At 36.4% G+C, this 68,916-nt stretch overlaps 11 protein-coding genes and 2 non-coding genes across 19 annotated transcripts in view; 6 read left to right on the top strand and 7 right to left on the bottom strand.

Moving 5' to 3' along the window:
- LOC109002885 (pentatricopeptide repeat-containing protein At2g03380, mitochondrial) overlaps positions 1-2,868 on the top strand; it is a 2,881-nt gene extending 13 nt beyond the window's left edge. The window contains exon 1 of the mRNA XM_018980805.2: positions 1-2,868. This exon is cut by the window's left edge and continues 13 nt beyond it. Coding sequence (XP_018836350.1) covers positions 112-2,244 — 2,133 coding nt within the window. The 5' untranslated portion in view covers positions 1-111 and the 3' untranslated portion in view covers positions 2,245-2,868.
- Positions 2,869-3,993: 1,125 nt separating this feature from the next.
- Positions 3,994-9,631, bottom strand: LOC109002884 (clp protease adapter protein ClpF, chloroplastic). 3 transcript variants are annotated; one of them, XM_018980803.2, is made up of 10 exons: positions 9,515-9,599; positions 8,946-8,996; positions 7,960-8,369; positions 7,772-7,831; positions 7,271-7,365; positions 6,909-7,081; positions 6,369-6,481; positions 4,750-4,795; positions 4,562-4,602; positions 3,994-4,398 (listed from the first exon to the last, which is right to left on the bottom strand). In XM_018980803.2, the coding sequence occupies exons 3-10, from the start codon at positions 8,290-8,292 to the stop codon at positions 4,243-4,245; spliced, it is 1,017 nt and encodes a 338-aa protein (XP_018836348.1). In that variant the 5' UTR covers positions 8,293-8,369; positions 8,946-8,996; positions 9,515-9,599; the 3' UTR covers positions 3,994-4,242. The 3 variants fall into 3 exon arrangements, with proteins under 3 accessions (XP_018836348.1, XP_018836346.1, XP_018836347.1); XM_018980801.2 differs by lacking the exon at positions 8,946-8,996 and having other exon boundaries at positions 9,515-9,631; XM_018980802.2 differs by lacking the exon at positions 8,946-8,996 and having other exon boundaries at positions 7,960-8,374; positions 9,515-9,602.
- A 1,900-nt stretch (positions 9,632-11,531) lies between these two features.
- On the bottom strand, positions 11,532-20,717 carry LOC109002883 (protein GDAP2 homolog). Its single transcript, XM_035684478.1, has 15 exons — positions 20,559-20,717; positions 19,411-19,771; positions 18,528-18,605; positions 18,112-18,167; positions 17,369-17,488; positions 17,183-17,253; positions 16,543-16,636; positions 16,157-16,360; positions 14,896-15,147; positions 14,016-14,124; positions 13,797-13,864; positions 12,604-12,673; positions 12,445-12,519; positions 12,246-12,337; positions 11,532-11,940 (listed from the first exon to the last, which is right to left on the bottom strand). The coding sequence occupies exons 2-15, from the start codon at positions 19,723-19,725 to the stop codon at positions 11,865-11,867; spliced, it is 1,680 nt and encodes a 559-aa protein (XP_035540371.1). The 5' UTR covers positions 19,726-19,771; positions 20,559-20,717; the 3' UTR covers positions 11,532-11,864.
- Positions 20,718-30,987: 10,270 nt separating this feature from the next.
- LOC109002882 (nodulin-related protein 1) lies at positions 30,988-31,898 on the top strand. Its single transcript, XM_018980799.2, has one exon. The coding sequence runs from the start codon at positions 31,221-31,223 to the stop codon at positions 31,686-31,688; it is 468 nt and encodes a 155-aa protein (XP_018836344.1). The 5' UTR covers positions 30,988-31,220; the 3' UTR covers positions 31,689-31,898.
- Positions 31,899-38,303: 6,405 nt separating this feature from the next.
- On the top strand, positions 38,304-40,779 carry LOC108984877. Its single transcript, XM_018956964.2, has 2 exons — positions 38,304-38,406; positions 39,403-40,779. Exon 2 carries the CDS (start codon positions 39,552-39,554, stop codon positions 40,341-40,343), a length of 792 nt encoding a protein of 263 aa, XP_018812509.1. The 5' UTR covers positions 38,304-38,406; positions 39,403-39,551; the 3' UTR covers positions 40,344-40,779.
- Positions 40,780-40,817: 38 nt separating this feature from the next.
- On the bottom strand, positions 40,818-43,524 carry LOC108984876 (remorin 1.4). 3 transcript variants are annotated; one of them, XM_018956961.2, is made up of 6 exons: positions 43,219-43,524; positions 42,917-43,011; positions 42,567-42,827; positions 42,127-42,475; positions 41,761-41,842; positions 40,818-41,682 (listed from the first exon to the last, which is right to left on the bottom strand). In XM_018956961.2, the coding sequence occupies exons 1-6, from the start codon at positions 43,242-43,244 to the stop codon at positions 41,485-41,487; spliced, it is 1,011 nt and encodes a 336-aa protein (XP_018812506.1). In that variant the 5' UTR covers positions 43,245-43,524; the 3' UTR covers positions 40,818-41,484. The 3 variants fall into 3 exon arrangements, with proteins under 3 accessions (XP_018812506.1, XP_018812507.1, XP_018812508.1); XM_018956962.2 differs by having other exon boundaries at positions 40,818-41,676; XM_018956963.2 differs by lacking the exon at positions 43,219-43,524 and adding an exon at positions 43,072-43,162.
- Positions 43,525-43,942: 418 nt separating this feature from the next.
- On the bottom strand, positions 43,943-44,016 carry TRNAT-AGU. The gene has a single exon. It is a non-coding gene; the product is annotated as a tRNA-Thr (tRNA).
- A 1,184-nt stretch (positions 44,017-45,200) lies between these two features.
- On the bottom strand, positions 45,201-48,967 carry LOC108984879 (probable leucine-rich repeat receptor-like protein kinase At1g35710). Its single transcript, XM_018956966.2, has 11 exons — positions 48,663-48,967; positions 48,427-48,574; positions 48,255-48,326; positions 47,797-47,868; positions 47,382-47,453; positions 47,138-47,281; positions 46,963-47,043; positions 46,795-46,866; positions 46,592-46,663; positions 45,664-45,735; positions 45,201-45,565 (listed from the first exon to the last, which is right to left on the bottom strand). The coding sequence occupies exons 1-11, from the start codon at positions 48,751-48,753 to the stop codon at positions 45,475-45,477; spliced, it is 987 nt and encodes a 328-aa protein (XP_018812511.1). The 5' UTR covers positions 48,754-48,967; the 3' UTR covers positions 45,201-45,474.
- A 5,249-nt stretch (positions 48,968-54,216) lies between these two features.
- LOC108984873 (CLAVATA3/ESR (CLE)-related protein 10-like) lies at positions 54,217-54,603 on the bottom strand. The gene has a single exon (XM_018956958.2). It carries the CDS (start codon positions 54,601-54,603, stop codon positions 54,217-54,219), a length of 387 nt encoding a protein of 128 aa, XP_018812503.1.
- A 465-nt stretch (positions 54,604-55,068) lies between these two features.
- Positions 55,069-55,171, top strand: LOC118344368. The gene has a single exon (XR_004798141.1). It is a non-coding gene; the product is annotated as a U6 spliceosomal RNA (small nuclear RNA).
- A 1,460-nt stretch (positions 55,172-56,631) lies between these two features.
- On the top strand, positions 56,632-57,321 carry LOC108984874 (cyclin-D3-2-like). The gene is made up of 2 exons (XM_035684306.1): positions 56,632-56,663; positions 56,829-57,321. Exons 1-2 carry the CDS (start codon positions 56,632-56,634, stop codon positions 57,319-57,321), a joined length of 525 nt encoding a protein of 174 aa, XP_035540199.1.
- A 2,419-nt stretch (positions 57,322-59,740) lies between these two features.
- Positions 59,741-62,899, top strand: LOC108984875 (probable inactive purple acid phosphatase 2). Its single transcript, XM_018956959.2, has 2 exons — positions 59,741-60,576; positions 61,359-62,899. Exons 1-2 carry the CDS (start codon positions 59,878-59,880, stop codon positions 62,616-62,618), a joined length of 1,959 nt encoding a protein of 652 aa, XP_018812504.2. The 5' UTR covers positions 59,741-59,877; the 3' UTR covers positions 62,619-62,899.
- A 779-nt stretch (positions 62,900-63,678) lies between these two features.
- Positions 63,679-67,865, bottom strand: LOC108984872 (putative SNAP25 homologous protein SNAP30). 3 transcript variants are annotated; one of them, XM_035684475.1, is made up of 6 exons: positions 67,659-67,865; positions 66,102-66,693; positions 65,084-65,177; positions 64,843-64,973; positions 64,664-64,761; positions 63,679-64,079 (listed from the first exon to the last, which is right to left on the bottom strand). In XM_035684475.1, exons 2-6 carry the CDS (start codon positions 66,594-66,596, stop codon positions 63,980-63,982), a joined length of 918 nt encoding a protein of 305 aa, XP_035540368.1. In that variant the 5' UTR covers positions 66,597-66,693; positions 67,659-67,865; the 3' UTR covers positions 63,679-63,979. The 3 variants fall into 3 exon arrangements, with proteins under 3 accessions (XP_035540368.1, XP_035540369.1, XP_035540370.1); XM_035684476.1 differs by having other exon boundaries at positions 63,710-64,079; positions 67,529-67,826; XM_035684477.1 differs by having other exon boundaries at positions 63,710-64,079; positions 67,571-67,826.
- Positions 67,866-68,916: the final 1,051 nt, after the last annotated feature.

Here is a 68,916-nt window from a genome sequence, read left to right as displayed (position 1 = left end):
AAAATTAGGCTCGATTAGGAATTTAGGCTCATGATCAGCAAAACGGAAAAGGGAAGGACGGGAATGCCACTGCACTTCGTCTCCAAGCAGCTCAGATGAGCAAGACAAACCATGAAACTCATCTCCACCTTACGTGCACGCTTCCCTTTCGCAATAAAATCTTGCTCTTCATGCAGAAGTCTCGCCTATGCAACCCAGCAACAACCCTTGGAACCTCCGGAACTCGCTCATACCATAGCTTCTATGTCGTCCATCTCTTCGAACCCCTGTTTTTCTCTTCTAGGTTTCTGCAGGAACTTCGATTCTCTCAAGAAGACCCACGGCTTGCTCATTGTACACGGCCTCACCGGTGAACTTCAATGCGATACTAAATTGGTTAGCCTGTATGCTTCTTTTGCGCGCGTTTGGCATGCCCGCTTGGTGTTTGATAGGATAGAAAAGCCGGATTTTCTTTCGTGGAAGGTGATGATCAGGTGGTACTTTTTGAATGATTTGCATTCGGAGATTATTCGGTTCTATTCCCGTATGAGAATATGCGTGAGAGAGTGCGACAATGTTGTTTTTTCGATTGTGTTGAAGGCGTGCTGTGAGTTGCGCAATCTTGATGAGGGGAGGAAGGTACATTGCCAGATTGTTAAGGCGGGGAGCCCCGATAGTTTCGTCATGGCGGGTCTTGTTGATATGTATGCAAAGTGCAGAGATATTGGGAATTCTCGCGAGGTGTTCGATGAAATTCTTGAGAGAAATGTGGTTTCCTGGACATCAATGATTGTGGGGTATGTGCAGAATGATTGTCCTCAAGAAGGTTTGATTTTGTTTAATAGAATGAGGGAAGGATTGGTTGAAGGTAACAAGTTTACAGTAGGGAGCTTAGTTACTGCGTGTACAGATTTACGGGCTTTACATCAAGGGAAGTGGCTTCACGGGTACGTGATCAAGAATGGTTTTGAATTCAATTCTTTCTTGGTGACAGCACTTCTTGACATGTATGTTAAGTGTGGGGAAGTTAGAGATGCTCGTTCTGTATTTGATGAGCTTTCTGCTATTGATCTTATTTCATGGACTGCAATGATGGTAGGGTACGCACAGAGTGGCCACCCCAATGAGGCATTAAAGTTGTTTCAGGATGAGAAATGGGCTGATCTATTACCAAATTCTGTTACGACTGCAACCGTGCTTTCTGCATGTGCACAGTTAGGCAATTTAAATTTGGGAAGGTCAGTTCATGGTCTGGGGATTAAACTCGGGTTAGGAGAACCTCCAGTTAGAAATGCTCTTATAGATATGTATGCAAAATGTCATATGATCAGAGATGCTCGTTATATATTTGAAACAGTTTTAGACAAGGATGTGATCACTTGGAACTCAATTATTTCTGGCTACTTCCTAATTGGTTATGCACGTGAAGCCCTTGAGCTCTTTAATCAAATGAGATCAAATTCTGTCTCACCTGACGCGGTCACACTTGTTTCTGCTCTCTCAGGCTGTGCTTCCCTTGGTGATTTTCAAGTTGGTTCTTCACTTCATGCTTTCTCTATAAAGGAGGGCCTACAATCATCCAGTGTCTATGTTGGCACTGCACTTCTAAACTTCTATGCCAAATGCGGAGATGTGAAGTCCGCTCGTATGGTATTTGATGGGATGGGAGAGAAGAACACTATCACGTGGAGTGCAATTATTGGTGGTTATGGGATGCAAGGGGATGGTAGTGGGTCCCTTGCACTTTTCAATGATATGTTGAAAGAAAAATTGGAGCCCAATGAAGTAATTTTTACTACTGTATTATCAGCGTGTAGCCATACAGGGATGATTGGGGAGGGCTGGAGGTGTTTCAATCTAATGTGCCAGACCTATAACTTTGTTCCTACAATGAAGCATTATGCATGCATGGTAGATCTATTAGCTCGGGCTGGAAAACTCGAAGAAGCCTTGAACTTTATTGAGAACATGCCAGTTCAACCAGATGTTAGTTTGTTTGGATCTTTTCTCCATGGATGTGGACTCTATGCAAGGTTTGATCTTGGAGAAGTTGTTATCCAAAAAATGCTGGAGTTACATCCTAATGAAGCTAGTTACTATGTACTCATGTGTAACTTGTATGCTTCAGATGGAAGATGGAGCCAGGTTAATCAGATGAGAGAGCTGATGAAGCAAAGAGGATTGAGCAAGTCCCCTGGGTGTAGCCTACTGGAGATGGATATCTGTGCTGATAACTCAACAGCCAAAGTTGCAACTCTTCGGTAGTTATACACTTCATCAAACATGTTTTTGATGGGGTCGAGAATGTGAAACTTAAGGTGATAAGGGTGTCCCAACGAGTTCGGTGCTGCCACGAACTCAAATTGAACTGCCTCGCTCTACTATTTAGGAGAGGGCTCCAAGGAATAACCTTGGAACATGGCGCTTAAAAATATACAATCCCACGTCTGCGAGGTAAACATGTGCAACCCTTTTGGTTGGGGCTGGCTGGCTTGATTTGGGGGGAAAGCCGAGAACTTGGGTCCCGACTTCATGAGTTGGCTGAAGATCCAATTCTTGGCATGAACATTCTTTCGGCATCATATCAAATAAGAAACCCCGGATATGGCTTTCGGAAGGTCTTGTGCCTTTTACAAACATGTTTAAGAACCGTGGTGTCAACAAGACCACCTGACATGACTACCAAAAATGACATCTTACCTTATATCCATGAGGATGTATATTGCTACGCCATGCAGTGAAGATTTTGAAGTCATTGAGAACTCCATGGTTTTGTGAATAGCATATCAATTACAGCAAATTTCTTGAACGGCAATTGCTGAATTTACTGTGGTGAGGATTGACAAAAGTCAAAAAAGAAAGAGTAATTCTACATACAACCGTGAAGTGCGTAACCGCCGCGTAATCGCTTTGAAAAAGAGTGGGGTCCACTATTAAAAAATTAATTTTTTTCATGTGGGTCTCATATTTTATTCATTTTTTTCAAAGCGATTACGCTGCGGTTACGCAATTCACGGTTGTAAGTATCTTTTCTCAAAAAGAAAAATAAGTTATTATCATTTTGGGTAGGTTGTCTTTTCACATCTTCCACATCAACTTATTACATCATTGGCAATGCCTCCCCGGAATTTTACATGTGAGCAATTAATCCCTTTGCAGTTATATCTTGATGTTTAACCTTAAGTTAGTATGTTTATGAGCAAATTAATAAATCCATAAGAGGGATTTTTTTTCTGGGACAATACAATGAAATAAGCACAATTTTCAAGCGTCATTATTCTTGTTTTCTGAGCGCATATATATATATATATATATATATATATATATATATATAATATGATAATGATAGAGTTACTGTCCTTTTACTACCTATTTATTACTCTTTATATTTATTTTTTTTAATTTTTTATTTTACAAGGAAGTGAGTATTAGTAAAATTATATATATTTTTTAATTTTTTTTCTTAATGATTAAGGATGTTAAAAAAATATTTAAAAGAAAATGATAAAAAAAAAAAAACTTCAAGTACACTATAAGTAGTAAATAGGTAATAACCCTATCACTATCCTATATGTACGTGTGTGTATATATGTGTGTGTGTGTCTGTTTATGTCTTGTTTTCTGAGCATATTAGAAAGATATATTATGAATTCTAGCCGCGCCCATGATCTGAGAAAGTCGTCTACTCTTCTTCCTTTTGTTTCGGGGTGGATGCAGCATCGAAATTGGAATTATAAATTACTGGGTTTTGGGAGAGAGGACCGTTACATCCATAAAGTAATTACACAAATAATTCTATAAGTTAATGTTAAGTTAATGTTACTTCGTCTGATCTGTTAGATCTATTTTATAATAAAAATAATTTTACAATTGACAAATTACATCAAATTATATTTATGAGATTATTTTTATATAATCATTTTGTTACTATAATATTTACCTATTTGAGAAAAGGACGTAGGTAGTGCACGGGACGGTCGAAGAAACACGCGTTGTACTTGTTCAGCAAACGGGTAAGCCAGGCATCGACTCGGTATGGCATTGAATTATTCGGCCTACAAAGAAGGCTTTTAGATGAAGCAGCACAGAAGTCGTATCTAGGCCCAATTATCAGTGCATTTGGGAATTGGGATTATAGTCAAATTAGCCTCTGAAATCTGCATACGGTCCAATGTACTATCGGATAAAAGCTATCAACACAAATTCCACTACGTACTTCTACTCTTGAACGCTTAACACAAATATTCAACAGGCATTAGTCTCTTAAGCATCAGCATGAGGCTCCTCATCTTCTGGATCAAAAGGTATTTCATGCCGGGGCCGATTGTATTTTTCACGCAGCTGCTTTATTGGGATGAAATCTCCAGCTCCATCCATTCCATAGAATAAAAAGGAGATATAGGGATGATCAAACCTGCCCTGCACGTGAATAAGAGCAGCGGAAACACAATCAAACAATGTTGAAGGGAGCTCACTCTAGTCACACATCAGGACAACTCCACGCACAGACCCAAAAAAGGGTTTCCCTTCTAAAAAAACAAAAACAAAAACAAAAAGAAAGAAAAGAACAAGGGACAATCACCTTATCAGGTCGGTCAGAGGCTAATAGATTCTCCTCAGGAACTGCAACAAAGAAAACCATTTCACATGTTCAACGTGGAATTTGAAAAGCAACAAGATAAAACCTCACAAAGCAACATTTCGACACTACACTGGAGGCTCATAAAACCCAACTTCAATAAGTAGCTGACTCAAGCAGCAGCAAATTACCATAAGCTACCAGTAGATTGGGGTCTGCACGCACGTCAACCAAAACCTGGAAACAATAAGAACAGCATAATTGGAGGTAGTTATCGCACCGTGGCTGCTCATTCAACTAACCAATGAAATGAAAAAAATGAAAGAAGAAAACGAAAACATTTAAAAAGGGGAATAACAAACAGTAATGAACAATATTCTGAATTTTAGGGAAGGTACATAAAAATGCAAATAGGTAAGTAGAGGTGTAAATTGGTTCGATCTGGTCTGGAGGGGACGATTCGGTCCATCATTTTCCTGGACCAGTCACCCCTAGTGGCCAGACTGGACCGTTAGCTATCGGTCCAGTCAGTCCATATTGGTCTGGGCTAGTTTCAAATGGGGGCCCAATCATACAAAAGAGCACATCATTCTTGAAGTAAATTAAAAATTTTGTAATGTGTATTTTCGGCCCATTAGTATAAAAAGAAACCCACAATGCTTATAATTTTGAATAATACAACTATTTAACTTTATTTGCACATCTTTTTTACTTAAAAATAGCGTAAAAAAATTGTTCAAATTATCAAAATTGATAATTATATATTAGTTAATTGATATTAGTTAATTAATAATTATATATTTTATATTTTATATTGTCAATAGTCATAAGTCAGATAAAAATTACATAATTCACTTATATAACTACTACATAAAATAATATATATAATTTATAAAAAATTAAAATTAAAAATATATATTTGTAGTTTAGTCGGTCGGGTCCGGTTCGGGGTGAAAAAACCCCACCCCGGGACTGGACCAAAACCCATTCGGTCCCACAAATGGACGACCGAAACCGACCAAACAAGTTTTCAGTCCGGGGTCCGGTCGGTTTTTCCAGTATAGATCAAAAACTTTACACCCCTATGGGTAAGGGTGATCCAGACAATCCAAAATGTTGAAAATGTATGGAGAAACAGCCAATATATCACACTAGCATGATTATCCGAAGCGCCACATCCTTCTATGACCCAAAGTAATTCGGACAAGGAACAAACTCATTTTCACACGATATTAGAAAGAATTGCCTAGTTTGGATAGTGAGATGAGATAAGATGATCTGTGAGTAGTAGTGAAATGGTTTCAATTAATATGTTTTATGGGGTTTTGAGAAAGGGGAGAGAAAAAGTTGAATAAAAATATTATAAAGTTAAAATACTATTAGAATATAATTTTTGTTTGGGATTTGAAAAAGTTGAATTGTTTTTTGTATTTTGTTTGGAAGTTTGGGAAAGTGGTAATGATTAGATGAAAAAGTTAAAATTAGAAATTGAAAAGTGTTTGTGTTTATGGTATTTGGATATTGAGATGAGATGAGATGAGATGGGATTAGATAAGGTGGGATGAGATGGAATGAGTTGGGAGCACTTTCCTATCCAAATCAGGCCTTATTCATTCTAAATAGGTCAATGAGGCCTTACAACAATGATACCCCCCAATCCAGATAGAGAGAGGAGGGGGTCAGGTTACTAATATTACATGGAGTTAATCATATTTGGGAATTAACATAAAATCTTATATAATATTGACTAGGACAACAATGAACAAATCCCATAAATGTCGAAAATTATAACTGACAAAGTTGGTTAAACCTGATAAAATGGCTGATTAGGACCTCGAGACAACTTTTCAACTTGAGCAATCTCCATCCATGAACTTGATTCGCAGCACATGGGATCCATTCCACAAATTACAGCACGATAGCCTGAAAAGATAACATGAGTCCTAAATAACAAAAACAAGCAGGGCAGGAGAGGGAGAAAAAAGAGAATATTGGTCACTCATCAGAATGCGAGGAGCCTACTCCTGATTCTACTGATTTCATTTTAATTCTTTACGGCTTCTCTACCAGTTACAGATACTATAAGGCATTTTTTATAAGTAAAAAGAAATTTTATTAATACTTAAGGAGGAATAGGTATAGCGCCCAAGTAAACAGGACATATAAAACAGAAAACACCTACTTAGAAATAGATTAGAGGACAAGGCAGTTAAAATTAATTTCCTTCTGAAGCTTCCTTAATCATAACATTCTCAAAACTACTACGGCTCACAGGAACAACACGACCAGCCTTATGGTCAAATCAAACTAAAGCAGAAATAATCCAGAAAATGGCATAATAGTTGCATACCGAAAATTTTGTGCTCCACTTTCTGTCCCAAACGAAATGTATATTGTGCATTTTCATATACCAGAGCTTTTGCTGATGCTGCCAAGGACTCTGCCTCGAGTTTGGAAATTTCATCCCGTAACTCTGCAGCCAAAGCATAATTCTCACACTCAATTGCATTCTGAAGGTCTGCCCTGCAAGGAAAAAAGAAGGTGTTCTAATGTAATCTCAAAGTTGACCCGCTATGGCACAAGACAAGAATGAGGGTGAAAATATAGGAAGAAAAAAACAATAGAAAGCGTCACATATGTCAGAAACTTCTTTACAGAATCACTCAAATAAAACCTTAGGCAGATCCTAGGATGAGACAAATCAGGACACACCGTAGACGAATGATCCTTATAGCCTTATCTTGAGCTTCACTCTTTGAAGATGATCCCCGTTTTTCTTCTTGCTGCCTGATGACCTCTGCTTCAACCTTCCATGAGAAAGATTTTATAAGAAGGCTGAAAACCATTTAATGCACTAATTAGGATGCTTCTATGCATGTGTACTTGGAAACAAATTAGTGCAGGCAAGCATTTACTTACTTCTGGTGTTTTAACTCTGCAACTCCAAAAGGTCACAGTGCCAACAACTATTTAACAACTCAGTAATATCTCTATATTTATATCATCAAAATGCATAACTGCATGCATTACAACATAGATAATTTCATGAATCTCAAGCAAACATTACTGGCAGAACTATTGAACAACTATAATACTTCTGAACAGGTATTTGATGCAGGTAATAATTTACTGATTATTATCGGTAATGAAGGTAATTTATTTAATATTAAATCTTATGATATTGTACATATAAGCAGGATAGATATGACTAACTTCGGTAAGCTTGTTTCTCAGTTGCTGTGCAATTTCATACTGCTCCAAATTTAGAGCATACTGCCATGTGTAGACAAAACGAGGGAGAGAAAAAAAAGCTTGTTAGCACAATAAGAAATCTAAAAAAGATATGCTACAACATTTTAATATGCATAAAAATAAAAACCTAAAAAACAGCCTCAGAAAACCTGCACTCGAGTAGCCAAGTCCAGCTGGAAAAAGAAGATCAAAATGTCCTCATTAGCACTCTCACTACGCTCTGAACTTGCATCCAATCCCTGCCCACCTCCTTTGAACGGCCATCCAGCTTCAGCCCTTAAATTTCTGGGCCTTAATATATTGGAATTACCAGACAAGAAAAATTTTTGCATGCACTGATGCAAGATGAAATTTCTATCAGTTGCAGAGGCTATCCGAACTTTCTTCATTAGCTGGTAATGCTCCCTCCATGAAGGGATTGATCCATAAACCCCACTGTTTCCAGAAGTTGGAAGAGTGGTTAATGACAGACCTCGCACCATTTCTACCACACAACGATGTAATATTTTTTCCTGAAAAACTACTAGTTTTCCACCCCAGCATACGAGAATTGCTGCATCTGCACTAGGACAAATGGTGTATATGGAGTCAATCTATGTAGGTAGGCCATTATTGGAACATCCAATCAATATTGAAATCATAAATATAAATTCCAATGAGGCTATTCAAAAACAGATCCCCAAAGAATATAACCAGTTTGTAAAGAATAAATGGGTATGAATTAGGGAACTTTAAAATCAGTAATACATCGTTATATATAGTCAAGATAACTGCCAACTAACTTTAATCTGAGATATTGATCGAGTTACATATACATCAAGACTGGATTATGCTTCTCTCTATTATCATTTCGCCAGTTAACTGAACAATATATCTTATACAGTTATTTCTTTTCTTGAAATGTTTTTTGCTCTTAAACTTTGCTTTTGCTCTGCTTAACGGGTAGCTAATTCACAAGCTATCCCAGAAGGCAACAATTTTCTCAACCAAATCAAAGCTTGGTAATATCTTTATCAACATTTCATAGACATAGTTTATCCCATATTCCAAAATTACATCATGTCTAATTATATGGGAAAAAAAAGTTCACAAGAAAAAAAAAAAAAACAACAAAATCACAATTCCAAGAACTCACAACTGATTTATGGAATAACAGTAAGTGCCCACAAATTGCACTAGGGGGAGCCTAGCAGAGAGAGAACAAAGCAAGTCCAGACATGGATGTTAGTAAGCACATGTAAAAATGACCAGAACAACCCTAAAACCATTCTAAAAACCAATCATCTCAAGTGCTTCTGATGATTCTATCAAAATTTTAACAAGAGAAATAAAATTCGAATACACAAGCATACCAGTGGCATCGTACTAGAATATTTCCCATTAGAAGGAAGTGAATTATATGCGACAGTCTTATTCGCATAAATATTATGGGTTAAAAGGCCCAAGACAAACCTCATTTATATTCCTCTCCTAAAAGTATCGTTCCAAGTTCATTTGTATGGCACTCAGTTGAGTTAGGGTAAAGCAGGCAGAAACAATGAGAAATCCCAGTTCAAGATAATAAAAAGTATATCCTTTATCCTACATCGTTTTCTCAGAATCCAAGCAAAAACATCATAAATTCAACTCCTGAATCAAGAGAATAGCTAACTCAATCTATTCAAGGAGAATTAAGGAGGATGAATAAAGAAGAAAAAGCAATACTTTTTCCTATTCTTTGGATTAGACGTCACCGGAAAGTCGCCGGAGAAGCATGAAAAGGCAAAACCCCGAGTTCCCGTCCATACAAATATTTACTGAACTCGACAAAAATTAAAGAAGATATTGAAGAGAGAGTGGCACCACGCCACGTCACGGCACGGGAGTCCCACAAGGTCTGTATCCTGTGCATCGCGGATTCAGGAATTTGGGTGTTGCTGCGTACATTTATTTGACGCGTTGAAACCACATTACTCGCACCGTTTAAGTTCTTCTCATTTTCGTCTCGTCCATAAAAATTTCAAATTTGCATCTAATGCTTTTTTTTCTAAGTAAGAGATTTCGCAAATAAACTATAATTAAGAATACTGTGTCAGCAATATATTACATCAAATAGGGGATTTTTCAGAGATAATTTAAAAGAGAGAAATACATTCATACAAACGGGTGGATGCTATTTCGTGCGCAATAGATTGTCCGCATCAATTTTGAAATTGATATATTTTTAAAAATTTTCAACTTTCAAACAATTTCAATAATTCTAGACATTGATTTTATTGTCCAATTTAGAGCAATTTGAGGATGATCAATTGCATTGATTGCTGCTATTTAAGAATCTCATACTATGATAATCTTTTTTTTATCAATTTTTTTTTTTTAATGACAGGGAAACATCCCACAATAGAATCCTAAGGTTTTATTTGGATATTGAAATGAGTTGAGTTGAGTTGAGTTGAGATGATAAAATATTGTTAGAATATTATTTTTTAATATTATTATTATTTTTAGATTTGAAAAAGTTGAATTGTTTATTATATTTTATATTGAGATTTGAAAAAGTTGTAATGATGAGTTGAGATAAATTGAGATAAGTTTAGTAACCAAACTCACCCTAAGACTCATCAATAGAACCTAAACTCTTCGAGAAGACTAGCACTGCAACCCACCGTCATGACCTCCCACTTAAATCGCATTTTGATATCAAGGAGAATCGACCTATGACATGGGCTCATGCACTGTTATCACTCGGGCTACCCCAGGTGGGTACGATGATCTTCTTGATATTTTGCACATTTGCTTTTTGTACTCCAATATTGTATAATGCTGTAGCTTTACCTTGATTGGGATTGCAACTACTTATAAAGCTGGTCATGACAAATTTTGGAGTGCCCTCATTTATTCTGCAAATTGCATTTGTTGAGCATCCTCTAATTGAGGATTGATGTTCATGATTCATAGTGTGCGTCTTTCGGATGGACAATAACACCAAAGATCAGAGCAAGTCGTTCCAAATCAGGATAACTAAACTTGACTTTGATTCAATTTGTTTATATAAATAAGATCATTAAGCAAAATGCCGATAAGTATAAACTAAACTCAACTTCAATTCAATTTGCTTATTAAAAGAACGGTTTTTAAACACAATATTATAATGTAGAGTAATGTTATACTTCATACTCCCATTTTATTTTTATCCTACTATGTAATGAAATGGTAGTGTGGTACATAAAATTTTCTTATAATGTATTATACTATGTGATATTTCAGCTTGACTAGTATGAATTCAAGTAACTTCATATATAATACATTTTATAATATTATTATTAACTATAAGAGAAAAGCATATTCCTAAGACGTACGTGTTGTTTATTGTTTAAAGTCTTTATTATATAATTCACTTTATAAATTTATAAAAATTAAAAGTTTATTTGTCAAAATTCATTAATAAAGTTATAAGATATAATATAAATAATATATTTTGTTAAAGTTAAATGGCTTAGGAACAAGTTCGAACTCGTTTAAAGAACAAATAAATTCGTTGTAAACAAAATGTAACTTTGGTGATAAGGTCAAAGTCAGCGCATATTCAAAGAAAATCTGGATCACTTCGTACTTGTTCAAACTCTCAGGCAACCTCAAAGTAATTGCAAATTAACCAAACCAAATGTTGGCGTAGCCCTGACCTGTGCGTGTGCAAGTTTCTTAAATAAATGGAAGCAAACAAGAACTTCAATACCGTACATGAAAATGAAAGCCAACCGCCAGATTTTAAGATGATGCTCATACACCTTGATTTTCTTTTATTCAGAAACTCACCAAGATAATACAAAAAGGAAAGAAAGAACATTATTTCCATCTTTGTACACAAACATATCATCGCTCCAGAAATAAAATCAAAAAATTGAGATATACAAGAATTTCTTCCACTTTCAACAGAAAGATTTTGTCGCCTCCACTCAGCAGCAGTGAATATATATATATATATATATAGAGAGAGAGAGAGAGAGAGAGAGAGAGAGAGAGAACACAATCTGTGGACCTGCTTTTATCGCCTGATGGAACTGCATTTGCGATTCTATGGTCGATGATATACATACTTTGTTCTGGGGTCCACAATGAGGCCCTTCCCTCCATTCACTTCTAAATCATGCCTGCTAAATGTCATTAAGACATCAGAATCATATATGGAATTTGAAGGAGTTGCATATTATTACCATTATCATGCAGACCAGAAATGGCATGCGAATTGAAACATGCAACAAAAGTAGTAAACAGGAAAGGATTGCTAGTACAGCCATTTAGCCACTGCCATGGACACCCCATAAAATATTAATGAATGGGGGAATCCCTACATATATCATAATTGCTGTATACCAAAAACCGACTCGCCATGTAGTTCCCATTAAATAAAAAAAACCACAATCAAATTGGGGGGAAATTAAAAGGAACACTCAACTGAAACACAAAGTCGGGGATGGTCAACTGCTCACGAGGAACATATCTGAACAGCTGCAAAAGTCGATCAACATATACCACTTTCTTCCATACCTAAAGATTGTTTTCCACATAAGAAATACAACTAAAAATCTAATAAAAACCTAAAAGTTTGTTCAGTTTCCAGAATTTGATCAACAGGAAATAAGTTTCAGATATACCACATTGTCTACAAGCAACTGCAGAGCAAATATTGCAGCCTTCAGTCCAAATGTTGGGTGAAGAACATATATTGCCTATAGATATATATAGCAGATCAAGAGATCAGAACCAATGTTGCAAATATATTTTCTAAGAACAACTAAGTAAGCGATGCATACATGCAGGTTGCGCTGGTGTTTCCTACCAAGTATCTGTTGCAATCTTCTCATCCATCCCAAGTCCGGTTGACTAGTTATTGAGAGAAACATGTAGAGACAACTGGATTACTTTCAGAAGATTTAACTTGACATATAAAGCATAAAGCCTACCCCATTAGAAGAGCTCAACAAACACCCAGTCTCCATTAAAATGTCTTGGTTGTATAGTTCTCATGACAGGCCTCAATGTGCTCATCCAAGTCATTTTTTGCCTTCTTTTAAAATTGAATGGTCCTAATGTCCAAAAGTTCCTCCGTGATGGAAAAAGTTACTACAGAATAGGTTTCAGAAAACATATACTGTCTTAGACTGTCTATGGTAAAGAATATGCCCCCATTAGAGACGGTGGATAAGTCAAATATGGCCTATGCCCAATCCTCCGGTGAACTCACAAGGTGCTGCCAAATTGACTAAGCTCATGGGGGCATTTAGATGTTCCAAGTAACCACTAAATGCACATCACCGTAGTGTCTCTCTTATTCCCTTCTTTGTATGAATACCAACCTGCCACAGCAGTTACAAGTACTTCTACCACCACTTATACTGACCTCATGTGGCTTAAAAATTAAAATCACGAAAGATGAGGGACAACTACGTTGTTGAACCCCTACGGGTTGGCTCAAGTGGTAAAAGCCTTGGGCATGGGGGTATGCTCCCCCCAGATTTAAGGTTCAAATCCCCTTGAGTGCAAACAATCTCTAGGGGCCATCAGACTGGAGGATTTTTCTCTTAAATTAACCGAGGTGCACTTGGGGGAAACTCCTTGCTGAAGGCCTGTGCACCCCTGAGATTAGTCGGGACGCTGTTTAGGACATCCGGTGCCAATAAAAAAAAAAACTTTGTTGACAACAAATTATTTATTGGATAGGTTACCCTTGATATACAATTCCTGAGTCAGCATATGACTACCCTTGGCAAACTAGCCAAATATAATTTGCAGAGAGGCAAGACCACTGGACGCTACAAAAGGCGTGAGATAATTAAGTAGGCCAATTCTCCTAGGATACACGACACATTGATCAAATCCCACCTTCACTGAGAAGGAATATATGGGATGGCAGAATGTACCTCTCATTCCGTAGCTAATAGGCCCAGTAGCTACCAATGGAACTGGGACATCAACATAAGTCATGCATTTTTCATTTAATACTTACGGCTGTAAAGATGCAGCAGAGTGGAAGTATACAATAGTATAGGGCTTCTGAATCAAGGGCTCGAACTCCTGACATTTAATAAGAAAGATGTTGATCTTAGTCACAAAAACAACATCAAGGAGAGGTAAATCTATAAACCGATTAACACAACTAACTACCATTTAAAAGTATTTCTGTAGAAACTGATTAATGTCAAAGTGAAAGCTGTAACCTAATTACCTTAATTACATAGAGCACAAACCGTTCCAAATCGAGACATCGCAGCAGAAAATGTGCCCCCACAACAACCATTACAGGACGACCCTCACTATCTACCCCACCACGGTAACTGGAATAGAAATAAAGTGTTGATGTTAAATGTAGACAGGCCACCACTTTGAATGCATGAACAAAAAATTAAATATGTACCCAGGCAATAAATACTACCTAATATTATCCATGTGGGATTTTTTTTTAAAAAAAAAAAACTCCCTAACAAAAAATTTGTTCCACAAAAATGAAAATTTTTATCGTTGATACATCTCATAGTTGGGCCCATTACACAGGTAGTGGCTTGTTTGGATTCGCAAGTCATCTCAGCTCATCTCAACTTATCTCAACTCATCTCACTACTATTCATTACTATTCAGCAACTTTAACTCACAAATCTCACTACTATTCACAACTCATCTCATTACTATTCACAATTCATCTCAACTCATCTCAGCTCATCTCAAGTCATCTTCGAATCCAAACATCTCCCTCTTTTTCATTTTCATTATCTAGGCACAACAAAAGCACCCTTATGAAGTTTTTTTGATAATTAAAAAAAATGTGCTTTTTTGATAATTAACAAAAGCACCCTCATGAAATTGTGCACAAGAGTTCCCCAAAAGAAAAGGTTCCAAAGATACTGAAATGGCAGAAATAAAACAGGCAAGGAAGAATCTAGGTTTAAAGAGTTCACTATATTTGCAGCTGTCAAGGTGGATCTCATATGATGGAGAGAAATTAATTCAGAACAGCAGAAAATGTGCTATTATTTATTAATTATAAAAACAAATATATATATGTAGCAGACATGTAAAACAGAGAAAGAACAAGAAGTATGGACGTTTACACAATTTTCATCTCTGCAATTTCTGAAAGATTAAGAGAATTTGCTTTTGCAAGGTATCTAGAATGAAGTGAGTATTCTTCAGAGACAGACAATGGAGGTCCACCAAGGTCACCAAATCCAAGCACTTTAGCACAATTCCAACCCTTTTGTGCTTGAGCAGTTTTTTCCCATTGTTCCTTGCGTCTCTGATCTGGATCTTTGATTAAAGACATGAAGGCAGGATCGAGAAATGAATCCAAGTATGATGAATTCCTATAAAACAGTCACCGAGCAAAGTACTTGTATGTTGAAAACTAATAATCCAGCCATACTTTAACTCATTCCATAAAAAATGACTGATAAAATGATAAATATGAAAAGAGAGCAAATCTCTGCACCAATAGCTGGAAGTATTGGCATAAACAAAAGGGAAAACAGTGATTCACATATGAAGAACCAAATTACAAAATATTACTTACCAAAAAAAAAAAGAACCAAATTACAAAATATTGTTCTTTGATAAGTAATTACAAAATATTGTTAACATTCTTGTACGCTATGCTTTCTTAAAATTTCTGTAATTTCTGCTTTGATATGTAAAGCACTTCTAAGATGTTGACAATAAAGGGGACTTACAGGAGTAGAAAAGCAACTGGGAATAAAAAGAGTAGAAGGCTTATTAATGTTTGGTGTTTATCTGGGCAATGTTAAATCATGTTTTCCAGGCTTTCACATAAAGCAGTGCCAATAACCATTGTAACTGAGGCTGGAACAATCTCATCCCAGACTCCCAATATATACCAACATCCACGACAAAAAGAAACTTAAACAATAATGACAACCTGGTACATCAAATAAGGCTTGCATGATATTTTGTGATAATGGACAGCCTACACAAATTTCCCATCACAAGTTTAAAGTGTCCCGATTGTGGAGTGCGACTCTGTGAAATGGGAAAAACACATTGAAATCTCCAAGGAACAACTAAGGACACAAATTTACATGTAATATCACAAGAAATGCTTTTTAAGAAGCCTAACCTTTAGCTAATAGATTTTTGCTTACCAAAATTAATTTAAACCGCTACTTATTTTTAAGCAGCCTAACCTTTAGCTACTAGATTTTTGTTTATCAAAATTAATTTAAACCGCTACTTATACAAAATTCAATCATAAATTAGAAACAAAGTGTAGCAAACTAGAAAGAGAGGTGTGACTCTAATGGAAGAACACACCATTTGCAATGGCGGTTGAATTCCTAAGATGTATTGAAGTTCACTGACCTTCGCACCAAGCCAACATCACTAACAGGAAGATCGACTGGAGCTTTGGGAGGTTTGGGAGCTGTCTTCTTGGGTAAAGGCTTTATTCTGATTTTACGTTCATCTATAATTGTCTCACCATTTTCATCCCCAACATCTGAAGGAAGCTTCGAGATGGCGACCTCTTCCTCATGTTTATCTCTAGGAAAGTAGAGTGGAAGCAACCTAAATTGGAAAAATGTAAAAGGGATAAGGCCTAAAGACAAAGGAGTCCCAAAAAAGAGTTGTCAAAATGTAAATGATAGAAAATTCAATATAAGACCTGAGAATGCATATCATATTGATGTAATAAAGCAATGCACTTTACATCTAGAAGGTATTATATATAAAAATAAGCACAGTTATACCTCTTATATATTTCAGTATCACTTGTTGTGGTAGTACAAAAAACAACAGCTGTTATTTTATCTTTCTGCTTCTCAAGAAACCGTCGCACAGTTCCTGAAAAGTAAACCAAGGGTGAATTGGACAAGAAGGAACAAATTATAAACATTTGGCCTTCCAAAACAACCATTGACACAATAACTATAACTCACAAACATTCAAAAGATTCTCAGATGTATCTACATGAACAAACTATTCTACTGCACACAAATACAAATAAGAAATGAGTGTGAGCATGATGGCAAAGATATTAGATGCATGCCATTTGACAATTCTACCAAGGAGCAATCACTGCAGAAAAAAGGTAAGAGGTCAGTTTCAGGACTTTATTAAGCTAGAACACACCACAGACTTTCAGTTTTCCTTTTTTTTTTTTCGTCTCTTTCTACTGGTAAGAACAGCATTTTAGCTTTTCAGATTATCTTCATTGATGGTTATCAGTTTATGTACTGGTGGCATTTATGATGGTTCAATTCACACATGAACCCAACATATAGCAATACGGGACACAATTAACACGGGTTGCCCAGATGTCAACTAAGTACTATGGTGATCTGTGGAAAATATCACAAACAGAGCTTAACAAGTAGGAAAATATCTCACTTATAGCCACATGAGCAGCTGGTTCACGAGGATAGTTTTTAGCCTCTGTATATATACAGCCCATAGCAATACTGCATTCATAGATGCCAATAAAAGTAAGTTCCATATTTATGAAACTATAGGAAAATCACAAGAGATGAGCAAACTAGAAGAAAGAGAATGACGAAGCATCTGCTACTAAACAACCTTTTAAGCCCATTTTCAATGAGAAGTTCAAGGCAAGCACGATAGCAATGACTAAGAGCATTCTCTGCCGCAGTATGGTATTTCACAGCATATTTGGGGCCAACGGTATGGATAACTCTCCTGCCAAGATGGACAAAGAAATATCGAATTAGTTTCTTTTTCCTTTGTTGAGAATGCAGTATGGATACTTACAGAAAATGGAACAAAACAACACATGTAACACTTGTCAGAATCAAGGTGACACATGTAACTCAATCATAGTAAAACAACCAGGAGTTATGGAAATTGGAGCACAACATACAACATGCACATCCTGGTAAATCACCAAACACAAGTTATGATAGCCACCTCATGAAGTATGAACATAAAAGTGTCTGATGCAAGAAAAATCCAGAATTGATCCGATAACCAAAGATAGCTTACTTGTTCATCAATAAAATCAGGAAAATAACAATAAAAAAATCACTAGTAATATCAGTGGAAACCCTATGCTTCATCCACTGTTAACTTAAAGATAAACCACAACAGTGAAGTCAATTAAAAAACAACAAAAAAGAAGGCAGGGGGATCACTGCAAGTACTACAACTTCGAGTTAGAAATCAAGGCATCATAAGTGACTATGATCGCAGCCACAGAGTTTAAGAGCGTAATGGTACAGAGATGAGCATCTAATATTGTACATGTTTATGCTTTCTTGTTTTCCAATAAATGATAGATATAAGAAATGAACCAATATCCCCACCTAACAGGAAGGTCATACGCATTAGTAACTTTTGCCATCCCCGTCCGGCATCCACCCTGTCAATAATCAAAGATATATCAGTTCGGTCAACTCTGGTCGGTCAACTCTGGAAATGTCTTATCTCCAGCAAAGAGCCTTACCAATCAGAAGGCTTGATTTAAGCATGCATGGAAAGTTAGACTTTGTTGATAATAAAAAAATGGCAATCTACATAGTCATTAATGATAAGAGTGTATCCTGAATATTTAATATCTTTTAATTTTATCTTATAAATCCCTATGTGTAGCTTGTCATGCCGAATTGTCCAGGATCTGGGAAATGATGCTGCCTTAAGACCACATCTAGTTGACATTGAATACATTACAAATGAAAATTTTCTAGAGGCAAAACAAGGGCTGAAAAAACAATTAACATACCAGCGTAGCACATTCTTCTGCAAGACCAGGTCCGGCCGCAGCATGCAAACCAGGGCTGCTGTGTGCTTCATCCAAGTTCTGTTGACCATCCAATATATCAGTTACATTTTATGCATGTTAAACATAGTATTCCAATGCATGCATAATGTTGTACTTCAACTGGGAAAAATCAACTGCATAAAACGTATTTGGAAATATAACGAGGAACCATGCTCCCTTGGGGAGCTTCTCATGTATCTATTAGCAACTATTGTGACACTTGTAGTGGGGATTCAAGCAAATCTTAGAATCACTCTTATTAAGGAATTTTTAATCAAAAGTTAGTGCTCCAGAACCATCATTAGACATCTCCATTTCAATCAGAACTCGAACGATTATCACCCGCATTTCTGGTACATCCATACATTAATTAAAAAGAAAACGAAACGGAGTTTTTGCAGACCCTCAAACCCTTCACATTAAGTGCTGTAGCAACAGAAATCAGCTACATTTTTCAACTGGGAGAGATTCAAAAAAAGCAATTCACAATACAGAATATATGGAAAAGAGCCCAAAAGTTTGATAGTATTTTGTAATAGATCAACTGAAAACTTTTGGACAAGTCCAAGTTTGGTTCAGAAATTAAGTCTCTCCAAAATTTAGGCCTTATATTGCACATCAGCACAACTCCAAAATTGGTAATTCTTTTTCACACGTTTCATTGTCCATATAAAAGCAAAAGCATGTCCGTGTGTCAGTTTTTTTGGGTAAGTACCACATGTCAATTTGGTGTGAAAGTAACAACTTCAAGATTTCCAAAGTGCGAAAAATTGTTTTTTTACCTAATAATTATCACCATAAAACTAATTAAGCAAGACCAGACTACAAAGTATTAAGTGCTCACCTCATTTGTTGAGTTCACAACAGCATCTACCTCAAGATTCCATGGGTTCCCCCTCCAAAGATATATCTTTGAGTTAGTGTCATGATCAACAGGAAATCTTGACACCATTCCGTAGCTACCAATCTCCGCCCCAAGAGACGTCAAAGGATCAGGAAAGTAGGAATTAGAAAATGAAGGATCTTCATTCTCAAACTCCAAAGACGACCTATGCTCTGCATCACTCCAACGCGGAACTTGATCCAAGCTCACAATAGAGTCTCCATTATCTGTTGCCACTCCACCCCGGGTTGTGGCCGTGGCCACAGTCCGGTACATCTTTACAACTCCCAATTACTCTCACTTCCCTTATTAATAGACTTCTCTGGAACAGGATTCCACACACACCCACGCACTATGCGTCAGTCCTTTCAGAATCAAAACTTCAACAGCCACGTAAAAGAATAGTTTAATGCAACCCAAACTAATCACATAATTAGCACGAAAACAACATAATAAAATTATATAATAATCCAACTAATCACATAAATATAAATATAATAAGCAAATTTCAACCAGAACTAATATCATATGCACACCAAAGTAAATTATATTACTGTATTACAACCAAGTTGGCATAATTTTCTTCAATGTTCATAATATTTAACCAGGAGTAAAGTATAAACGCAATCCTCATTATTAAGCCAATTATAATTTCAAAGAAACTCAATGAAGAGTTACAAGACAAAGAAAAATATACTCAAATTTTGATAAACGAAACTCGCAAAAGACCGCACAGATTAAAAACAAGGATCACTCGAGTTTTGAATCGCCAACGCTTGGCAGCTTAGAAAATGAGGAAAACAAAATTTACGGATCTATTCTCATTACACAGGACCCAACTTTTCGTTGGGAAAAAAATCACCTTCCTGAAAACCAAAAGCCTAGTGTAGCTAATTGGATTTAATTAAATCAGAACACCATGTAAAATTCAGAATCTCGCTTTTGTTTTGTGTATTCGGATGGTTCACGTAGCAAGCAAACGGATAAGTAATTTGACTCGTTTGAGTGTCAAAAACCAAACCTGAAATTTCCGCAAAAATGAGCATTTAAACAAAGAAAAACCCAAAGAAACCATGAAATTCATCGATGGAGGGAGAGAGAGAGAGTACCTGTGATTGTGAGCCTGGGCTTGGAAAAAATATTAAAAAATAATAATTAATATTGTTCTTTTTATTCTGTGGGGTGGAATCGATGGATGAGAAGGACAACTATTTTTGGTGGGTCGATGAGCTTGCAGCGGCGAACGCTCATCATTTAACCAGGAAACTACCAGGAAAATATGCCATTTTATATACGTTATTTGTCCTTTTGTGTCGTTGATCTCGGAATTTCATAAACCCCCCTCCATCTTTCTCTAAATTCCATTTAAGGACCTTCTCCTCATCCCAAACGCAGTATATTATATGAAGAAAAATTATAAACACAAGTTTTACATTCTGAACATCCATTTAAAAATATGTAATTTTATTTTTTTATCCTCATAAATAAAATTACATATTTTTAAATAGATGTACAGAGTGTGAGACTTCTATGTAATACAACTCTTATATAAATGAATAAGAATAATACTATTTAGTCATGTCAAGCTTATCGCTCAAATGACTTTTTTTCCTTGATATTGTCGCGTGATTTCATTTAATTTATTAGAAAAATAAAAAACACAAATTCAAAAGAGTTAGAAAAAAATTAAAAATTCTAAAACTGTAAGTTAACCGGTCTGACTTAAAAAATCTAATTGGACTAGTCCGATAATACTAATGGTTGATTTTGATCCATTAATTTTCAAATTTTTTTATTTTTGGTCCGGTTCAAGATTATGGTTTTTTTAGATCGGACCAACCGAAATACATAAATATAATTTTAAATTATTTATGTAATTCTCATTTAACTTATGATCATTAACCATATATGTTAAATATACTATTAAATATTAACTAGTAGCTATTGACAATGAACTAATATATTATATAATAAACCATAACATTATATGCAATTATACATGCTCTAGTTACATAGTATCTACACCTAATTAAATAGTTATATACATTTTTTTTTAAGATACCTAAGTTACAAGAATGAAATATCTATGGTCTAGTTATTTATTAACCATATATAAAATATTAAAATTTTAATATAGTTTATTATGTATTAACTATCATAATTCATACATATAATATTGAGTATTGAGTACTAAGTTAGTAACATCATTAATATAATTATAATTAATGATTTTATTGATGAGTTAATTAGATAATCTACGTTAAGGAACTCATTTAATTTTAATTTTATTATTTTATATAATTCTTATCATTTAATTTAATGGACTTTTTTGTATGTTGGGCTGAAACACACAATAAAAAGTAAGTTGGTCTTTTAACAAAAAGTAGCCCATTTTGCAATGGCCCATACTGAAATGGATTGAATGGACCGACCGGACCGATAAATAATGGTCTGGTCCGGTCTGATCTCGGGGTAGAAAATGAATAGAAAATCCTCCTTTAGATCCACTGGACCGGACCGATTACACATTTAATAGTTTATGTTTTCCTTTTTAAATATTTTCAGATATTCTTTTAGTTTGAATATATTTTTGTATTTTTTTTAATAAATCACGTGGCACTTTACGGTGATGTCACATCAAGAGAGTCATTTGAGCAATAAGTTACAGATGACTCAATAGCACTACTCATATTATTTATATGTGTGTGTAAATATATTTTTGTATGAAATTCTATAATTTCATCTAGCTATGGAAACAATGTCCTTTTTTCCAAACATTCCATGGTGGTTGTTTGAAGCCTTATCATGAGGACAAGGAAGACCCAGAGAGAGGCGTTTCCGGCGTCACGGCATGCACTGGCAACGATTATGACATCTTTTGACAAAGAGGTGGAGTGCATACTAGCGAAACGCATGATAAGTCGACGGGGCGTCCCAGCATACAAGGAGTACTTTTTGAAAGAATAATTATAGCCTTCCTGCTGGTTGACGACCAATTTAGAATTTAGGTAATAAAAATAGTTCAAAAAATAATAAAAAAGTGATGTAAAATATATTTATAATTTTGCAAACTAATTTTATTAATCTTACTTATAAATTGGTTGTTAATCAATTGGAAGGGTATCATTGTCCTTTTTAAAATGGAGGGTACTTCCCGAACGAGAAGCATCATGGGAACAAGCGGTTATAATTAAGTCAATTTATTGAGAGTAATGTTAAATACAGTCGTAGATTGCGTAAATACTATGTAATTCTTTTAAAAAAAAGTGAGATGTTTTATTAAAAGACTAATTTTTTATTCATATAGATCCTGTATGTACTCACATTTTTTAAAAAAATTACGCAACACTTAAACACTCTATATTGTAAATATCATTTATCGTTTAGAAATGAAATGCGGTATAAAATGTCTTATAATCTTGATACTGCCATGTTTGGATTCTTTAAGAATTAATTGTAGGACCACTAAATTGGTTTTCACCATTCAACAAAAACATTTATTGGGATTTTTTTCAGTTGAATTTATGGATTGGATGAAATTTACAATTATATACTTCTGATCATATTCCATTGAACAAGTTAATAGTAGTCTTCTCTTCTGTTCTTGAAACCATGTGGTACAACAGTAAAAACATGACACGTGTAAAACTTGAGAAATAGCTCTAAGATATAAAAGCAATCGTCAAAGAAAAATTATAAACGCATGTGTGTAGGGGAAGTCTGCGCGCACGATTTCCTACATGGAATAAACGAGAAACGCTACGTTTAGCTACTGGGAAGTTGAAGAAGAAAATGGCGCTAATGAACTCCTCCTCTGTTGAAACGGTGCGCTTTGAACATTCCTAACTCTCTAATTCCATCCCTCTACTCAGACTCCCCTGCCCTCCCTCTGGATGTGGGTTGGTGATGAAAACGACTTAAACCATCTCATATTTGGGTTTTACTGTTACAACTCAAAATTTGAGAATGAAGTTTGGGTTTCGAGCATTATTTTTGTTTATTTATTCTTGTTTGTAGCTCTTGCAAAATATTTGCAAGCTGAAAAATATAAATGTGGATGTTGGTGATGATAAATATAAATGCAGATGTGAGTTTTACTTAGAGAAACGAAAGAGTTGTTGAGCTACGTCTTCCAACTTCTGTATTTTTCTTTTCTTCCTCCTTCATTCCTCCGTTCTCTCTCTTTTGTTAATATAAGTGTAGTAGAACTGATTGCAAATTAGCTTGAAAGACGGAAAAAAATAGTTTAAATATTAATTAAAAAAATCCACTTACTTATGCAAGTCAGGTGGAAGGATCGAAAATCCTCGAACTACCAATGTTTAGATATTAAGATGATATTATAAATATATAAATAATAGTAAAATAATTCGAGTTAAGATATTTTATGAGATTTTAATAAATAAAAGAGAAACAGTTGAATAAAAATATTATAAAATTAAAATATTATTAAAATATAATTTTTTATCTTGAAATTTAAAAAAATTGATTTTATTTTATTTTAAACTTTAGAAAAATCGTAATGATTACCGTAATGATAATTAGATAAAAAAAATTAAATTTTAAAATTAAATAATATTTATATTTATATGATACTTAGATATTGAGATGAGATGGATTGAGACCATCTCAACATGTAAATAGGGCCTTGGAAAGGCAAGATAAACACACTTGGAGTGCTTGCCAAATCTATCTTGAACAGTGGCTAGTGAGAAATGGGTTGGTTTGTTTGCTATTTATTTTGTAATATTATTATTTTTTATTTTCAACGTTTTTTAATTTTTATGTTTTTAATTAGTTGATGCGGCGAGTATGTTTTGAAGTTATTTAGTTAAATCTTGACACGTGCCACATTCCTATTGAAAGCTTAGGAGAGTGATAAGTGATCAGTGATAAAGCTGTCATTTGTTTATTTAAAGCAACATGGACGAAAGTATTTAATCACTGCTTTTTAAAATTTTCAAATACGTGGAATAAACTGAAATTTTGAAAAAATAAGGATTATTTTTCTATCTTACGAAAATTAAGAATCCAGTAAGGTTATGTTTGGATAGTGACTGAGATGAAAGTTAAAAATTAAATAAAATATTATTTTTATTATTATTATTTTGAGATTTAAAAAAATTAAATTATTTATTATATTTTATGTGAGAATTTGTAAAAATTATAATAATGAGATCAGATAAGATTAAACTCTCAATCCAAACCAAACCTAATTGTTTTTGCAAATAATAGAACCAAATTAGTATTTATTAATTTTATAAAATTCTTAAACCTCATTTTAATTCAAATTCACTTGTTACCCACATTACGATGTTTTATCTCTATTTTGCTTTGCTGCGGGATACTCTTATTATAGAATTGAGTACAAACCTTTCACAAAAAACTTAAAAATCAAATTAATCAATTAATTTGATATAGTATATTTTTTCTCTTAAAGTTTATTGAGACTAGATATATTTATTATTGCGAGTATAAATATCTCATGTAACATCAAATGAACAACACATGTTGAAGGCCAACTCATGCGTCAATCTCTCTTCTATTTGCTCTAAAATTCAAGCAAGAATACGAGGTTACCTTGAAACAACATAAGGTATTCTATCAAGAATTTTCCAAGAACCGCAATCATTTTCGATAATCCAGAATTGAAATTTTGGCATTTCTACAAGAAGACAACCCCTACTTGGCTGTAAAAAATTTATAAAGATCCATATGCAATTCCTCTCCAGTCAAATGTGGTAGAAGTGAGAAAGCCAAGCCACTGTAAGAATGGAGTAATAGAATTCTCTGATCGTCCGAGCTACTTTCAGACTACGTTTCAATGTTGAGAACATCTCAAATCATTTATAAATAATAGTAAAATAATTTATAAATATTTGAAAACAATTATTGTATCTTCGATTGATAAAATAGGTGGAGCTTTTATATCGCTTTTCCAGACCTCATGTCAACTTTTCTAGTATTTACTAATAGAGAAATGATACTTGTAATCGTAAGTGTGCAGACGCCGTACAATCGTTTTAAAAAAGATAAATAAATATGAAATTCACATGAAAAGAAAGAAATTTTTTACTAATAGATTTCACTCTTTTTCAAAACGATTACATTCCACGATAGTATGTAGCATTACTCTTACCAATAATATATATTGACTAGGATTATAGGCTGCCATACAAAACCATAAAATACCAATAATGTCCACATTTTGGTTTCATAATTGTGACAGCTTATAATACTGAATTTAGAATATTTCATTAAATTTTTATTCACAACGTCAAGTCAAACACGTTATTGATGTAGAAGAATGTAATATTAATTATTATAAAAAATTATTTGTATTTTATATTTCTATGACTGATTTAGTCCCACACCGAACGATACATCAAGAAGCAGAATCCAAAAGATATCGGCAATAATGAGGATGGTTTTGTTGGCTCGTCGACTGCACGTCCTATTACCTATATTTATATTTTTGGACCTTCGGTTCACGAGTTCGCGCTCCAACTTCCAACCAACGGAAAGAGACAATACTGACTTCATTTTTCCTGCGAGGCTGTAAACCATAAGCGTGAGTGACTATTTGATGACTAATGAAATTCAAGATAAAGAACACTTGGAAAAACATTTATCAAAATAATATCTACCATTACATATAACAAAAAAAGAAAAAAAAGAAAAAAACATTAAAAAACTGAGATGGCATGTAAACAGGGTGCCCCAATAGGGGTAACCTGAGAACACTTTCGAAGTATAATAGCCCCAACCCACAAAAAGTATTCTCAGGAGTCACCCCTCTGGGGCACACTCTGCTCTATGAAGTGGAATTGAATGTTAAAATGGACTCTCTGTGATTTTGGTTTTCTTGGTCATTCTCTCATAAAGTTGTCGTGCATGCCATGTAAACAGGAATCCCCAAAGGGGTGACCTGAGAACACAAAAGTGCATTAGCCATATCCTTTATAGCATCAAAACCCTTCCTTGTGTTCTCAGATATCACTCCTCTGGGGTGTACTCTGTTATATGAAGTGAACTCTGCGATAATATGGAATATGAGAAAATTCATGGGTCTTTTTATAAAGCTCTAATGACGCCATTTGTCACCATGTGTTGTCATTTTATCGACACAAATCTGTTGTTTGAGGTCTGCGGGTCTCTTGTCACCATGTTGTCATCCTACCGACACCGTAAAATGACAACATCTGCACACACGGCCAAAAAGGGAAAACAAAATAGAAGAATAATAATGTTATAAATAGCGTGAAAATTGCTAGCTTTAATCAGCATTTCAATGTTCAAACATTTAAATCTTACAAATGTTGTGTACTGATTCTATTTTTTGCACTCCCAGTTTCCACTAATACCTCAGATCGTCTCATCTATTTTCTTTTGGTCTCTCTCAGTTAGTGGAGTGAAATGAAAAGTAGGTGTTAAAGTCTAAAAATAGTGCAACAGGTTGAAAGAGGAGAAATAGTTAATCCTGGCCCGTTAAGATTATTCGAGCCTCGATCGGTATTGTGTGGAGCCCTCGGTAGTCGTCCAATGCGGCTATATAGTATCTGTGCACACATCCATGATAATAAACAGTAAATAAATATATAGAAAATAAAGAGACGATAATACAGAAACTTACATGATTTGGCGTAATGGCTACATCCATGAAAGGTTTTGGGGAGGGGAGAACTCACTATAATGTGATTGTTTTACAATCTCTCATGATCTCTCATTCTCGTTGTAAAATAGAGATCTGAGCTCTATCTTCTAGTGAAAATTTCGTTGCTAGAGTCCCTATTAGGGCTGATCTTGGTCCGGTCCGGTCCGGTCTTGGGCCATAATGTGGATCGGACCGGACCTATTCGGTCTACACTTTCTCCCCCCTGGACCGGACCGACTCACATATAGGTCCGGTCCGGTCCAGGGTCGGTCCAGTCGGTCTGGACATGCCTAAAATGGGCCATTCAGCCCATCTAAATGTGATTTTTTTTTTGTCCAATTTCAATTATTTTCGGCCCATTTCAAATTTGGTATATTTTTTTAACTAAAACTATTTAAAAAACTTGATTTGCATCTCAGTTCGACCAACAAAACAAAATTTTGCTTCAACCAAAAAAAAAAACATTTCGAAGTCCCTGACCCCGTGAGTCTGTGCTCACAACAACTTCACAACAATTTTTTGACACACATCATCCAAGCTCACAACAACTTCACAAATCACAACTAAAGTCAAGATTCACCATAACACAAGCTCACAGAACCAACATCGGCGTTCGGCGCCGATAAATACCAACACCCATGATCAATATAGGCGACGATTAAATACCAGAGACTAGAGAGAGAGAGAGAGAGAGAGTACCAAAATCTCGACGGAGGGAGGCGACCGAGGGGCTGGAGGAGGGTGGATGCGAGTCGCGACGGCTAGGGTTTTCCGAATCGCACACGGCACACAAAATCGCCTTTCGGGGGAGAGGGGGGCGAAATGAGGAACTGGGAAGGGGGGAGGGGGGGGAAACTAATGTTGAAACGGCGCCGTTTGGATTGAAATTGGACCCAAACGGCGGCGTTTCAACATGCGTTTTATTAAAAAAAAAATTGAGTTGTGTGAAACGACGCCGTTTCACGCAACTCAGTTTCAAAATCCTGCCGTTTCACGCCCTCCTGGACTTAAACGGCGCCGTTTAGGTCCTATTTTATACTAAACGGCGCCGTTTCGGCTTCTTGGCAGTGGGCAGTGCCCAGTGGCACTTGAGTTATACAGTACATATTAATTTTAATATTACATAATACATTAATAATTTAATACTATAGAGTATAGACTTATATATTAATATTAATAATACATAATACATTAATAATTTAATACTATAGAGTATAGACTTATATATTAATATTAATAATACATAATACATTAATAATTTAATATTATAGACTTATAGTGATTAGTATAATTTTTTTTTAATACCATAGGTCCATATTAGAGTCTATTAGTATACTAATACTATATAAGTTATAAATTATAACTATATATAATATAATAGATTAATAGTATTAGTAATTTAGTACTAGACTATTAGTATATTTTTTTCTAATACCATATTAGAGTCTATTACTATACTAATACTATATATTATATAATAATACATTAATACTATAGAGTCATAGACTTATAGTGATTAATTATTATCAATCATAATTAATATAACTTATAAATTATAACTATATAATAGATTAATAGTATTAGTATTGGACTATTAGTAATATAGTATAGGCTATAGCTATATGTTAGTAATATACTAATATTAGTTATAGTGATTTAGTATAAGTTATAACTATATTACTATAACTATAAGTCTATAAGTCTATAACTATTAACTATTGTCTTAGACTCTTACTCTATGTTAGACTATTACTAATTTACTAATATACTATTAGTATATATTTTTATTAATACCATATTAGACTTTAGAGTCTAGAAGTAGAGTCTAGACTATTAATATAATACTTGTATTAGTATAAATATTAATAATTTAGTATTACTATAAAATTATAAATATTACTATTAGTAAAAACTTATAAATGTGTATTAGTTAATAATTACTTAATGATGAATTAGTGATAGGATTAGGTTAATTAGTCAAATGAAAATTATATACTTAATATATATAAATTATTAAATTATATATATATATATTTAATTCGGTCCGGTCCGAAAACCCGCCGGACCGTGGACCGGACCGGAACAACTCTCGGTCCGGTCCGGTCCGGACCGAATTGGCCGGTCCGGTCGGTTTTCCCGGTCCGGACCGCCCGATTCTCACCCCTAGTCCCTATCATGAGGTTGAAGAAACTGAAGGAGAAGTCGAAATCCCCCCAAAAAGTAATATGGAAGCCCCATTTATCCTTTGCTCCTCCCTTATTTTATATCACATCTTTTATCATTTATGTCACATCTCCACTTTTCCTCCAAACATTATTTTCTTTCTCCACCTATGTTCCTTTATTCTCTCTTATTCCTCGCTCTTTCTATTGTCTTTTAGTGGGGGTCCATTTGATGGGTTAAACTTTTTACCTGAGTCTGAAATATTTTATCCCTTTCATTAGGAAAATATCATATATGTGTTTTTTTGTTTTGATTTATTTTCATATATATTTTAAGAAAAATAGAAAAGAGTTATGTTAAATACCAACTTCTTAATTTTTAAAATAATTAATTCATTGATGGATGAATTATATATATTTCGAGTTTTATTTACATCCTATTAGAATTTCATTAGATACATTCACTTGAAAATTGAATAAATAAAATTGATGAAAAACTCTGTTTATTTTTTCACTTAAATGAATATTGTCCTTTCATTTTTAACCGAATGTATTCAGTGAAATTTTAACAAATTGTAAGCCAAACTTTTATATTATATCTAAACAGTGTAAAATTAGAAGAATATAATATATATAAAATTTATTTCAAAGAAAAAAAAAATAATGCTAGAGCTCCCGCGCAGAGCTCTAGTGTTTTAATGTGTTTTGTTTTTAAATTATTTTTTATATAGAATTTTTTAATACTTTGAAATATTTTTAAAAAATAAAAAAAATTACAATATTATTAAAAAAATAAACAATACTACGTACAATCTCCATTTTGGAGACTGTAATACAAATTTAGAAATTTTATCTTTAAAATTTTTTAAAATTATAAAAATATCCCTTCTAAAATGATATTTTTTCATTTAATGAAGGGTCTGTATATATAGTTTTTAAGTAGGGATTGCAAATAGAATTTTTCTTAAAAAATATTTTTATAATGATTTTTTATTTTATTTCGTGATTAAGAAAATATTTTTTAATAATTTTTTTAAAAAAAAATATTTTTAATGATATTTTTAATTTATTTTATTTTTTAAAAATATTAAAAAATATGAAAAAATTTATATAAAAAATAATTAAAAAAAAAACTCCAGCGGTTGCTGTAGCATTGTCTTAAAAAAAAAAAAAAAAAAAAAAAAAACCATTGAGAATCTTGATTTCTTAAACTTCGCGACAAACAAAATGTGAACTCCGACTGTGATATGATATTGCTCGCGGGATTTTTACGTTTACAGAGACACGGCGAAGAAATCTAGGAAAGTGGAGCTTGGGTCAACCTCCAATAAATGCAGTTTCATCAAGACCATTGAAAATTTCCTGCATTATTGAGGCATGTTTATCTGCTTGACGCGTTGGATATTATTAAAATAAGTGATTTTTTAAAATTTTAAATAGACAAATTTTGTATAAATATTTATAAAAAATTAGATCTTACATTAAAAAGGTTTAAAAAATAAATTATTTTTTTAAATTTTACTATACATCATCCGACACTAAAAATTATAATATATGATATAAGGATGATATTTTTCTTACTCATTATTAAAATGCAGAGCAGATAAAAAAGAAGAAGAAATGTGTGGTTAGAAACAGAGGAGACTATTTCAAAGTATCAGAATACAGTTCACACATGTGGGCAAGCAAAAAGATACGTGTAGCCGACATGGTGTCCAACCTACACCTTTTAGACGTGAATCGAATTGAATGAGGAAAGGGACGCGTAAAAGCTTAAAAGGCTCAATCCCTGTAACCTCATCCAGTCATCCTCTTTATCTTCTTCAATTATTTGCACGATCTCTTGGCCAAAACCTCAAAGGAGACCAGCTCTTCTTTTTCTCTCCTGTGCTCCTTCCTATTAGCCTCTAAAGTCCTCGCCTTTGATCTACCGTTTTCTTGATTTGCAAGCATCGATGGAGTATTCAGATTCCCACAACAAACCCAACACCACCCACCAAGAACACAACCTTCAGAAGCACCGCCAAGCATCCACCAGTGAGCTCATCTCCAGCGCCAAGCTGGTGGCGGAGGCCGCCAAATACTCTCTGAGCCACGAGACCGACAAGGTTGACAAGGGCAGGGTCGCTGGTGCCGCTGAAGACCTTCTAGGCGCTGCCTCTCACTACGGAAAATTGGAGGAAAAGAGCTTTGGCAAGTATGTGGAAAAGGCGGAGACTTATCTCCACCAGTACCACTCCTCCCATTCCTCCACCACTTCCACTGGTTCCGGCCACTCTGCCACCCACAACACACACTCAGCACCACATTCGAGTGGTCATGATGATGGCCATTCTGGGAGTGGTCATGATGATGGCCATTCTGGAAGTGGTGGGTATGGGGATTACCTCAAGATGGCTGAAGGTTTCTTGAAGAAACGTTGATTCCGACTGCTTGGCTGCATCTTTCTGCTGTTTTTTCTTTTTTCTCGTTTTTGTGCTGTATAATTTGGTCTGTATCTCTGCTTTGTGGGTTTAGCCTGTGGAATGTAACGTGGTTGAAACAGATTTAGTAAATCTGTTTAGTATCTCTGCTTAGTAGATCTGTTCCAGAATCATTGAAAAAAAGTACTTGGCAATTTGGTATTAGCTCAACATGTCTGTCTCTCTTTCCCTTGTCTCAGATTGGCAATATCCAGTGATTTATCTCTTTTCGGGTGCCATAATCGAGAGTCGAGTCCTGCGCCTGCTTGTTGAATGGGTAAAAGACATATTTTTCAGGAATAAATTGGTTAATAACAAACCGAAATTAGCTCCTCTTTACAACGAAGTTAGTCAACTTTCCGTTCAAGTAGCTCATGCTCAACATGGCAACTGTAGAGGGCTTATTAATCCTCAAAATGTCTGTAAAAGAGGACTACAAACCCTATGGCGTATAGGCATTCCACAATGTTGAATCCATGCCCTGAGCAGTCATATGCTCAACGCTTAACCCTCAACAAGTAACTGTAAATGCAGTTACATTGAATGCAAATAAATGCATTCATATGTGAGGCGGGGCGCGTATAAATTGAAGCTTCAGGCGAGAGCTTCGGACACATCTCAAAGAGAAAAGAAAAGAGAGAGAGCCGAGAGAGAGTTCTGAGAGAAAAGAAGAGAGTTGAGTTGAGTGGAGTGTAATCCTCTTCCTCTGTAATATTTTCTTATGTTCCACTATTTATTAGTGAAGTTCTTTTCTGTGGATGTAGGCAGTTGCCGAACCACGTTAAATTCTTGGTGTCATTGAGTGCGTGAGTGTACTCTTTTATTACCGCTTTTATCCCTTCCGTTGTATTGATTTCCCTAACAAGTGGTATCAGAGCGTTTGTTGGAAGGAGTTTTTTTTACAAAAAACTCGGTTTTAGTGCGTAGCTCAGTTTTCAAATTTGAGCATACCACTGTGTTCGTCTCATCGAGATAAGAAAAGCGGTGAAAACCAGAGGCTTAACGGAGGTCACACGCTCCCTCACGCGCCATCTGAAGATAGGAGAGTGAGACCCACTCTCGACACGCGTCCCACTCGCCCAGAAGAGTATCGAGCGCGTGAGTCCCACGCTCATACATGCGCCACACCCGCTCCAGGGAAGACCTTGCGCGTGAAGTTCACGCGCCCTGACGTGTCCCTGACTCCTTAAGCGCGTGAGGTACACGCGCCTACGCGTTCCACGCGCACCAGAGGAGTTCCTGCGCGTGAGGTACACGCGCCTACGCGTTTTGTTCGTGCCACGCACTGCACGCGCGACAGAGTTTCTGTTTTGGTTCTTTTGCTCATTCCTTGTGCTATCTGAGTCCGATTTTGATGAAACAAGACTCGTTTCCAACAAAATCAGACGTTCCGGACACAACGATACTGTCCGTTTTGTGATATTTCATCTCAAAGATCATGTACTTGCATTTTGTATTTAGAACAGTCTAAATCCATGGAGGATTCAGCATCAGGCGCCATGATAAAGCTGACTGCCTCAAACTACAGTCTTTGGAGACCTCGAATGGAGGATCTCTTGAATTGTAAAGATCTGTTTGACCCTTTGGAAGATGAAGGGAATAAGTCAGATGAAGTTACGGATCAAGTGTGGAGAAAGATGCACAAGAAGACTATTGGTCAGATCAGGCAATGGATTGACCATAGTGTTTTTCACCACGTGGCCTAGGAGACGGATGCATATAGCCTCTGGAAAAAGTTAGAGGATATGTATCAGGCTAAAACTGCTCGAAACAAGGCCCTCTTGATGAGACGGCTTGTTAACTTGAAGTTGAAAAGTGATACCTCTGTTGCCGAGCATACTAGCGAGTTTCAAAACCTAGTTAACCAGCTCGGGTCCGTCAACCTGAATCTTGGCGATGAAGAACAAGCCCTGCTACTTCTCAGTTCATTACCAGACAGTTGGGAGACGCTGGTGGTCTCCCTAAGTAACTCTACTCCAGATGGCAAACTTACCATGACGATGGTTAAGGATGCCCTGTTTAATGAGGAGGCCAGACGAAAAGAGACAAGCATGAATCAAACTCATGTCCTTGTCACCGAGAGTAGAGAAAGGCCTCAAGGTAATGATAGATGGAGAAGTTGAAGCAGAAATAGAGGGAAGCCTCAACCACGTGAAAGGTCCAGCAGTAGCAGGAACCAGCAGACGGGTAACATGAAATGTTACCATTGTGGCAAAGAAGGTCACATGAGGAAACACTGCCGCAAGTTTTTAAAGGAGCAAGGTCAAAGCAGTAAGCTGAAGAAAGAAGATGGTGAAACCCTTGTCACTCTTTCTGGAGATGTGGCAATACTCTCCACCAGTGAAGAGACGTGTCTACACGTTGCAAGCCATGATGTTGAGTGGGTGGTAGACACAGCAGCATCATACCACGCCACTTCCTACAGTGAATTTTTCACTACGTACAAAGCAGGAGACTTTGGTACGGTAAGGATGGGGAATGCCAGTTCCTCGAAGATTGTGGGAGTTGGCGAAGTGCAGATAAAAACCAACGTTGGTTGCACCATGGTGTTGAAAGATGTTCGACACATTCCTGACCTTCGGCTCAACCTGATTTCCGGTACAGCCCTTGATCGACAGGGCTATGACAGCTACTTCAGCAAAGGCACTTGGAAGCTGTCACAAGGTGCCATGGTTGTCGTCCGAGAACATATTTGCGGTACGTTGTACAAGACCCATGTGAAGATCGGTTCTGATAGCCTCAATGCAGTGGAAGACGAGGCATCACCGAATCTGTGGCACAAGAGACTCGGACACATGGGTGAGAAATGGTTGGATACGCTTGCGAAGAAGGCACTCATCAAAGTTGCCAAAAGAACAACGTTAAACCCTTGTGAGTATTGTTTGTTTGGCAAACAATGCAGAGTCTCGTTTAAATCCTCTACGAAGAGAAGATCAGAGTTGTTGAGTCTGGTACACTCTGATGTATGTGGTCCCATGGAAGAAGAGTCATTGGGAGGTAACAGATATTTCGTGACATTCATTGATGATGCTTGACGAAAAGTCTGGATATATGTTTTGAAGTCAAAGGATCAGGTCTTCGAGCACTTCAAGAATTTCCACACCCTAGTGGAAAGAGAGACGGGAAAGAAGTTGAAGTGCCTGCGAACGGACAATGGAGGAGAATATGTCTCCAAAAGGTTCGCTACATACTGCGCTGATCGCGGTATTCGACATGAGAAGACGGTCCCATATACCCCTCAGCACAATGGTGTAGCCGAAAGAATGAACCGGACCATCATTGAAAGAACAAGATGCATGCTCAGTATGGCCAAGTTACCAAAGCCGTTTTGGGGTGAAGCTGTTCTTGCTGCCTGTTACCTGATCAACAGATCACCTTCTGCACCACTGGAATTTGAAATTCCTGAGAAGGTTTGGTCTGTAAAAGATGTCTCTTACTCTCACCTGAGAGTGTTTGGGTGCAAAGCCTTTGCATACGTATCCAAGGAGCTAAGACAGAAGCTCGATGTCAAGTCAACTCCATGTATCTTTGTTGGATATGGAGATGAAGAATTCGGATACAAGTTATGGGATCCAGTGACAAAGAGAATTGTCAGAAGTATGGACGTTGTGTTCCATGAAAACCAGAACATAGGAACTGAAGCTTCATCAAGAGAGCTTAGTTCCGATACTCCAAATCCTGCACCATTACAGTCCGCTACAGATAATGAGGATATGCAGGATCGAGATCCAGAAGCAGAAGAAGAAGCTCAGGGTGTCGAGCAGGGGGAGCAAGAATCCTCTCCACCAGCAGCTGGTGTACCACCACAAAGGTTAGATGGTGATGAACCTCCTTTGGTTGATGAACCAAGAAGATCGGCAAAGAGGCCGCCTATTGATTCCGTCGAGAAGATATTCAGAATCAGACTATATTCTGCTTACTGATGAGGGGGAGCCAGAGAGCTTCCAGGAGTTCAAACTCATGCTGATAGAAGCCTATGGGCGCAGGCAATGCAAGAAGAGATGAGTTCTTTGCAGAAAAATCAGACCTATGAGTTGGTGAAACTTCCTGAAGGAAAGAAAGCCCTAAAGAACAAATGGGTGTTCAAGCTGAAGAAAGATGGCCAAGTAAAACTGATGAAGCACAAGGCCAGATTGGTTGTCAAAGGATTCCAGCAGAAGAAGGGAATCGATTTTGAAGAGATATTTTCCCCAGTGGTGAAAATGATGTCAATTCGAGTCATACTCGGATTAGTAGCCAGCTTGAATTTGGAACTCGAACAGATGGATGTGAAGACAGCCTTTCTCTATGGAGATTTGGAGGAGGAGATCTATATGGAGCAACCAGAAGGTTTTGAAGCTCCAGGGAAAGATCACTTAGTCTGCAGGCTGAAGAAGAGTCTCTATGGCCTCAAGCAAGCGCCGAGGCAATGGTACAAGAAGTTTGACTCATTCATGATGAGTCATGGTTACAAGAGACTTGTTGCAGATCAGTATGTCTATGTTCGAAAGTTCCAGAATGACAAGTTTGTCATACTCCTTCTTTACGTTGATGATATGTTAATCGTTGGTGAGGATAGGTCCATGATTAACAAACTAAAGAAGGAACTATCCAAGTCCTTTGACATGAATGACTTAGGCCCAGCACAGCAAATTTTGGGCATGAAGATTGTTCGTGATAGGAAATTCAAAAGGGTGTGGCTATCACAACAAAAATATGTTGAACAGGTCATTAGACGTTTCAACATGAGAGATGCTAAGCCAGTCAAAACTCCACTTGCAAACCACTTCAAATTGAGCAAGAGCTCGTGTCCTTCTTCAAAGAAAGAGATTGAAGAAATGGAAGCAATTCCCTACTCTTTAGCAGTAGGAAGCCTGATGTATACAATGGTTTGTACCAGACCAGATATTGCTCATGCTGTAGGCATGGTGAGCAGATTCCTTTCAAATCCAGGAAAGGATCATTGGGAAGCAGTCAAGTGGATTCTCAGGTACTTGAAAGGTACATCGAAAATGTGCTTGTGTTTTGGGGGAGCTAAATCAGTTTTGGAAGGCTATACAGATTCAGATATGGCAGGAGATCTGGATAGCAGGAAATCTACTTCGGGATTTCTCTTCACCTTTGCAGGAGGAGCTGTCTCTTGGCAGTCCAAGTTGCAAAAGTGTGTTGCTTTATCCATAACAGAGGTAGAGTACATTGCCGCAGCGGAAGCTGAGAAAGAGATATTGTGGATGAAGCGTTTTCTCCAATAACTAGGAGTTAGTCAAGAAGACTACAAGGTACATTGTGATAGTCAAAGTGCTCTAGACTTGAGCAAGAATTCAATGTACCACTCCCGCACCAAGCATATTGACATCCGCTATCATTGGATACGCGAAGCGATAGAACAACAACTATTGAAGCTTGTGAAGATCCATACGAAAGAGAATCCAGCGGACATGCTGACGAAGGTGGTTACAAGTGAGAAGCTTGAGCTATGCAGAGACATAGCTGGGATGGATAGCATCTAGGTAAATGGGCATGGAGGGGGAGAATTGTTGAATCCATGCCCTGAGCAGTCAACAATGACTGCTCAGCGCTTAACCCTCAACCCTCAACAAGTATCTGTAAATGCAGTTACATTGAATGCAAATAAATGCATTCATACGTGAGGCGAGGTGCCTATAAATTGAAGCTTCAGGCGAGAGCTTCAGACACACCCCAAGGAGAAAAGAAAAGAGAGAGAGCCGAGAGAGAGCTCTGAGAGAAAAGAAGAGAGTTGAGTTGAGTGGAGTGTAATCCTCCCCCTCTATAATATTTTCTTGTGTTCCACTATTTATTAGTGAAGCTCTTTTCTGTGGATGTAGGCAGTTGCCGAACCACATTAAATTCTTGGTGTCATTGAGTGCGTGAGTGTACTCTTTTATTACCGCTTTTATCCCTTCCGCTGTATTGATTTCCCCAACACACAATACACTGAACAAAGATGTTCCCATTGCCCAAGATAGAGAGGACCTGGAATGGAAGCCTTAAGGATTACCTAGTCCGTCTAATCCAGAGGAGGTAACTCAGGATTTCACCAAAGAATTTAGAAAAAAAAATTATTTACATCAGCCTACATCAGCTTCAACACATTTAATGTATTGAATTAAAAAAAAAAAATTTGAAACCATGGTGTGTGGAGAGTGTAGGCTGATGTATAGCATATTGAAGGATTTAATGGTGCTTAGCCTTTATTAAATGAAGAGATTTTAGAGAACTGCCTAATTAACCAGCTATTCAAAAATTGTGTTTTTATTGAAGTAAAATTATTCTCATCAATTATTCATCACCCTACACTTAATAACTTATGAAAAATATCTCTATATCTTATGAGAATAAATAGTAATTGATGTATAGTAAATCATTTTATTAAAATATAATGTAATATTACGTTATCAGCACATTCAAAACTACTGATTTTTTTTTGGTTAAATGTGTCGTTACAGACTGTATATTTTTCTTTAATAAAAAGAGTTGTACGTGTGTAACAAAAACCGAAAGGAATAATAACTCTGGTAGGCTACTAAACGACGTCGTCTGTTTCAATGTCTGGTTTTATCTATATCATCGAGATTCGAGATCCTCCCTCGACCTATTCTGCTCTATTTTAACAACTCCTCATCATCTTCATTCCAAATTAAAACCTCCCTTTTCAATTCCCATATATACCGATGAAAAGGTGAGATCCCCTTTCAATTCTTCTACTAAGTAAAGTTTGCCTTTCCATTTCAATCCTTTATTGCACTAGAGTCTTTAATTCTCTTTTGCAATACTACTTTACGCATTGTTTTTGTGTTCATGTATGTAAATATATATTTGATCCCTAATTGAATTTAATTTAGAATTCTGCAATCTTTACTGAAATTGGCTCCCATGGGAGCTTTTTGATTTCCATTGCGTCGCTGTAAGTGGGAATTGAAAATGTCCCAGTTATTTTGGTCTTTCTTAGATGCAAACAAGCAGCTGTTATGTTTGTGGGTAGACCTTAACAGGATAAATCTTATTTTTGCCTGTTCAGTGCTCAAAAAGAAATGGTACAAGTTTTGGGTTATTTAGTTTTGTTGGATGTCCCCTGAAAGTCGTTGCTATCTTGTATTTAGATTATTAACGGAAATAGGTTTGTCCACATTTCTGCAGCTAATTACTGCACCAGAGTCCATTTCTTCTATTAACCTTTAACAAAAGGTTTAGCAGTTAGATGAGCATGCGAGTTGCGCCTGTGGTATTACCCATGTGGGGATGCTAGATGGTGTGAAAATCTCATGTAGGCTTATAACCGAAGGTGTTATTATCTGTACGTTAAGTGTATCATACTAGCTATACAAGTAAAAAGCAAGTGGATTGATATGATCACATCTTTTTACCGATATGCCAATGGGTCATGAATGCTTGCAAATAAAACCTTACACATTTTCAAAGTTGGAATTCAAGGAGTTCTTGTTAACTAGTTTTCCACGACAGAGCTTTTGGCCAACTCTCATGGCATGCCCATTTTGTGCCTTTCTATTATACCCCTTGAATTGGTAGAAACCGTCACTTGTAGGATTTTAAGCCATTTATGATTTTGGGACAGAAAGTTATACTTGCATAATATTAAGTCCTTGCTTGTAGATTTGTTCCCAGCCACATTATATAGATGGTGATTTGCTTCCTAACTGTGGCCTATTTGTTATAGGTTTAGTGTGAAGAACATGAGCTGGCAATAACTACAAACACTTGAAGAGGATGGATTCATGAATGCTTAGTTTCATGGATTAGTCATTCGCTTAAGCTCCGCGATTTTAGCAGTTGCTCTTATCTAACTGGAACTTTTCTTTTCTCGCAATGTGGAAATTTGCTTCAAATGCCATTGCAAGCATTGGACTGAAGAAAAACTCATTAGAGTCCACTCGAGCTTGTCCAGAGTGCTCAGATGATGAGGTGTGTTCGAATGCTAGCCGAGACGAAGGACTGGAATGCCCAATATGCTGGGAATCTTTCAACATTGTTGAGAATGTGCCCTATGTCTTATGGTGCGGTCACACTCTCTGCAAAAATTGTGTCTTGGGGCTTCAATTGGCTGTGTTTAAATTCCCTACTCAACAAATCACGATTCCATTCTTCATTTCCTGTCCATGGTGCCATCTGCTTTCATTCCGGCTAATTTATAAGGGAAATCTAAAGTTCCCTCGCAAAAATTTCTTTATTCTTTGGATGGTTGAGAGCTTGAATGGTGATCGATTAAAGTTTAGTTCCTCCTCCCGTGGGGACAATCAACCAATTTGGACTCCAAGATGCAATTTTGCACTTGGAAATCAAGCTACCAATGGTAACCAAAGAAGGGTCCCTTCTAATCATGGACCTAGACATCGGGGGTCTAACAATGATAATGGTGGCAGCAATGTGGAGCAACACCAAATTGACCTTCATAATTCTCTGGATTTCTTCGTTCACTTTACATCAAAGTTCCCTTTGGTCATCATATTTCTTCTGATTGCCTTTTTTGCAGTACCTGGCTGTGCTGTCATCTTGGTCCTCTACTTGGTAGTAACACTAGTTTTTGCAATCCCATCTTTCTTGGTATTGTATTTTGCGTACCCTACTTTGGAGAGGCTGGTAAGAGAAATAACCTCATGAGATGTGGTTGGCTTCTTGAATCAGTTAACCCCAAACTTGTAGGTTTTTCAGATCACCCCATCTTTCTTCAAATTTGGTGATTCTAGTACTGCACTTTCTGGAAATGCGACTGTTGGATGTTGAGAAGTTTTTCAGATCTTTCCTTGTGGTTTATGTTTCTTGGAAGCTTCAAGAGCCCAAAAGGCACGATTCTACGATTGATTTCTCAAGTCTTGGGTTTCAGTGATTGTCAGTGATTTAAATTACCATTGTTTGATAGAAGTTGATGAAGCTATTTACAAACTTGAGTATGCATAAGATATATTCCTTGAAGTGCTTGTAGTGGTGATATCTGAAAATATTTGTTGCTCTCTTGCACTGAAGTTTTATAGTTATTGTTACTTTTGAGCATAGGTTTGACTTTTATGTGAGCTCGAATTATGTTTATAGTGCTTAATCTACTGTTCTCTATGACCAATGGGGTTAAATATCAGTCTTTATACGAAGCTGAACATTAGAAGGGAAAAAACAACTTTGAAATATGGCAGATTGATATTCTCCCATTGTTGTCTGCACACAAATAAAAGATGGACGTGTTTTAGGGTGGCATATTCTTCAAATTGTTTGCTTCAGCCTGATTACTATCTCTTGGTGCTTAGGAAGGAAAAATGAGGCATGGATGAATTCTTCGCAGGTGGGAAATTGATTAGTAGAGCTGGTGACAGAAGCATCTCCGACTTGTCTGGCTTTACAAATTACTAGCGAGTCTGATCATCATTTTAATCCATTGTGAACAGTAGTGGGGGATGTCGATCATGGCCCTCACTGCCCTGGACACCTAATACATGAAGATGATTTTGGGAGGATGTGATTTTATGATGGCATGAAGGTTTACATGCAGAGCATAAACATAAATTCAGATTGAATGACATGCGTTTGTCCAAATATCAAGTAAATTATCTAAAATCAACGAGATTATGAGAGCATTTTACTTTTGACTATAACTGGAGGCCTCTCTTTGGTGTAGAACAGCGCGTCAGCTATGAAATTGAGAAACATATATTTGCAGATTGCAGAACTAAATATATATATAGATATATATATTTTTTCTGTCCATGAAAAACTAGAAGAGTCCATGAAAAATCAGATGAACTGTTCACATTCAGAAGCAGCAACATGTCTTAGGTTCTTTCCCCGTAGTTCTAATTTTATTTGCCTTCTCTCTTGCTTTGATCTCTTTTTTATTTCGCCTTTCTTCTGCCTTCACTCTTGCTCCTCCTGCAATCTGATCAATGAATTCTATGTCATCCCGGAATTCTTCTAAGGCATGTTTCCTCCTTCCCTCCAGTTCACTCTGCATCTAAAAAGATATTATCAATCCCTATTACGTAACTCATATTCTGGATTAGCTTAGGAAAAGAGAATTTTGGAGCAAAACCTGTGTCCTATCTAGTTTGCGTCTGGCTTTTGCCTTCTTCTTTTCCTCCCAGGAAGTTATCGTGGATTTCTGCTTCTCATACCTGGAATTCTATCTGTTAGTGAATGAAGAGCTCATGTTTTTAGCTACTCCATCCAGCCTCATCTTTCCATGTTCAAGAAGAGTAGTGATACGCATGCCAACCTTTTTTACAATTATTCTCTGAATGGAAAGTGACTATTTAAAATTTGAAATTTAAATAAGAAAAACGTTAGTAGTTGTGATGAAGCAGCACTATCATATTTGTTTGTTGTATAATGGGCTGTGAATTAATTGCATGAATATCATTTTTTTGTTAAAGAGATCACTCTCGAAATGAATGAGTACCTGTGTTTGATCTTAGCCAACTCAGCTTTCTCCCAAGCATCTGCTTTTGTTTCTTCAATTACAGATCCCATTGAACTCTGCTGTCTGGTGACAGTTGGTGGGGTCCCAGGTTTTGTTGAACTCTGCCTTTGGATTTCGTTTGGTGGTATTGTTGATTTAAAGGTGACAGGAGGTTCAGATTTCGGTGGCGTAGTTTCTGGGTTCAAACCGATGTTGCTGTTCAAGTGTTCAACAAAAGTTGGAGTCCTTTTAATTGAAGGGACAAGCTGTATGGGCGTCTTTGCTGTTATTGTTGCAGTTATTGGAAACTCGCTTTCTTGGCTTTCAGGAATTTTGCGTGATGTTTCACCTAATGCACACCATCTCATGAATTTTTCTTGGAAAAAAACTCGAATCAGGAACTCAATTCATAACTGGCAGTGCTAATGCTGGGTCTTTACCTGAGAATCGCTTGGATGTTCTCCCAGGTTCTGCTGCCAAACTTGGTTGATCCTCCTTTATACTCTTGATTACAGTCAAAGAGGTTTCGGGTCGTTGGCTTGTCTTTTTTGGATCTGGGATGTGTGTTTCTTCAAGTCTTTTGATGGCAAATGCTGCAGCTGCCACTGCGGCTGCACGCCCTATTCCATTGTCTGAGTGATACTCCTGACTCATTTGCCTAGAGAACTGTCTTTGGAGCCAGTTCTGAGATTTCTTCTTCTCTGTAAAACACACCATTTAATTATGGTTTTGGATTTATTGTTGCCTCCTCCATGAATTTCACCCATTGTCCATCGAGAAATAGGTTTACCTTTGAAACTTTGAGACTTCTGAAGTGGAATTCTTCGATCCCTAATGCTCCCAGCCTCTTCAATCTTTTCCTTGTGGACACCGGGAAATCTCAACCTGGCAGAAGTTGTTAGTCATAAATAATTGAAAAATTCTAGCAGCAGCTTAATTAATTACCTATGGTGATAGAACCAAGCCCTCAAGGATCATGTCTTGACAGAAAGATTCTGGTGTATTTATTATGGATGAAGGACATGCACTAACGACAACCTTTCCGTCTATATTATATAATTGCAGGTATTTCATAGTTACATAGCGGATTACCTCGTTTGCTTGACCCAAGCGTCCATCGTTTGAGAATAATTCTGTCCCCAAAACTTCTGCCTGAGCAACGATTTGCTTTTGATAGTCTGATGTTTATTTGAAGAAGCATTATAGAAGAAAACATACGCCCATAAAGGTTGGTCCTAGGCAGTGATCAGGGATGGGAGTGCAAGCAAGCAAGCAAGCTTGCTTGGGTATGCTTTGCATGTCAGGCCTGGTTTTGAATCTTGAAGATCTTTCGAGTGAAGAAAAGTATTCTTCTTTTCCTGGATGCGAAGCTTTGAATGTGGGAGCGGACATAATCTTTCTTTTTCAAATGCTCTTTTCCACTTTATATTTTTTTTTCGTTCAGTACAATGGATGCCATAAAAGAGTCAGATGAAAGAATTTGCATCAGATACTGAATAATATTCTGAAGAGTCTTAAGAACTTTTATCTCCACTTGAGTAGAAGAAGAAGAAGAAAAAGAAGAAGAACCCCTCTCCCCTGGAAAGTGCATAATCATGAATCTCTTTGATTTTTCAACCCAAACGTGATCAGAGTTCTGCGATAACAAATTATGGGAAAGATTTCTGTCACTGCTTTCTTTGACCGATTTCCCAAAAAACAAAAGCTGGTATTTAGGAGGTGTTTCCATGGGCACAGACTGATTTCATTTTCACTCGATAACATTTTGGCCAATGCGGTTTGTATTACTTCCTTCAATAAAAAAGAGGGAAAAACTTGCTTTCGTTGAGAGTCGAACTCAAGACCTCCCGCTTACTAAACGGGTGCTCTAACCAACTGAGCTACGAAAGCACCTTTGGCCAAGGTGCAACTATCAATTTATTTCAATAAGTTATTATAAACCAATGACGTCAAATTGTCTACAGTAACTAAGAAAGCATAGTATAGAATCGGTGTTAGACTGACCTAATAAAGTGGGTTTTTTAACGGTCGATGAGAATTTTCTACAATTTTATCTTTTGGGACATTGAAACAAGAGATTTATTATGTATCAATCAATATTTACTCTCACACTCTATATTTATAATTTTTCTACAGGATGCGAGGGGTGTTTTTCATAAAGTGTGAGAGTGAATAGTGACTTATGAGAATAATTTTTAAACAATATTTGAACCCAACACGAACATTGTGAACCCCAGGATTTAATACAGTTGAAAGTGTTTGCCATTTCCTTCATTTTCATAGCAACCAACTAGAGGCTGGTCGGCTTGCCACTGTCCATGTGATGCACAACCGTTGGAGAATGCAAGAACACTTAGGGTGCGTTTGGAACACTTAGGGTGCGTTTGGATGTTGAAGTGAGTTGAGTTGAGATGATAAAATATTGTTAGAATATTATTGTTTATTATTATTATTATTATTTTAAAATTTAAAAAAATTGAATTGTTTATTATATTTTATGTTAAAATTAAAAAAAATTATAATAATGAATTGAGATGAATTTAGATTCCAAACAAAGTTAAGCAAGCTTGTGTATAAGCTAGTTTTTCTTTGGGTTCTGTGCCTTCTGCTCAGTTCTACAGGATGAGAGGCTAACCATTCCATGGAATTCAAAACCATAACTATTATTATCTGTAAACACTAACCATCAAAGCATTTCATGTTTAGAGGTGAACTCCAAGACAATACATAATGCTGATAACTGTACCACGCCTTGTGTTCAAAGCTTTTGCTTGTGCATAGCTGAAAAACTGCTATCCATGAAAATTAGGTCTCGGCTAGATTTTTTGAATTTGTGCATTTGTGGATGTGAATGCAGTCGTGATTTTGGGGGCGCTCCTGAGCATGCTACAACACCCACTCATTTCATCCTGACCAAATGGTAGAATCTCCGTCTCAGGAATTATTTTTTTTCTCTGCTAATAACCCGTAATAACACTTTGTCGATTAATCAAAAGTGCAACTGCTAAGTGTTGACACAGCAAGATCATTCTTTGATGAAATAAGTACCCACAAACCATTTGGGAACAATTTTCTAATAAATAATAAATTCTCCCTGTCTCTACATCAATGTATCTTCATGCAACGATTCAAAAATTACAACCAATTCCTGATAGAAACTTATTTACAGCTTGAAAACCTCCCTAGCAACACGAGAAATCATCAAATAATACACTTCTACTCGAAGTTCATAATTGGCACAATCATAGAAGAACAAAATTTAATTTCCCATTTCATTTAAAAAATCAGACGAACCCTTTGTTTTGGCAACGTAATACAGTACATCTAGTTAAGGAGTTGTTGTATTGACTAAACAAGGAACTCTGTGTCAGAAACTTCAAGGACTTTGTGAACACCTATTGGGTTTACACCTGGCCGGAATGCATTTCCGTCAATATACCTGTTAAAACACATTTAATTAAAAATAAATAACTTGATTCAATGATCAAACGCAGGAATTGGTTACTTTTAAAGATTTGAGTGGTCACGAAAACTCACATTTCTTTCAAGAATGGGTGTTTGTAGAAAGCATCAGGAATTCTTCCTGTAAACTGGTTGTGATCCAAGTACCTGAAATCAAATCAAGGAATCTTTCAGAGTAAATACTAAAATTCCCTCTGCAACCGTTGAAAATATCAGGCGGTGATGGATAGATCCGGCTACTATAGCAGACAGACAAAAGGTAGCATGCATTCCATGAAATGCCAACTAAAAGATGAATGCCTGCACAGAAATGCCAGTTTATTGCGAAGCTAATACAACCCATCCCTAATTTCACATCAAGACAGGCAAAAGATCAATACGTATTTCATACCCTGCAACCTTCAAGAATGGAGCATTAAATTGATATCCTAATACATGAATCATCTAAATAATGCATATTAAGATATTGAGGGTTTCAGATTCTAATAAAAAGCAGCAACCCAGATGCCAAGTTAGGAAGATAAGCAGGCTGCATGATTCTGGACACCCGGAAATGTGTGGCAGACATTCCCATTAAACTTTATTATTTCCATTCACGTGTGTGATAAAACACGGCTTTGGTGGTGCCTTAGCAAGCAGGTGAAAATAATAGCAAACAAAATATTAAAGAAATTAAGGAGCATTAATCTAAATCGCAGGAACCTCATGTCAAAGGGAATTCCCATTAAAAAGTAGTTATAACCTAATAGCTAGATCCAGATCAAGGTAATTAGTCAGCAAAACACTGATGAATCATATTTTATCTTTTAGACGGGAACCATTCTCCAAAAAGAGATAGAGAAGAAAAATAGAGGAATCAGCGTTCAGAATGCCAGTTTAGTGTGTTTTTACAACAGAAAAGGGCAGCAGAACCTTCACACTCCAATATCCATGAAGTATACCATTACAGTAACGAGGCAAACACAACAGGATTAACCAAAAGAAATTCTGAAAGAGAACGCACAAGTAAATCAGTTTAGGAATATGAGCAAGTCCTGATGGTATTACTCCAGCCATTTTATTGTAGGAGAGGTACCTGTGAATAGTAAAACAGCAAACAATAGGGACCAGAAATATATATTAGGATAATAAGAGTTTACAGGAATAAGCAGTGCTCATATCTGCAATTGAGAGAGAGAGAGAAGGAAATATAGAAGCAATACTCACAAGATTTCCAAGTTGGACAAGTTTGCAAGCTGTGCTGGTATTCCTCCCGTTAAATAATTGTTATTTAGATATCTACAAAAAATACGCAAGAATAGAAACTTGTAAATTTTAGTTCACAATTGCAAAATATCAAGGAAATGACTAAATTCTCCAAGCAAAATAACTTACAGGTTGCGAAGAGCTGGAAAACACCCCTCTATGCGTATGAGTTCCCTTATTGTACCCACCAAATGATTATTACCAACATCTCTATGAGCATGTAAAATTACAATAAACATGTTAGAAGTCTGATGGAAAGGCATGCCCTACAACAAGATGCACTAAAGAGGATATGGATTGTTACAGGTGCCGAAGATTTTGTAGAGTTCCCAATTCTGCAGGAATTCGTCCGATTAAACGATTTTCTTGTAGATATAGATAGCGAAGCCCTGGAAGGTTAGCAAGCTCCCTGGGTATTTCGCCTTTAAAGTTGTTGAAGCTCAGATATCTGCACAAGTTTCAAGAAATGAGATCTTAACTCTAAATAGAATAAAAATACTATGAAGAGGATCTCAAAACTTAATTGTCATAGAAGTTAAAGTACTCACAGATGAGTTAGACTCTTCAATTCACCAATTTCAGGAGGTATGGCATCTTGTAGCTTATTCCATCTCAAATTACTGAGAAAAATACTTAAATTAGAACTAAAAGATCAAGACAATGAGCTAAAGCTTTCAAAAATTAAAATCACATAAACTAAGGTTCATGATTGAGCAGGGAAGGAGGGGTATATGTTCTCCACAAACCGACAACAGTAATCGGTGTACAAGAAATTTGTGTATCTTTAGCTATATACGTCCACTCTATTAAGGAACACTGAATAAAATTGCAAGTCTAAATATGAAACTAAAGAGCGAAACATAATCATAAAAAATACCAAAATGCTAGAAGCATAAGTTAAAAGTATCAAGAATGTTTTTAAACAGACCAATAGTGATCTTAAGTGAATGTAAAGGACTGTACAGTATTTTAAGCCGCCTCAACCGTCCGATCTGAGGAGGAATTGGCCCAGTCAACTTGTTATTGTGGAGATCCCTGTCATGTCGACACAATCATATGTATCAGATTTTATAAGTACAATCATATATATCATATACCTCTGAAGAAGCAAAGAAGTTATGAATTCATTGTTTTGATAGGTAATTCATCTTTATATTTATAATTGGAGGAAGATTGACTTTTAACGTATTCCCACTACAAGTAAATTGTTTTCCATCAAACTGTTGGTGTCCACGGACACTTGAATCTCATTTATTGATCTATTTCTAAAATCTAGGGGAATGAATTATGAAAAGTAATTGACAGCCAAATAAATCAAAATATAATGGAGTGAAAATGATCACTTTTAAATTGAAGGAGCCAAAGTCATTGGAATAACACTTTCTACATTTCCAATAAAACTAAGTATAGAAGAAGCTTACAGCCTCGTAAGATCCAACAGATTGGTCACAGCAGTAGGAAAGGGCCCCACAATCGACACCGCGTAAACCTCTCTGCAAAATATAAACCAAGCAGTAATCGACCTTTTCTTCTACTAATTCGGAGAAATCTGATCCAAAAAAAAAGAAAACGAAGAATAAAGGAGGAACTTACAATTCAGTGACGACTCTGTAATCACCTTGAGTGGAGCAGGTGACCCCAGACCAGGGCGGCAGATCGCCATCACCGCAAGGATCGTCTCCCACCCACGCGTAGACCACCCTCCATCCGAGAGACGCCTTAATTTCGTTCAATGCTTTCACTGAACCAATTATGTGCCAATTTCAAACACTCAATTCGACGAGGTCAACAAAACAAAAAGAAGAAGAAAAAGAGATAGAGAGCTATACCGTCCCGTTTAAGGGTTTTAGAATGAGCGAGGTTGAGTAGGGATAACGAAATGAAGATCACAGAGAATGCAAGCAGTGGAAAGCGCGCCATTAAAAGGGACGCCAAGAATTCCTCGTCTCTCTGTCTCTCTCAACTCTCTCTGAAGACGAGGACCGGATTTGTAGGCTTTGACAGATCTGAACAGTAACTGAAGAGATTTCTGTTTACAGCGTTTGATTAATCGCAATTCGCAAGTTGGGTGGAAGTCACATACAGAGAAGCATCATCATCGTCATCATCACTCTTTACCCTTTGAAGTCTTCGTTTCGTCGGTGAGATTTATTTTTTAATTTATTTAATTTTTGGGAAGACAAGTTTTGGGCCCGAAATGGAGTAAGTTTGGGCCAGTTTGGGCATTCCGCTGCTGTGCAAGACCGAGCCCACGTCTTTCACGTTTGAAGTTGTCAAATGTTCTGCGTTTTATATTGCTTACTAATTATTTTCCAATTTCCAGTTCCAGGTGTCTATTTAATTTTGAATTTAATTTTGAAGGTAAATTTAAAATTTAAATCTTATAAATTAAAGAGGCTTGTTAAGTACAAGCGGTTTGGTGCACAAAATTGCATACCAATAGTCACATAGTTTTTATTTTTTTTTAGAGAATAAGAAGGTTCTCTGTCTCACAAAAATTATTTTCGTCTTTAATTCGCAAAGTTTCATTAAACGGATGCCTTACATTTAACATTGGTGTGCGGTTTGGTGCACGAAATCACTTGCAAGAAGACTTTTCCTAAATTAAATGATCTTTGCTATTCATCATCCTCATATACCACACATCATACTTATTTTTATTTTTTTTTAATTTTTTTTAAAATAATTTTTGGTTGTATTCTTCATAAACTAATTGGTTTATCTACTTATCATCTATAGATCACACATTCATTAAGAGAAAAAATAAAAAATTTATGTGTGGTGTGTGATGTGAGGATGATGAGTATAATTTTTCAAATTAAATTATATCATATAGATGGTGTATGGTGTAAAAGCTTTCAAATAACAATTCGATCTCTTAAATTTTTATGGAATCTAGATACTGCTTTTAATGTTTGTTTTTTAATTTTGGAATCTATCAATTAGAAAAAAAACCCTTCATATGTATAATCCTTTTCTTTTCACAAAATATGAGTACTTTTTCTTTAAATGAACTAGAGCGAAATAAAGTGACATTATATATCTAACTATTGTCCTACCATGTTTGGAGTTAAGTTTATGTATAAATCTTATATATATATATATATATATATATAAATATATATAAAAGAAAAGTTTATATACTGACATGACTTAATGGAACAGGTCATATCTATTTTACAGTACAAAAAATTTTACAATTTAATAAATCACATAAATTCAAGTGAGTGTGTAGAATTTATTGTATAAGATTTTTGTGTAGATATATTTCTCCTACAATATTTATTTGGAATCATTTGCCAACACTTGAACTTGTTATTTTAAAAAATAATAATAATATTCAATAGAAACTAACCCCATATATATAGTACTGGAAAATTGGAAATCCTTTCATTTTCTTGCAATCTCGATCGTTTTCGGTGCTTGCTAGGTGATGCCTACAGAAGTAGTTATACATAATTGACCGAGATATATAAATATAGATAATGATGGTACCCTAAAACAAATAAACCAAAAAAATAATACTGACCATATTCTATATATATATATATATATATATTTTACCAGTTAAAAAATATGAGAAGAAACAATAATAATATACAAGAGTCTCCTTTTCTCACACAGTGTTACCAATTTCAGCAAAGGCATTATATATATCACAGCTTTGCGGATGCCAAAACTTGCTGGTGGCTCTACATTTATAGCTTTGAGACAAAAAACGAAAGTAAAAAAGAAATTGCATTTTTTGAGCGGTAGTACTGCATGCATGAAAGCCTTCCACGTCCATTACCGTACAAATACCTTGCCCCTGTCCGCCCCACCCCCACGTGGAGGGACGGATCCCCCGTCCGCCAGATGTAGGGGCGGATGACCCCTCTGACACCTACAATGGCGCCCGAGAGAGGGTGGGGTGTGGTTGCAGGGGGCACCCTCCCCGCCTACCCTGCCTCGCCCCTCTTTATATATATGTGTATTTATCTATAAAAAAAAACACTAAACATGAAATGACGTCGTTTCATGTCTGAGATTTTTTTTTACTTAATTACAAATAACTAAACGACGTCGTTTTGTCGGTGTTGTTTAGTTATCTGTTAAGAAATCCCCCTCCCCCACGAAGCCCCTTCTCCCTTACCCCTCTCTCTCTTTCTCTCTCTCATCTACATCGCGGCGTTGCTATCCAAGAGAAAATCTGTCGTTGTCGTCGTTCCCACTACGCCGTCGCTGTCCATTTGCATATTCATCGCCGAAGGTAAGAATTTGGTCTCACTCGACACTCTCAATCTCTGATTTTTTTATTCTTTATTGAGTTATGGAATGAAGATTGGAGGAAGATTGATGTTTAATCGGAAATGGAATATGGGATTGTGTTTGTAAATTGTGTGCTGTGGAGACTCGATTGTGCATGTGTTTTGATGATTGATGACTGATGTGTGTGAATCTGTTCTGTGATAGTGATTTTTGTAGATTTGTAATGTGTTTTGATGATTTAAGGTCGTGACTTTGTGGCTAAATTAATTCGGATTGGAACCATAAATTAATTTATGGTTCAAATCTGAAACCCTCCTTAAATTAATTTAGGATTTCTAAATACCTTAATTTTTTCCCTTGTAAGCACGGCCTTTAAATAAAATCATTCTGATTTTTTGGGTGGTTGTTTAGATAAGTTTGATGTTATTATGGCTTCCAAATAGAAGTAACACTTGGTTTCTATAAATATGTCTAGTTTATGCAATAGATTTAGTTTGTATTAGTTTGTAGTGTTGATTTACGTAATTTTGTAATAGAGAGATTCATTGAATGAATGTTAATACACTTGGACAATGTTATTATCGTCTTGCGGCGTGGTAATATTGCGGTACTTACACCTACCCTTCACTAGTTTCAGAAGTCAAGGTTGGGAAAAGACGTAGATTGGACTGGAGTTAGAGGTTGGAGCAGACCCCCTTTGTTTGGAGTTCTACAGAGGCTTGGTCAAAGATAGACAGATACTTGGCAGCGGAGCTTCAACCATTTTCACGAGAGTTTGATATATTAAGTTGGTGGAAGGTAAATGTCGTGAAGTATCTCGTCTTTGGAGAGATAGCCTGTAGTTTTTTGGCCATCCCTATTAGCACCATAGCCTCAAAGTTGACTTTTAGCACCGTAGCCTCAGAGTCAGCATTTAGCTCCGAAGAGCACGTATTGGATTCATTTTGAAGTTCATTAGCTTTTACCACTGTGAAAGCTTTAATTTGCACGCAGAATTGGATCACAAGGACTCCAATTCATATTCCAGATGTTCTTGACTATGAGGAAGCCGACGTCGAGGAGAAATGCGATGATCAGCCTGGATATGGTAATCGCGGGACTTGAATTTTATTTTTGTATTTTCATTTATTTATTTTCATTTAAGTGGTATTAATTTCAAATTTAATTGTTATATTGATACATGAGACGACGTCTGTGGCTACCTCAGATGCAATATGACTTTGTGTGTATTGAACCCACCATTGTCATGATTTGTACAATTTGTCCCTTAATTATTTTTTGTATTTATAATTTTATATAATATTTTAGTATCTAATTATTTTGCTCGTATGTTTTTTAGTTTTTATATTCTCAATATACATATGCCGAATTCTAATCCTACGGACCCAATGATCTATGCTCATCTTCATCCCAATGACCCAATCTCATCTTAGTTAGTACTTTTAATATTTTGTATTTTAAATTTTTGTTTCATATTTGTAACTTTATAATTTTAATTTATTAATATTGCAGATTTTATAACTTTTATGATCTAGATTCTTAGTCTCACAGCAGTCGACACAACTCAGTGAACTTATCGCCACCCCAAATTGATCAAATTTAAAGTGTTATGATTTTTTTAATTTACAATTAATTGTAATGTTGCTACAATAGTTAATAGTAAAATTTATAATATTTACTATTTTTAGATTATTTTGTAATATTGTAAATTTGTAATAGTTTATTAGTTTTTTTAATTTGTATAATTGCAATAGCTTAGTGCTTTAGTGATGATTATTAGTTAATACTTAATAGTATTAGTTGAAACTTAGTATATAGTTTATAATAGTTCTATCCATATAATTTATTTTATATTTTTATTTTTTAAATATTTTTATTTTTGTAGTTAAATTCTGATTGAGCCCAGATAAGTGGCCCAGTTCGGGGGACGAGAAGTGGACAGATAGAAGTCCACCTCGTGCAACAGACGGGGTACCCCACCCCCACATGGACGGGGGTGGAGTGCAATGAAAAATTCTCCACCCCTACTAATGCGGTAATGTCAAGGGGATTTGTGGGGGGAGTGTGCGGGGAAGGAGGGACTCAACCCGTAGGGTGCATGTAGCACCTCTAACAAATATTATTGCAATCCTACTCGTTTTTTTTTTGTTTTTTAAATCTTAAAAAAAGTACAAATATTACATGCATTCATTCGTCCACAACAAGAAGGCGTACGTACGTGTCGTCCAAAAGGAAATAGTAAAGAAAAGAAAAGAAATAAGCTAGAATTAAATATTAATTGCCTCAAATGCCACCTGACTTTGAAACCAAGAATAGAAATTAAACAAGAGATCAGGCCGGCACGAGAAGCTCGCTCGATCTCGGCCACTTCTGTTAAGGATCCAAATATATGGTAATTACACATGCATCGGAGTTTGAGAAGTCCGTTCTGCACTCAGAAAGGAAGTGAACCCGGTTGACTAATTGGCATCATCTCTTTAAATAGCTCCAATTTTAATGAAACTCAAGGGTTTCTCTTGAAATTCCCCACCTCTCCCGAACTCATGTAGCCTTTACTAACTATACCAAAACCATGATATGGGGAGTAGACTATTTCCGTGCTTGTTTCTACCTTTTTGCCCCCTCACCCGAGGAGGACTCCGCATCGCCAAAAACAGCCATGGAAATAGCAACGTCGCCAGTGCCAGATCATGGAACAGAAGTTTCTCATACATATAAATAAGTGCAACCAAGATAATTAGTCTTGGGTATATATATTAATACGATTACCCGCCCGTTGCCACGAACCACTCTTCCGCAGTAGAAACCGAACAGCCGGCATCAAGTACGTACCTTCTTCCATCGCTGCTTGTATTGAGGTAAAAGATGATTAATTGAGGTCGAGACATCATGAAAGATACCAAGATACGGAAAGAAACGGAGAAGGAAGAAGCAGAGTTGCTAAGTATGTATATAGATGCAGTAGTACACGGGACGGAAACGGCTAAACTTAGCGGCCGGGGCCGGGGTAAATGATGATACGAGAAAATTGAAAAAAGATCGATGGTATTGATAATTAGTACTAGCTGCAGCAAAACTGTGGAGGTTGGCCGTTCAAGGCCGCCGGAGGACGGGAGGGGTGATATATCCAACTAGCTAGTTGTGAAGGGGGTTGGGTCCGGAGGGGACGAGTCTCTTCTCCACACCGTATCTTGGGTCGATTTCATCAGTTTGTAAGGGCGGCGGTGACGGGAGGTGTCGATAGTGGTGGATTCTCTGAAGTTGGAAGCAGAAAGAACGTGACTTTTCGCGGGAAAGCGAACCGCAAGAATTAGGTTGATGATGATGAGGGTAGAGTAGTTGGTGGTGGCCGTAGTTTCTTGAAGAGGCTTGATCTGGCATCTTTGGGTACTTGGAGATGCGAGAGGCTGATGCGAGGCCGAAGAGGAGGAGGAGGAGGAGGAGGAGGAAAGCCATGATCAGTATCAAAAGCCGGCGAGCGTAGGCGGTGGTGGTGGTGGTTGAAGAGGGAGAGCTCTCCATGGCTGCTCTTAGAGAAAGAGAGAGAGAGAGAGAGAGAAAGAGAGAGGTGGAGTTGTGGGAAGGATCAGTGGGGTTTAGGGGGTAGAAAGGGAGAGGGACGTGGGGATGGGAGAGTTTTCAATGCAAAGCAAGAGACGCATGAAGGGGAATATAATTGCCTAAGAAAATTGGGGTCACCCACGGATGGGGTTCGCATTGCATTGCATTGCATTGGGTGTAGTCGGCAATTACCACATGCATCTCCAATCAATTAATGGGTCTCACGTATTATATATGTATGTCTAGGACTAGGATGGCCCATTTAGACCTTAGACAGGAATAAAACCTGCCAAGCAATTAATAACGTGGATCAATACCACAAATTTTGTTTTCTTTTTTATTTTGGGTTGAGTTATTCTCTTCCTTAATTACACTCTCGTTAATTTTATTGTTATCTATTATTCATAAATAATTAAGTTAATTTCTGTCCTTCCAGAGACATCCGATGAACTTAGAACGATACAAAGGAGATTAACATGGCATCTGTGCAAGAATGACCTGCACAAATCGAGAATTAAGTTAATTTCTAATTTTTAAAATTATAAATTTAATAATTAATAGATAATATCACATAATCCAAATATAATAAGAATAATATAAAAATATATTATAAGATATTTTTTTAAAATAGAATAAGGATTTTTATTAATGCACAAAAAACATTGACGTAAGGAAGTTGACGTGCAGCCTACCACATTAACTAATTCCATTAAAAAAGATTGATAAATTTAACAATTTCTTACTAATGTAATAATATATCACGTTGTACTTGTAAAAATATCATGATTAATTCGAGTGAGAAACTCTTTCAACGTCGTGTCATTTAAAGCCTGTTAATGAGTGGACTGCAAGGTGGAGGCTGACTGCACAAAATACATGGATAGCATGCATGCGTGGAATGCTTGAGAATTTTGTGTTCTTTTATACCTTTCACTGGAGGTTCAATCCTTACTTAATTACCCTTGGGCAGCTTTAATAGTTTTTGTTTGGGGGCATGAAGATGGGGGGGTATGGTGCCCGTGATGGCCTAGCCTGGTCCGATTCTGTTCTGACAAGGATCATCCCCTTCCAAATTCAGGACACGATGCTTTTCGACAACCTCCCAACCTTATAATTTCCACGTAGATTACGATTTGTTCATCTCGTTCGATCGAGAGACAACATTTGTAAAAATAATAGTTTTTATAACTAATAATGTTACGTGTAGTTATAAGATTATGCAAACTTGACATATTTTTTAAAATAAAATAAAATTTATTATTAAAAAATTAATTTTTTTATATTTATTTTATTTATTTAAAATAAATGTGCGACATTACCTTCTATTACTGCAAATATGATTTTTTATTTTATTTTTATAATTAGCCTAACATTAAACACATGATCACTTGCTCTCGCCAATGCACCTTCTCAACAAGCGACCTCATCATATCAGGCTTTACATTAATCGAACCATAGGCACGCATGGTCTCACGTACGTAGTGGATGACACAAATTGACACTTCTGTCATCCTCTACAGGACTTTTTGACTATTTATCGCAACAATCAAATGTTGGAGGAGTACTTGAGTGACTTGTGCTCCTATTTCAAAACCGCCGCACGTGGTTTTCACCCTCTGCACCATTATCCACTCATCGTGTATTTATCATTATAATTTGTTTGAAGAAAAATATATTTACAATTTTAGAATGCGTAAATATTATTTAATATTTTTTTAAAAATATATATAAAGTTATATGTAAAAAGTTAAATTTTTAATAATAAATTTTACTATTTTTTAAAATAATTATATAATATTTACTCATTCTATAATTATATATAATATTATAAATATAAGAGTGTATCAGCGCGTGTGCCACACCTAGTTAAAGGGCAGTGAAGCAGTTTTTGAAATATATTAGATCATGGAAAAATCAAACAATACAAAACATGTATTTTTTTTTATGAAAATGATTCTCTCAGGCACTTTTGTGCACCGAAGTGCACCAATGGCTGAGGTGAACTTAAATTTAATAAAACGGTACGTCGTGAGGTTGGGACTTGGGACTCATTTTGGTGACAACTACGGCCAAGAGAGTGAAATAGAGATTTCCCTCTCTCCCTCTCCCTCTCAGTCAATTTGCTAAAGAAGAATTTTGATATGGGATTGCATTCAAGTTTTGAAACTTTCATTGTATAATGACAGAGGCTTCAACCTCTTCTTCTCAAAAGAATATGGCTCTGCAAGAAGAAGAAACCCAACAGCTAAAAGCCCTCAAATGGTCTTTGATGGTCTCTTCTGTGAGGAGGAGAGTTTTGAGGAAGAAGATGGTATCAAGGAAGAAGGGAGGAAGAATGTTGATGAGAATGTGAAAAAGTACTCACTTTTCCGTTTAGTTTTGGTAGTGAATGACATGGTTTGGGATAATGATGAGCTTGTGTCCCTAATTATTAAAGAAGGAGAGACCCATGTTTGTCTGAGTAGCCTGATCTCAAATGGACCTTCAATGGTGGCTCGGAAAGAGGTTGCAGATTGGACTTTGAGGGTTAAGGCGCACAATAGGTTCTCTACTTTGACCGCTTTTCTTGCTGTGAATTACTTTGATAGTTTTGCTTCTGGCCTGATGTTCCAGCGGGACAAGCCCTGGATGAGCCATCTCGCCTTATTGTTTATGTCATTGCCGATTCGAGGGTTATGAGCTATCTTCCTTCTGTATTAGCTACTGCAACAATGCTTCATGTTATTGAAGATGTTAAGCCATATAATCCCCTGGAATATCAGAACCAGCTTACTAATGTCCTTAAAATCAGTGAGGAAAAACTAAATGAGTGCTACAAGCTTATCCAGGAAATATCTTAAAGCCATGGCCACAATCATAATTGAAGTAACAAGCAAAAGCATCTGTCAGCATCGAGCAACCCAAATGGCATTATTGATGCATCTTTCAGCCGTGATAGCTCTAATGACTCATGGGTTGTGACATCATCATCCCCAGAGCCTTCTTTCAAAAGGAGCAGAGCACAAGATCAGCAGATGCAGTTGCCTTCACTAATTCGTGTTTGTGGGTGTTCTTGGTAGCACTCATTAATCTTTCATTGTCTTAATCTCTACTAGTAAACATGGTATTATAAAATTCCCCTTTTTCATATTATTGGTAGTATCTTTTTTGTAACTTGCAACTATGTTGTGTTCCATGATTTAGTATTTCATTCTGCTGAATCTAAAAAAAAAAAAAAATGAAACAGAGAACTGGAATGTGGAGGGAGGGAGGGACAAGAATGAACGCAACGTGGCCTTTGGACAGAGAGGTTGAGCTTCAGAGAGAGGTCGTAAGAGAATGGATCTGGGACAGAAACAAGGAGTATGATACATGGACGCTAGTTGAAGATTCTACGAGGACGGTGGTAGTAGAACTAGAGTTGGATGTAGAGGATCGGAGAAGGAGCTCAGAGGGGATGAAGTCGGTGATGCATGTAGCTTAGAATCTCAAATATACAAAAGAAGAAAGAGAATCTCATATATATGGTAGAAGAAAAAAGATGAGGGAGTTTAATGTTTGAGTCTGACCGTTGGTTTGAATTGTTGACCGTCATAAAGGTTTGAGAAGAAAGAAGAAATGTTTGATTGCGTTTGGATGTTGAACTGAGTTGAGTTGAGATGATAAAATATTATTAGAATATTATTATTTATTATTATTATTATTTTAGGATTTGAAAAAGTTAAATTGTTTATTATATTTTATGTTGGGATTTAAAAAAGTTGTAATGATGAGTTGAAATGAGTTGAGATGATTTTAAATTCCAAACGAAGCTTTTTGTCTATCAATTTTTTTTTTTAAATAGCATCTGACATAGTATTAAAATAATAATTGGTACGCGGGTTGGTGCGCACCAACCCGCTTGAACCTAAAAGAACTGTTTTTTTATTCAATACTCATTTTATCTCATTCGATGTTATCTAATTATTATAATATTTACAAATTTTTATATAAAATATAATAAATAATTTAAAATTTTAAAATAAAAATAATATTAAAAAATAATATTATAATAATATTTTATTTAATTTTTAATTTTTATCTAATTTCATCTGAATTCAACTGTCCAAACTCTCTCCATGTGACTCGTGTAGCTTATGTACGTCTCCAATTGAGACGCTGCTTGAGTATGTTGTAGATCGATGACTGTTAAACCTTTTTGGTGAGGCACGTGTACCACCTGGGTGGTGAGGCACGTGTACCACCTGGGTGGCCGGAAAGAAACAAATTCTTAGCATTTTTTTTTTTTGAAAAATTTTACTTATAATCTTCGTCCCCTTGTACCATACATTAATATATAATTTATTCTTTTTATTCTTTTTATTTCTTCTACTATTTTTTATTTTTTTGATAAACTATATCGTATTATATTGTAATATCATATCAAGAGATAAAATAAATGCTACAAATTAAGAGATATAATAATATTTCTTAATATTTGTTTATTGAGAAATAATATTTATAATTATAAAATACATAAATATCATATAATCATTTTTAAAAAATAAATAAATATAAAATACACATGAAAAAAACTAATTTTTTAATAATAGACCATATTTTTTTTAAAAAAAATTACGTAATATTTATGTACACCATGACTGTATGTACAATTACTTTTATTTATCTCAAAATAAAAATTAAATTTTTATTTAAAATTAAAAAAGTCCTTACCAAAATATTAAATGGAAAAAAAAAATTATTGGAAAAAGACATAAGTGCTTAGGTACATTTTAAATAGTGAAATGAGATGAGATGGTTTTAGATGAAAAATAAAAATTGAATAAAATATTATTTTTTAATATTATTATTTTTTAAGATTTGAAAAAATTGAATTGTTTATTATATTTTATGTTAAAATTTAAAAAAGTTATAATGATAAGATAAGATGTAATATTTTATTATCTAAATGGTATTTTGGATAGTGAATTGAGATAAAAATTAAAAGTTAAATAAAATATTATTAGAATATTATTATTTTAAAATTTTAAAAAATTAAATTATTTATTATATTTTATTTAAAAATTAAAAAAAATATAATAATATGATAAAATAAAATGAAATAATACTAAATAGACATTTTCACCGTACAAAGGTGACCTAAGAGTATCAACAAGGGTATATGCCTAATTGAATTGATCCATAAGCAACCAAATACTCAACTGCACACCCAAATTCCGACATTCTTCATCTTCTCCGCCCGGAAGAAATCTGAATATGAGTCTTCTCTCACCCTTCATCTTCTTCTTCTTTATCCTTTCTTTCTTCAACGCATCAACCCCATCCCCTGTCTCCATCTCTGTAACCCCCACCGTCCTCCGAAGATCCGGCGACTCGATACTCATCCAATGGTCCGGTATCGCCTCCCCCTCGAAGCTCGACTGGCTCGGGATTTACTCGCCCCCGAACTCGTCCAACGACACTTTCATCGGCTATACCTTCCTGTCGTCCTCCCCGAATTGGCGTTCTGGGTCGGGCTCCATCTCCCTCCCCCTGGTCAACCTTCGATCCAACTACTCCTTCCGGATCTTCAGCTGGCTTGAGTCCGAAGTCGACCCGCACCGCCTCGATCACGACCACAATCCCTTGCCCGGTACGGCCCACTTGCTGGCTGAATCTGAGAGAGTCGGGTTTGGGCCGGGACGCGGACCGGAGCAGATTCACCTGGCGTTTACGGATAACGAAGACGAGATGCGGGTCATGTTCTTGACGGAGAATGGTAGGGAGAGGCAGTACGTGAGGTATGGGGAGAGAGAAAATCGGCTTGGTCACATGGCGATCACACGTGTTGGGAGGTACGAGAGGGAGGACATGTGCGAGTCCCCAGCCAATGAGAGTATCGGTTGGCGAGACCCTGGGTGGATCCATGATGGGGTTATGAGGAACTTGAAGAAAGGAGCCAGGTATCATTATCAGGTAAACGATTTTATTAAGAAAAGGAATTTATATTTCTCACTATATAATTTCTGTTGACGATTATTTAATGATTTTTCTTGTTAAGATCACCGGTAGGGATTGGCTTAAGTGGTAAAGGCCTCTTCGTGGTATCCTCCCTCCAGGACTAAGGTTTGATACCTTTGGGTGCAAATAATTTCTAGGAGTCATCGGGAACTTCCCTTGAATTAGCTGAGGGACACTTACGGAAAATGTCTTGGGCCTGTGCGTCCTGGGATTAGTCGGGACTTTATTCTCAGATATCCGGTGTCAATCAAAAAAATAAATTACATCTTTTGCTCTGGCTGCATAGACTAATCAGGTCTATTTGATCTTCATGTGACTCTTCCATTGATTATTTGGTGCTTTTTGGACGCCTTAGTAATTAGTATGTTGGTTGCCTATTTTACTCGGGGCTTATCCAGTGATGCAACTCTTAAAGATTGAAATCGCTGTCCCTTTTTGGTGATAACATCTGCATGATCATGGCTCAGGAAAAGAAGGCACCTGATTCTCATGCCTTATTTTACTTTTATGAAGTTATGTTTAGTTTTCATAGTAATCCATATCTAGAGAAGACGCTCTTACTAAATGCTGAATCCAACGTCAATACACAGCGAGATATCTGTATGGTTAATCTTGATAGAACATACTTATGTAAGGAGCAACTTTTCTTCCAACTGTGTGGTCTGCATCCGCCCTAGCTGCTGCTAATGCCTTAAAGACTGTCTAAACCTGAAACAAAATGATGTTGCCTGTAACAGGTTGGAAGTGACTCTGGAGGTTGGAGTACAACTCACAGCTTCATGTCACGGAATGGAGACTCTGATGAAACAGTAGCTTTCCTGTTCGGTGATATGGGAACGGCTACACCATACTCAACATTTCTCCGTACGCAAGAGGAAAGCATAGCAACCATGAAATGGATCCTCCGTGATATTAATGCTCTGGGGGACAAGCCTGCATTTGTGTCACATATTGGTGACATCAGCTATGCAAGAGGATATGCATGGTTGTGGGACCAGTTTTTCACGCAGATTGAACCTGTTGCATCCAAAGTAGCATACCATGTGTGCATTGGTAATCATGAGTACAACTGGCCGTCACAGCCTTGGAGACCTCAGTGGTCTGAGAGGATTTATGGAACAGATGGGGGTGGTGAATGCGGCATACCCTATAGCCTTAAGTTCAACATGCCTGGGAACTCTTCAGAACCAACTGGAACCCGAGCTCCAGCCACAAGGAACCTTTACTACTCATTTAATATGGGGGCAGTACATTTCGTGTACATGTCAACCGAGACCAATTTCCTTCCGGGAAGCAACCAATATAACTTTATAAAGCATGACTTGGAGTCAGTTGATCGAAAAAAGACCCCTTTTGTGGTAGTCCAAGGGCACCGACCCATGTACACAACAAGCAATGAAGGGAGGGATGCCCCATTGAGGGAAAGGATGCTTGAGCACTTGGAACCCTTGTTCGTGAAAAACAAGGTGACCCTTGCATTGTGGGGTCATGTCCATAGATATGAGAGGTTTTGTCCAGTGAATAACTTTACTTGTGGAAGCATGGGCCTGAATGGGAAGAACTGGGAAGCATTTCCTGTCCATGTTGTGATTGGGATGGCAGGGCAGGACTGGCAACCCATATGGGAACCTAGATCTAACCACCCAAATGACCCAATATTCCCACAACCAAAGCACTCTCTGTACCGCGGGGGTGAGTTTGGGTATACTAGATTGGTTGCTACTAAGGAGAAGCTGACGCTTTCTTATGTAGGGAACCATGATGGGGAGGTGCATGATACAGTCGAGATTCTAGCATCTGGAGAAGTCCTCAGTGGCTATGGTGCTGCTGGTGTTGATGGTGCTTTGGTGCAGTCCACCTTCTCATGGTATGTTAAGGGAGCGAGCGTGTTAGTGCTTGGGGCTTTTGTAGGCTACGTTCTTGGTTTTGTTTCACGTGCCAGGAAAGAGACTGCCAGGAGAAATAACTGGACTCCAGTGAAGACCGAGGATATCTGAACTCCAGATTGTTTTGCAATGTATTGGTTAGTACCCAAAATCTAGCTATTATGTACTTAAAATGTGCAAATACGTATCAAGGTTAAGTATTGTGAAAGGATGCTCTCCCTACTCTTTGGATGCCCAAGCTAGGGAGCTGGGATAATTTTGTATGACCTTATATAACTTAAATCACTGTACATAATTTTCCTTGTGTAATCTATACATTATGTAAAGGTATTCATGCGGTTGAAACTCATATACTTTGACAAATGAATGTGCAATGCGCTTAAAACTTTTCATTTTGTGCCTTTGGAGCAAACACCATGTTTCTGTTGCTTAATCCTGCTAGATCTCTGACAAGTAGAAAAGACCTAGTAGTCGGATATGTTTAGGAGGGACCCCTACCAATCTAGATCTTATTGAACCAAATTGTGTTTCCTGGAATATTTGTTAAATACAATAATTTCCCTGATTTCCAGGATAACCCACAAAAACAAACGCCTAAATTGTTTGCGGAAAAGAATCTGGTACCTGCCTAATCATAAAATCCAGTTTAAAAGGCATTCAAATTACCCTTTCTGTTACTATAAATCGAAGAGAAATGATAGTCAAGCACAGCATAATTACTTTATTTGCCATCGCCCAGAATTTTTTTTAATCTATGGCAAGCGGGCAACTAATATGCAAGGTACCCCAAAGGTAAAGGATTGTTAAAATTAAAGTCGAATTCATGCAAGTAACTCCCAAAGAGTTGGCTCAAGTGGCAGAAACCTTGGTTTGGGGCAAATGCTCCTCCTCTCCTCCACGTTTGAAATTCTAACCTTCGGTATAAAAATAATTGATAGGTGCCATGTCTCATCTGCCCAATGTGATATGAGCATTCAATGGGTTTGATTCGTTTGAATTTTAACCGCATAAAAGACGTGCTTGCAAGATCTCGAAAGCGGTAGATATCTACTCTGCAGATGATTTCTACAACATCTACCACTCAAGATCCCAAAAGATGGATTCCTCTAATTAAAAGGGGTGCATTTTACTGCTCAAAAAATTATTATATCTATAAATTTTTCTATGTATAGGAATACTTAACAAATAAAGAACGATTAACGTACCATATAGTCGTCAAATCATTGGACAATTTTACATTGCTGCTTTATAGTCGAAGGCAAAAGCAAAAAGAAAAAAAACCATTGTGGTAAAAATAAATAAAATAAAATAATTCTCATATTTTGCATGCATAAAGAATGGGAAGAAAACCAGTTACATGTATCCATGGCGACAGCTTTCAACCAAAAGAAGGGAAAACAAAATTTAATAAATATGGAAGTAGGGAAAAGTGGGAAGAGAACAGTGAGCTGGTAATTGAACTCTATCAGCATTCACTTCCCAAGTAAACGGCGTGCACGTTGATTGGCACCTTTCACGCGAGAGTTCAGCTCATCCACATCGTCACCAAGATGATCAAGGGCTTTATTTTGCCTGCAATCACCATATCACATTGAATATTATGGGAGGGAGGGAGAGAGAAAGAGAGATACAGTGCCAAATAAATTATAAGGAAAACGAGAATATATAAAAATCCTCGAGAAAATTTTCTACTCTGACAAAGAATCCGGTGTGTCATGTGATTGTGTTGAGGAAAAATCATGGTGAAATCTACTAACGGTGCCAAGAGTATTCCACTAGGAGCTGGTAATAAGATTAACGAAACTTGTCACGGTAACTGAATACTTGAATGCCAAGGACTTATTCATGTCATACCATAGCTTTGCTTATTCCATACTGTAGTCGGTTTATTTTCCTAATAGAATAAAGGGGAAGTCTTTTGCTAGATTGGCTTAGAAACACAGCAATATGGCAAAGACGTCATTTCTGAAGGTTGTCAAACAAAAAGCAGAGGTTACCTACTCTCTGAAGAAAAACTCGGGCTAGAAAAGAAAGAGAAAAATGAAAAACAAAAACAAAAAGACGGTCATAGTTTCAATTTTTGCTTTTTAAGACTTCAGTGTGAAATTAGTACAGATACGAATGGAAAATGTGAAGTTTGCAAGTTATTGACTGACCTGTTAAGTTCGCCTCCCATGTCAACTGCCATATTCTTCAGATCACCTAGAATATTACTTAGATCAGAAAGTGCATCATCTTGCTTGGCATTCTCGACCTAAATTGGTAACCCTCAATCAGTAAAATCCAAAGCAAATATTGCATCATATGCACCTAATTGATAATCACAAACACAGACCTCAACTTTCTGCAAGGCATTTGTTGGTTCAGGAGGAGGTGTTCGAGAAGCTGACCGTCCTTTGTGTGCAGGAGCTAGACCCAACTTTTCCCTCTGGTCTAAGTGGTTTTCAGTTCTTTTGGACGAATTATCTGTTCGGCCAGTACAATAAAGATTGCGATTTATGTATCACAATATTTTGACGGATTAAGATCAATAAAAAATTGTCAACTGAAACACCCTAATTTTATTAGATTAAAACCTGCAGTGATTATAGGCCCTGCAATTTCTCGAGTCTTCTTTGGCTTCCAAGTCTTAGAGAACATGCCACCAAGGTTATTTAAAAGCTTCTCACCCTGAAATAAAGAATGAATGATAAAAAGAGATGATCTGCTTGAAAGATAAAAAAAAGGAAGTCCAGGAAATAACAATAGCAGCTACCCTCTTCATATAGAAAACGTATTAAATCTTTAATTGAAGACATTGTAATATATTATATCGCAATGGAACATGTATTGTGGTCAATTTGGTCAGAGAGTCTTCCCATGTAATTGCTTTGTGAAACTCAAGTTACCCTTTTAACTTGGTACAAAGAGATCTTGGCCAGAATCTGGCGTGCTATTTATCAGCCCTAAATAAATTATATATACTCATATTGCCCCTCATTGAAGATGCCTAAGCAGCAAAACTGATAATACTCTTTATAAAACCCTAGACGGAACATGAAAGAGTTTTTGGACAAGCAATAAAATACTAATGAAAACAAGGGCATAACCCAGTAATTAGAGCTGAAAGATGATAAACCAAAATTTAAAATCATATGCATCCCTAATATAAGAGAATCCAGAGACATAGTAGTTGAGCTTTGATTTGCAAACCAGCTTTGTAATTGAGCTCCTTTACATAGTGCCTGCATTATGCAGGCTCTCCTATATAAGAGAATCCAGAGACAATGTTTCACAATAATCTAGAAACAGTCGCATATTCACCAGGAATCTCCATTGTAAGCCAGTACATTCTGTATACGTTATTTTTTTCCCCAATTGTTCATCCCTGCTTCTATTGTTTAGGCCTAAATTGCACTTAGTATCCATGAGTGATGCACTTGATATTATAAAATGTCTAGGATCTTCAAGAAAGCAGGGTCAACCTAGATAATCAAAGTCAGAGGCGCAGGACATAAAAAGGTTCCATTAAACTAATAACTACATCACGATCCATTTCCTAGGTTGCACACACAATCATGTATTTCTCATTAGCAAGATTACAAATGAACTTACCCGAGTCAAATCCTTTTCCGTATCAGCAGCCATCATGTGGGTCCTTGTGATTTGCTCACCCTGATAATGCAACATGTCAAGGGTCCTTGTAGCATCCTCCCTCATGTCCTCTGCAAGCTTCAGGCAGTTGTTTACCGTATTTGTTGTCTCCTCAGCCTTGTATACAGCATAGTTTTCCAGTTCTTGCACACTCTGGTTCTGTAATCCTCCCGAGTCATGGAAATTATTTCTGTATCTGTCTCTTGCCACTGCAGAACTAGAATGTGAGGATGATGAAGAAGAAGCCCCTATTCTCTCATCATCATCGTTGTCAAAAGGGTTGTTGGAATTTGGGGTTATCAGCATAGGTTCTGAAGCAGTTCGTCGTGCAGGCTTAAAAGTTTGCTTAGCCTCAGATTCAGTATCTGAATCAAAAGGGTTAGAAGACGGAAATCCAGGATCCACTGTGTTCTGCTTAGATAACTTATTCACTGGTGATTTAAAAAATCCAAACATTTTGATAATAAACCGAGATTCCTATATCACCACAAATATTCTTGGTCCAAGTTCCCTAAACCAAAAGAACCTCTGCGCTATGATTCAAGGCTTGTACCTAGAAACAGAAGATGTCATCAGTTAGAATGGCATGGATCTGTTTCATCGCTCAAATACAGCCAACAATTTTGAATGGAAGTTTTTGATAATTCTTTCAAATGTTACAATTGGATGATACAGGGGTTCAAACGAAAAATGCAAAAGATCTCTAATGGCAAACGGCTTGGTGCGACATCCAGAAAGACATCACATATGTTTACTCATTATATATTTCCTTTAATAGTTATATGACATTTTGGAAATTAAACTTTGGAATCCAAACTACCAAAAGGTAAAAGAGAGAAAAACTCAGGTATGCAAGAAGTAAATATAGAATTTCATAATGTCAAAATCTAGAGGAGTAAATCTGAACAGTTAAAGAATTTTATTTTAGTAATGCTACATATAATCGTGAATAAGCACCACGCAATCATTTTAATAAAAAATAAGATCTGTTAAAAAATTAATTTTTTTATATGATCTCGTATTTATCATTATTATTTTTTTTAAAAAATTACGCAGCACTTACGGCAAATACCATTTTTCTAAAAAAATAATTTTGTGATATTGCAGCCATCGAGCAATCAATGAACAGCCATGCCCATTTGGTAGATAAGCAAAGTAAGCACAGCGAGGGGGGGGGGGGGTGTGGAAAGGAAAACTAAAAATAAAACCAATGCAGTGTATTCTGGTGCCAAAGCAAAAGATGCACCAAACAACTAAAAAACATTCCCCGTTTTTCTCCGAAACCACAGAAAACAAGAACAGAGACGCATTACAAGAAAGCAAGATCGAGGTCCGGGAGCAGAATCATAAGAAATCGAAACTAAGAGCGAACGGTGACAGATGGGTGCCTGAAATTTAAGTTCCGAGATAATAAAACATCAGGGAAAAACCTTCGTCTTGGAGTTCCGTCAATCAAGAAAAGTCTTCATACACGAACCAGTATATATGGGCTTGTGTATGAAAACTAACACTACATACCTGGGCCTCTGAGGATATAGATCTTCAATTTGACCGAGAGAAAAGTATCGCAGAGAACTCTCTCTATCTCTTCCTCTATGTATCTCCGTCTTTGTGCGCGTGGGATTTTCACACAAAGATGGGAGGCGTCGCGGAAAAGCAGAGAACTGTACGATATAGCGCCCTCTCAAGAAAGTGCACTTTTTGAGTGATCTCTGACAAATTTATGACCGTTGGAGTGCCTTTTTTTTTTTTTTAAAAAAAAATATTGCATGCCGTTGGCTTCTGAATCTCTGATGGCTGACAAATTTTGTTCGTTTATTGCAAAATATAAAAATAAATAAATAATAGGAGAGAGGAGGGTAATGATGCCGCTTTAATCGAGGATCCATCCGTACGCTTACACGATAAACGGATCCCATGTAAATTCTATACAAAATTAGAGTAATATTATCAACTGAATAAACTGTAAAATTTTTGGATGAGTGTAATTATTCTGATTATTTGTTTTATAATTAAAAAAACATTGGAAATAAAAATGAACGAATCAAATAGATTGTACAGGGGCCAAACGCATTACCTTATCATTGACCATTGTTCATCATTATAATTTGTTTTTCTATGAGAAGATGACATACATCTAACAATTTTTTATATATTCATATTTTAAGTAAGATTTACTTTTTTATAAAATATATTATTAAAATAATATAATTTTATAAAAATACTCTCATTTTAAAATATAATTATATAAAAAAATTGTAAAAAAAGTTGTATACACATCATTATCATTTTTACTAATATAAGATAGTAATCAATCACGAAATTAAGAAAGCAAGGTTCCTCTCATTGAGAAATTAAATTATAAAAAAATCCTATTAAATAAACTCATCTAAAACCATAACTAAAACGTGTTAACTTATATTTTTTTATGTTGTGTTTCATGACCTGGGCAACTCCACGTTGTTGAGTTCGGTTTGGATCCTGTTGAGATAGAGAATGGGAGTTTCAGGGGCCGTGATATCTCTAATGCTTAAGTTAGTTGTTGGGATGGAGAGAAAGAGAGAATGTAAACTGAAGTATGAAAGAGTTTGAATCCCTCCCCTAGTTGAGGGATGGGGTATTTATACCTGGCCGGGACGAATTCCGAGGTGGAGGTAATGGATGTGCAGTTCCGTACCGGGGTCGGGTGTCCCTGCCAACTCCCTATTGTGCTGTAGATTTGCCAAGCTTAACTGTGACTGTCACTAACACCCCAGGAGGCACGTTGTGGCGTGTC

This window comes from Juglans regia, chromosome 13 (assembly GCF_001411555.2).
Source record: "Juglans regia cultivar Chandler chromosome 13, Walnut 2.0, whole genome shotgun sequence".
Lineage (NCBI taxonomy): Eukaryota > Viridiplantae > Streptophyta > Magnoliopsida > Fagales > Juglandaceae > Juglans > Juglans regia.
The sequence above is the reverse complement of the archived record's forward strand: the minus strand, read 5'-3'. Positions and strand labels throughout refer to the sequence as shown.

Coding starts and splice junctions, on each gene's coding strand:
- LOC108984879 (XM_018956966.2), bottom strand. CDS start 48,753: ATGGCGCGCTTTCCACTGCTTGCATTCTCTGTGATCTTCATTTCGTTA. Junction 46,664..46,794: donor TTGTCCAACTTGGAAATCTT/GTGAGTATTGCT, acceptor TACTATTCACAG/GTACCTCTCCTACAATAAAA. Junction 45,736..46,591: donor ATTCCTAAACTGATTTACTT/GTGCGTTCTCTT, acceptor ATTTGATTTCAG/GTACTTGGATCACAACCAGT.
- LOC108984877 (XM_018956964.2), top strand. CDS start 39,552: ATGTGGAAATTTGCTTCAAATGCCATTGCAAGCATTGGACTGAAGAAA.
- LOC108984872 (XM_035684475.1), bottom strand. CDS start 66,596: ATGTTTGGATTTTTTAAATCACCAGTGAATAAGTTATCTAAGCAGAAC. Junction 64,762..64,842: donor ATGCCTTGCAGAAAGTTGAG/GTCTGTGTTTGT, acceptor TTACCAATTTAG/GTCGAGAATGCCAAGCAAGA. Junction 64,080..64,663: donor ATGGGAGGCGAACTTAACAG/GTCAGTCAATAA, acceptor TGGTGATTGCAG/GCAAAATAAAGCCCTTGATC.
- LOC108984874 (XM_035684306.1), top strand. CDS start 56,632: ATGGCTGAGGTGAACTTAAATTTAATAAAACG. Junction 56,664..56,828: donor AACTTAAATTTAATAAAACG/GTACGTCGTGAG, acceptor GTATAATGACAG/AGGCTTCAACCTCTTCTTCT.
- LOC109002883 (XM_035684478.1), bottom strand. CDS start 19,725: ATGTACCGGACTGTGGCCACGGCCACAACCCGGGGTGGAGTGGCAACA. Junction 16,361..16,542: donor GATACTGAAATATATAAGAG/GTATAACTGTGC, acceptor TTTCCAATTTAG/GTTGCTTCCACTCTACTTTC. Junction 14,125..14,895: donor ATTGCAGAGATGAAAATTGT/GTAAACGTCCAT, acceptor TTTCTATTCCAG/TTACCGTGGTGGGGTAGATA.
- LOC108984873 (XM_018956958.2), bottom strand. CDS start 54,603: ATGGAGAGCTCTCCCTCTTCAACCACCACCACCACCGCCTACGCTCGC.
- LOC109002884 (XM_018980801.2), bottom strand. CDS start 8,292: ATGGTGCGAGGTCTGTCATTAACCACTCTTCCAACTTCTGGAAACAGT. Junction 7,366..7,771: donor TGAGAAACAAGCTTACCGAA/GTTAGTCATATC, acceptor TTCTCATGGAAG/GTTGAAGCAGAGGTCATCAG. Junction 7,082..7,270: donor ATAAGGATCATTCGTCTACG/GTGTGTCCTGAT, acceptor TTTTCCTTGCAG/GGCAGACCTTCAGAATGCAA.
- LOC108984876 (XM_018956961.2), bottom strand. CDS start 43,244: ATGGACGCTTGGGTCAAGCAAACGAG. Junction 42,828..42,916: donor GAAGTCTCAAAGTTTCAAAG/GTAAACCTATTT, acceptor TGTGTTTTACAG/AGAAGAAGAAATCTCAGAAC. Junction 42,476..42,566: donor AACATCCAAGCGATTCTCAG/GTAAAGACCCAG, acceptor GGTGTGCATTAG/GTGAAACATCACGCAAAATT.
- LOC109002882 (XM_018980799.2), top strand. CDS start 31,221: ATGGAGTATTCAGATTCCCACAACAAACCCAACACCACCCACCAAGAA.
- LOC108984875 (XM_018956959.2), top strand. CDS start 59,878: ATGAGTCTTCTCTCACCCTTCATCTTCTTCTTCTTTATCCTTTCTTTC. Junction 60,577..61,358: donor GAGCCAGGTATCATTATCAG/GTAAACGATTTT, acceptor TGCCTGTAACAG/GTTGGAAGTGACTCTGGAGG.